This window comes from Amphiura filiformis, chromosome 18, assembly GCF_039555335.1.
Source record: "Amphiura filiformis chromosome 18, Afil_fr2py, whole genome shotgun sequence".
Taxonomy (NCBI): domain Eukaryota; kingdom Metazoa; phylum Echinodermata; class Ophiuroidea; order Amphilepidida; family Amphiuridae; genus Amphiura; species Amphiura filiformis.
In genome coordinates, this window is record NC_092645.1 from 25871193 (window position 1) to 25943281 (window position 72089).

Genomic DNA, 72089 nt, shown 5'->3' on the forward strand with positions numbered 1-72089 from the left:
TTGCATCCGGGTATTTTGCAAAAACTACACAGTGTAATAATTGTGTTGTATCGCTTAAAAACCTGATATAAATAATAATACAAATTATTGCACTGCAGTGTGGATGAATGTCCTGCCAGTTGATATGGTTCTAGAAACTAGAATTTTCAATTTTTTCAAGCTGGAGCTGGTAGGTATATTTAGTGAATACCTATTTTGATGTGCGCATATGTTAACCGATATCTGTATAAGTTAAAGGTAAAATTAAATAGTTCCATAACATTCTAAGACTGTAAAAATGAGTTTTTAGTTTCAAATCTTGTCATCATTCCTTAATCGTATTTATCGAGTGCATGTCAGACCGTTTGTTATTTGAAGGGTGGTTATTTTAAATGTGTTTTCGAGTAGCAGCATGCTCTTGATTGTGCGCCGCGCCGGTCCTTACTATATACCGTAAAACCCCATCTACAAGCATATGGTTTTTTTTTATGAAAGCTTAACTAATACTAATTTGGCGTATATATACCAATACAATAGGTTGGTCTTACAATAATACTTGTTTTTATATGCTTGAATCTGTAATTTATTTGTTCAAACTCCATAATGGCGCCTGGAATAAATTAGCTTTCATCAGAAGCACTCTATATGCTTGTAGACGGGGTTTTACGGTATTGCAACAGGTGTCAGTGTGAACGCTTTAGATTTTATTTCATTTCGTTTTTAACTAACGTTATAATAAAGCTGCTTTCTAACATGTTTTGTACCATTTTGGTAATAGCACCATGGGTTCCATTTTGTAATGTTCTACTGTTTCATATTCATATTATATCGTTTCAGTTAACCCATGTGGATCTAGTCCATGCCGTAATTTTGGAACTTGTCGGGGTAATGATCTGGTGAACTTCTACACGTGTTCATGTCGATCTGGATATTACGGGCGAAACTGTGAAAGTATGAACCTTACGCTTTGTTAGTATAGAGATGATTCTGATGTGTTAATCGCAAAACCAATTTGTTATTTGTATCAAATAAGTTTGATAATTTTTCTGAAAGCATATTGTTTTATTCAGATCAGTTTCTGTGAGTTAGCTTCATCTTAGGATAACGGCAAAGTATTCCGAAAGCAAGATCACATATTAATGTATTCTATTATTAATTATTTAAGGTTTTCGTGACCGCGAGAGCAGAGGAAGAATAGAAGGTTATATCGGTTCTTTGAAATAAGAATGAAATAAACTCCAATGTCCCTCCCAAAAGTGTGGGCTAACACCAGAGGTAAAGTCCATAATACAGGGGTCAAACAGCAATCTTGGATTACTGTAAATTGCATGTCGAACATGGTTATGGCGATAACGGGCAAACGATACCTTCGTGTTAGAATTTGCTATGATAGTAGGGCGAATCCACTTGTTCTTCAGCAACCACGCATGGCAAGTTTGTTCCGCTGAGGCCGAAGGACTGAGGCTAAGTTAAAATATACGATAGACACCTGGATAGATTGGTACGTTTCTTTCCCACTACGCATGCGCCGTAGGCATTCATGGGCTTTCAAGACTCATTGTTTGTTCTGCGCATTCGCCGTATATGTTATGATGTAACAAGATTAACTACCATAGCAATTGGTTCAAACAATTTTTGTTTGAATATGTCGCCCAGCATTGCCAGCAGGTTGCGCTCATCACCTGTATAAGTCTGCAGTCATAGATTGAATACAAAGCCACACTTTTCAAAGATACTAATCTTACAGGTGCGAGTGATTAGCAAAATATAAATATTCTATAGAATTACGATGCAGGTCTTTATCCCTGTTCTGTGACATCTATGATTTAATGCAGAGGTACGGCGTGAACGTACTAATGCAGCGCGATATATCACAACATTGTTTAAACCAAATGCTATGGTAGTTAATCCTGTTGCATCATGACTTCTACGGCTATTAGGCTTATTACACTCTATGCCGCTGCGAAGTTAACTTAATGCAGAGGTACGGCGGGAACGTACTAATGCAGTGCGATATATCACAAAATTGTTTAAACCAGACACAATGGTAGTTAATCCTGTTGCATCATTACTTTTACGGCTAGTAGGCTTATAACACTCAGTGCCGCTGCGAAATTATTGTATGACCGTCCAAAGCTGAGATTGGACCGTCCCAATCGATTTGTAAAAAGGTCCTTTTGGTGGACGAAAGTTACTGTCCAAAAATAGGGTTTCAAGTTGAATTCTCGAATTTGAAAACTATAAACTATGACTCATTATCTTTTCAGGTTATAGGCATCCTGTTTCACGAATCCCTTCTCTAAGGTTACACAAAGAAACGTATAAAAAACGTTTAAAAGACGTATAAAGTTGTTCTCTAAAACCAAATTTTCTTAGCAATTAAATGTCGCAGTGCAAGAAATGTTGGTGCGTTGAATGTAGATTTACAGTTTTTTGTGTGTTTATACAGTTTTTTTAGATTCCGTAGGAAGTGAGTGTGATTTCCTTCCTTGCTTGAATGGTGGCGTCTGTCAAATTGTTAATGGCACTGGTACATGTGTTTGCAATAATGAATACCAAGGACGACTCTGCGAAAGTATGCATATTACTTTTTCCTAGTATATATTTAAATGATTCTGATGGCGTATTTTAATTTGATCGCAAAGCCAATTATGTTGTTGGTATTAGCATGGACTGTAGAAAATATTTATTTTCTACAGTCCATGGTATCAGAGTAGTATCTATTCTTCTTGATTTTTTTTTCAGATAAGGTAGCTCTGGTGACTGATTATCTTTTCAGGTTATAGGCATTCTGTTTCACGAATCTCTTCTTTAAGGTTACACAAAGAAACGTATAAAAAACGTTTAATAGACGTATAAAGTTGTTCTCTAAAACCAAGTTTTCTCAGCAATTAAGGGATCTAAAATGAGCGTTTATTGCGTTTCGACCTATCGAATTGCATTCTGAATACGAAGCATGTCTTTCTGATACCAAATAATTTTCATTTTTGAAAATCACAATATAATACAAATTTTATGACAAATTATAAAAAAATGATATTTTTCAAATTTTTGATATATAACAGTCCTGAAGTAAATTATATAAATCTAATGATATATTCTTAAAGTGTATGTAGCAGGGAGGAAAAGCCGACGGTCAATTGAAAATTTTGACCTTTCATATTGAACATATGGATTTTTTTCCCAAAAAGACCTAATTATTTCTGGTGTTTTTGGAAAAAAAAATCCATATCTTCAATACGAAAGGTCAACATTTTCAATTGATCGTCGGATTTTCATCCCACCTACATACACTTTAAGTATAAATCATCAGATTTATAAAGTTTACTTCAAGTACTGTTAAATATCAAAAATATCAATTTTTAATGATTTGCCATAAAATATGTATTAAATTGCGGATTTCAAAAATCAAAATTATTTGATATCAGAATGACATTCTTCGTATTCAGAATGCAATTCGATATGTCTGATGTGCTCTAATGTCCCAAAATAAATACTGTCCAAACGTTCATACCCCTTCCCTTAAATATCGCAGTGCAAGAAATGTTGGTGCGTTGAATGTAGATTTACATTATTTTTGTGTGTTTGTACATTTTTTTAGAATCCGTAGGAAGAGAGTGTGATTTTCTCCCTTGCTTGAATGGTGGCCTCTGTGAAATTGTTAATGGAACGGGTACATGTGTTTGCAATGATGGATACCAAGGACGACTATGCGAAAGTATGCATATTACTTTTTCTAGTATGTTAATGATTCTGATGGCGTATTTTGATTTTATCGCAAAACCAATATGTTGTTGGTATCAGAGTAGTATCTAATATCCTTGATTTTTTTTCAGATAAGATAGCACTGGTGACTGAATATCTTTTCAGGATATGGGTATCCTGTTTCACAAATATCTTCTTTAAAGTAATACCAATATATTTTTCGGCAACCACCGTGATTCTCACCCCTAACAAACTGGTTATATTATTTTATTTAGTCTTTTAGTTATTCAAAGTATGTGCCATCTAGCGATCTCCTGCTTTATTGGACTACATTATGTTATTCTATTTCGTGTTACACTCAATATAATCGTCCAGCAAACACAAAACGTTTTCGACATCATTCGCAAAAGGTTATAACAGGTTGTCAGAAGACGTTTAAATGTCGGGTTATACAGGGTGTCTCAATAAAAATAGGCCATGTGGTTTGGGGGACGTAACTTAAAATGTCGGCAGTAAAATCAAAACTTTTTTAAAGATTCAAAAACCATGACGTTTCTTCTTTAAATTGGTGCACAAAACATGAAAATCCGTTCACGCGTCACATAGATAATTGGAATTTTACAAATAGACCCATTTTTGGACCGTTCCAATGGGACAATACACATTAAACACTAATGTTCTGCATTGTAGTTTATAATGGACAAAAGGAGATGAAGTTGCTGGGTACGAATTAATCTCTCAAAGAATGTTTTTCGCATGCACCTTTCTTTTTGGGTTAACAATATTGTTCAAACATTTCTCAAGAAACAAGCCAAGCAGTCACCTAAGTTTCATAGTCTACACATACATGGTTCTTTCCTGAGAACGAATCTCACAAAATACGCGACTAGTAATTTTCAAAACATAGCCTAAACAAGATTTACCCTTTTCAGCAAAACATCCCTTTACAGGACTTTGGCGCATTTTAACAACAAATAAGTAGGATTTTTTTCAACTGAAAGGCAGCACCAATACATGCTTTTTTAAAAAGAATACACACTTTATAGGATTTCTTTATAATGTTCCAATAATAATGTTTGAGTGATCATGGTGATGGTCCTTGTGCAAATCAGTTGAAGCACGCTTTGCGAATTATCGGGATCAATAAATGAATTTTAAACCTTGTAAAGCTATGTAAACGAATCAACTATAGCGGATCGCAATTCTCCCGATTCATTATCTGAAAGAAGATTTTTTTCCTAGTCAAGCGTTTATACATTATGAAATTTGACTGACCCCATGGCCCTTTTGTTGCTTGAGAAATGTATGAACTACATTTTTAGAAGATATATTTTCACATATTTTAACCCAAAGAGAAAGGTGTGAAAAACATTCTTTGGGAGATTGATTGATTGATTGATTGATTGATTGATTGGTTGATGTTTTTAACTCGTACCCGGCAAGACTGAGAGTTTACTTCATTTCTTTCTTCCATTCTAAACTACAATGCAGCACATTATGTGTATTGCCCCATTGGAACGGTCCAAAAATGGGTCTCTTTCTACAATCCCAATTATCTCAGTGACGCGTGAACAGATTTTGCTGGTTTGCGCACCATCTTAAAAACGAAACGCCATGGTTCTTGAATCTACAAAAAAGTTTTGATTTTGCTGCAAAAATTTTAAGTTACGTCCCCTAATCCACAGGGCCTATTTTTATTGAGACACCCTGTATAAAGGGTATATTAAGAGTATAAAACGTTTTCGTAACCTTAAAAAACATTTTTTGATAATCTACTGCTCAGCAAACAAAATGTTTTACAGAAAACGTTTAAATGTCGGGTTATATAAAGGGTATAAAAACGTTTTAATAACATTCCAAAAACATTCTTGAAAACAAAACATTCTAAACAGAATGTTATTTTGGGGTTGAAATAATATTTTGCGAAAAATGTTTGCCTAAAATATTTTCAATAACGTTTTAAAAACGTTTTCATGACCTTTATATAACCCGACATTTAAATGTTATTAAAAGGTTTTGAAAAAACCTTTTAAGAACATTTCTGTGTTTGCTGGGTTCAAATATTTTATCATAATGTTATATAAGTATTGACACAATATTTGGCAGAAATATTTGCAAAAATAATTTACAATTACATTTTTTGAAAACATTTAAGGATATTGTTGTAGTGTGTTTGAATACAAAACGTTTTAAAACGTTATCATGACCTTTATATAACCCGACATTTAATGTTATTAAAACGTTTTTACCTAAACCAAAAGCCAAAATATAACTTATTATTAGGTCTGGGGTTCAAGTCCCCGCACAGGCAGGTATGTCCGGAGTTTTTTCTCTGGTATATCTGCCTATGCATGTTATGTTTCCATTTGTAAATTCATGTTTAAATTTGCTAGTGTGCGATGCGTAATTCTTCTTTCCCTGTATATTGATATATTAAGAATAACGATTAAGCATCATTAATTTGATCTCGTGCGCTAGTTGTAATGTTTGAATGTTTCCATGTTCCAGTGTATGATGCGTAGGCCTCTTCCTCTGTTTGTATGATTATATTAGGCTGGCGGGTAAGCATCATTAATTGATCTCGTACACTGGTGTGTAATGTGTTGTTTGTACTGTTCACCCTTGACTGCTCATATCCATAAGTACCAGACTTGAGTCCTGTTTATCAGGGACAGTCTGTGTAGCTCAGTGGTAAGAGCGCTCGCCCGACAAGCGAGAGGTCTGGGGTTCAAGTCCCGCACAGGCAGGTATGTCCGGAGTTTTTCTCTGGTATATCTGCCTATGCATGTTATGTTTCCATTTGTAAATTCATGTTTAAATTTGCTAGTGTGCGATGCGTAATTCTTCTTTCCCTGTATATTGATATATTAAGAATAACGATTAAGCATCATTAATTTGATCTCGTGCGCTAGTTGTAATGTTTGAATGTTTCCATGTTCCAGTGTATGATGCGTAGGCCTCTTCCTCTGTTTGTATGATTATATTAGGCTGGCGGGTAAGCATCATTAATTGATCTCGTACACTGGTGTGTAATGTGTTGTTTGTACTGTTCACCCTTGACTGCTCATATCCATAAGTACCAGACTTGAGTCCTGTTTATCAGGGACAGTCTGTGTAGCTCAGTGGTAAGAGCGCTCGCCCGACAAGCGAGAGGTCTGGGGTTCAAGTCCCCCGCACAGGCAGGTATGTCCGGAGTTTTTTCTCTGGTATATCTGCCTATGCATGTTATGTTTCCATTTGTAAATTCATGTTTAAATTTGCTAGTGTGCGATGCGTAATTCTTCTTTCCCCTGTATATTGATATATTAAGAATAACGATTAAGCATCATTAATTTGATCTCGTGCGCTAGTTGTAATGTTTGAATGTTTCCATGTTCCAGTGTATGATGCGTAGGCCTCTTCCTCTGTTTGTATGATTATATTAGGCTGGCGGGTAAGCATCATTAATTGATCTCGTACACTGGTGTGTAATGTGTTGTTTGTACTGTTCACCCTTGACTGCTCATATCCATAAGTACCAGACTTGAGTCCTGTTTATCAGGGACAGTCTGTGTAGCTCAGTGGTAAGAGCGCTCGCCCGACAAGCGAGAGGTCTGGGGTTCAAGTCCCCGCACAGGCAGGTATGTCCGGAGTTTTACTCTGGTATATCTGCCTATGCATGTTATGTTTCCATTTGTAAATTCATGTTTAAATTTGCTAGTGTGCGATGCGTAATTCTTCTTTCCCTGTATATTGATATATTAAGAATAACGATTAAGCATCATTAATTTGATCTCGTGCGCTAGTTGTAATGTTTGAATGTTTCCATGTTCCAGTGTATGATGCGTAGGCCTCTTCCTCTGTTTGTATGATTATATTAGGCTGGCGGGTAAGCATCATTAATTGATCTCGTACACTGGTGTGTAATGTGTTGTTTGTACTGTTCACCCTTGACTGCTCATATCCATAAGTACCAGACTTGAGTCCTCTTTATCAGGGACAGTCTGTAGCTCAGTGGTAAGAGCGCTCGCCCGACAAGCGAGAGGTCTGGGGTTCAAGTCCCCGCACAGGCAGGTATGTCCGGAGTTTTTTTCTCTGGTATATCTGCCTATGCATGTTATGTTTCCATTTGTAAATTCATGTTTAAATTTGCTAGTGTGCGATGCGTAATTCTTCTTTCCCCTGTATATTGATATATTAAGAATAACGATTAAGCATCATTAATTTGATCTCGTGCGCTAGTTGTAATGTTTGAATGTTTCCATGTTCCAGTGTATGATGCGTAGGCCTCTTCCTCTGTTTGTATGATTATATTAGGCTGGCGGGTAAGCATCATTAATTGATCTCGTACACTGGTGTGTAATGTGTTGTTTGTACTGTTCACCCTTGACTGCTCATATCCATAAGTACCAGACTTGAGTCCTGTTTATCAGGGACAGTCTGTGTAGCTCAGTGGTAAGAGCGCTCGCCCGACAAGCGAGAGGTCTGGGGTTCAAGTCCCGCACAGGCAGGTATGTCCGGAGTTTTTCTCTGGTATATCTGCCTATGCATGTTATGTTTCCATTTGTAAATTCATGTTTAAATTTGCTAGTGTGCGATGCGTAATTCTTCTTTCCCCTGTATATTGATATATTAAGAATAACGATTAAGCATCATTAATTTGATCTCGTGCGCTAGTTGTAATGTTTGAATGTTTCCATGTTCCAGTGTATGATGCGTAGGCCTCTTCCTCTGTTTGTATGATTATATTAGGCTGGCGGGTAAGCATCATTAATTGATCTCGTACACTGGTGTGTAATGTGTTGTTTGTACTGTTCACCCTTGACTGCTCATATCCATAAGTACCAGACTTGAGTCCTGTTTATCAGGGACAGTCTGTGTAGCTCAGTGGTAAGAGCGCTCGCCCGACAAGCGAGAGGTCTGGGGTTCAAGTCCCCGCACAGGCAGGTATGTCCAGAGTTTTTTTCTGGTATATCTGCCTATGCATGTTATGTTTCCATTTGTAAATTCATGGTTAAATTTGCTAGTGTGCGATGCGTAATTCTTCTTTCCCTGTATATTGATATATTAAGAATAACGATTAAGCATCATTAATTTGATCTCGTGCGCTAGTTGTAATGTTTGAATGTTTCCATGTTCCAGTGTATGATGCGTAGGCCTCTTCCTCTGTTTGTATGATTATATTAGGCTGGCGGGTAAGCATCATTAATTGATCTCGTACACTGGTGTGTAATGTGTTGTTTGTACTGTTCACCCTTGACTGCTCATATCCATAAGTACCAGACTTGAGTCCTGTTTATCAGGGACAGTCTGTGTAGCTCAGTGGTAAGAGCGCTCGCCCGACAAGCGAGAGGTCTGGGGTTCAAGTCCCCGCACAGGCAGGTATGTCCGGAGTTTTTTCTCTGGTATATCTGCCTATGCATGTTATGTTTCCATTTGTAAATTCATGTTTAAATTTGCTAGTGTGCGATGCGTAATTCTTCTTTCCCCTGTATATTGATATATTAAGAATAACGATTAAGCATCATTAATTTGATCTCGTGCGCTAGTTGTAATGTTTGAATGTTTCCATGTTCCAGTGTATGATGCGTAGGCCTCTTCCTCTGTTTGTATGATTATATTAGGCTGGCGGGTAAGCATCATTAATTGATCTCGTACACTGGTGTGTAATGTGTTGTTTGTACTGTTCACCCTTGACTGCTCATATCCATAAGTACCAGACTTGAGTCCTGTTTATCAGGGACAGTCTGTGTAGCTCAGTGGTAAGAGCGCTCGCCCGACAAGCGAGAGGTCTGGGGTTCAAGTCCCCGCACAGGCAGGTATGTCCGGAGTTTTTTCTCTGGTATATCTGCCTATGCATGTTATGTTTCCATTTGTAAATTCATGTTTAAATTTGCTAGTGTGCGATGCGTAATTCTTCTTTCCCCTGGTTATTTAAAACGTTTTTAAAACGTTTTTGTGGTTGCTGGGAAGTTGCGTATGACTAACATTTTCTTGTTTAAAGTTGATGCCTAAAATGCTGAAAGGTCAAATTATGGCCGCTGCCCATTGGACACACTTCAGCAATAAAAGAAATGTGAGGTCAAAAATTATACGAGTGTCATAATTCAAAAGATTTCTCAGGTCAAAAGGATTCAGAAAATATAAAGTTTGACCTACCTACGACAAATCAGTCTGGAGTTATTAGCGAAATGGTAAATGGTTGAAATTTGGGCTCAACATGGGTCAAACACAGAAAATGTATCCGATTTTGATCAAGATGGTCTCAAAATGTTTGTCTTGTTATTACAATTCAATAAAGAGTAGTTTTCAGTATGTCCGACATTTTGTTACCCAGGTAACATGGGACAAATATGTCAAAATTAATTGGACTCAACGGGCATTAACTCTTTTTGGTGTCCTACCCTGGTAACGAAACATCGTAGATAGTTTGTACTATCTGAATAAAATAAAAAATAAAATAAATTTTGGATTGATAAAGCGCCTTTCTCCAGATCTTAGAGGACTCAAAGCGCTGTAATTTCGCTGCAATGGTGAATCATCACAATCAGAGCGCTTAAACTAGGCCAGTTGCTGCCGAACGGCGCACACCTATCCGCATTTAGATTGTAACATCCACCAAGTATATGTGCAGCTCCTCAAATTCCATTGGGTGAAGGAAGTTTTTGATAACCAAACAACGAATCACCGATTTTTGCGATACAGGAGGAAACCGGAGATCCCGGAGAAAACCTGCGAGAGCGAGCATGGAATCGGGATAAACCAAGTGCACATGAGTCCTTGAGCCGCGCCGGGGCTTGAACCGGGGACCTCAGTGGTGCAAGGCGAGGGAACTACCGCTGCGCCAACTCGCTCCCCCCAGAATGCTAACATTACAAACATTTTTAGACCATTTTGACCTCTATGGATCCCAAATTCCAACCGTTGACCTCTTCGCCAATACCTCCAAACGTAGGTAGGTCAAACTATATATGTACTGAAACCTTGAACGAATATTTTGGAATAGGTTTTAACAAAATCGAACAATTTTTAGTTTTGACTCCTTTGACCTTGAATTTTCGAAATGCTAAAGAGTGTCCATTTGACACCCGTTATATTCTTATTCATATACCTCAGATGTCAATATTAAAGCAAAACATATTAGTCATACTCAACTTTACACTCATGAACAAGTTCTCTCTATTAAACGACAAGATGTATGTCAGGCGTCAGGAGATACCATTTGATCTACATTATAATTGCAAACCCGCTTACTGTGAAACTTACTTTCGCCTCAAGGGACTGTTTCTTTCTCGTAAAAACAAGGTTACCGGTGTGATCATGGTGACACTATGCTTTTAACAGGATTTCTGTCGGGAATTTCCATAACCTGACCACCTTTTCTGACTACCTTTTCTGACCACCTTTTCTGACCATCTTTTTTGACAATCTTATTTGACATTATTTTGATGTTTGCTTCATTGTTATTATCTTTACACTTTACACAATAATGTTGTACCATTCTGGATGTTAAGTGACATAAAATTGAAATTATCAAGTGAAATTTGTTTTGTTTTTCCATACTTCCATGGTTTTTCACAGGGCAGTTAACTTCTCAGTTTAGAGAGGAGACAGTTATCGTTTCAGGTGCTGGGTCAATAGAGCTATGAGTAAACACAATTACCACTTCACAAGGTCACATTCAGGCCTATGGTCAAACATGCCCTGATATATTAAGGGTGCAGCATGAATGTGAATATGGGTTTAAGGGTATACGAGGTATTGTTGGTCGAAGCAGATTTTCATTTATCTGAATCAATATATTATTGAAAAATAACACTTTGGTGTTTTGCAGAAGTTCATTATACAAATCATATACTTTGGAAAACTTGCTTAATTTATTGTTTATGAGTTATGTACGTTTTACAAAAGTGTTGTTGTTTCAGCCCTAGATCTCTACAACATAACTCAAGAACCACAGGACCTACAAAAGTATATCTGTGATATTTGAATTATTCTACACGCTCGCTATGAATAAGCCCAATCGCCATACCTTTAAGGTTTTTGGGGACACTTTCGCGGGGACACTTTGACCTCTGACATATCTGGAAAATTGCTGTAATCATTAATTTATTATTGTAATAATGTTATCATTATAAATAATAAAATAATTAATTTATACAATAATCAAATTTTGGGTTTGTTTTATTCTAGTAACACGTTTTAAGTTATATTTTGTACGCTCAAAACCCCAATTTTTCTGAATTTTCCCGATAGGTCAAAGGACAAAGTGTCCCAAAACTGCAAAATGTGTCCCACAATGCATTGCAAACTTCCAATGCCAATTGGGCTTATTGAGCAATGCAATTTTTGCTAAAGCTCACTACCATTTGCAAGGTGCTGTGAACTACTTTGTTTTCTGCTGCTTCGACCAACAATACATCGTATACCCTTAATTGTCCATCAGACAGACAAAGTCTGAACAGGGAAGTGCTGAGGGTAACACTAGGGAGCACTCGTTCGAATGAAGTCAGGAAAATTGGATGTGTGTGCAAAATTTTATTTTATTTGTTTTAAATAATTTCGTTTACCATGAAAGTGTTGTAGTTTTTAAGTTTTTATTTGGAAATTGCTTTTATATCAGTGGCACTCGATCCGATGGTGCATACATTAAATATACAAACAAAACTGTATTAAACAAAACAAAATCAAAGGATACTCGACAAGCAAAAGGTACAAATAAATAATCTAAAGTGAGAAAGAAATAACAACCATGTACCCTTAAAAATGTTGTTTATCTATTAACAAGTCCCAGAGAAAAGCTTGCTAATTATCACCCAGCATGACTGTCTATGATTATGGTGTAAAACACTAGGATCCAAAACATTCTCATCTATTAGTGCACAGTTCTTTAACTCCAATACATTTGTACATTCATTGAATGACCTTTGAAAATTGGGGTACAAAAACCTCATACTCTGCAACTTGAGGTCAAATTTTGCACTATGATTGTTTAGTTAATGTTATTGGACTATGGCATTGGGATAAGGCCAATCAAATATCACAGGGCTCACTGTAAAAGCTGGTCAGAAAAGGTAGTCAGAAAAGGTAGTCAGAAAAGGTGGTCAGGTTATGGAAACACCCATTTCTGTCGCATATTTTAATGTGTTTAGTGCAACTGGAATTATTTGTATGTATTACCATATCTTTCTAATGTACGTTTTTCACCATCCCTTAAATCTCTATAATTATAGCAAGGGTGTGTGATACCATTGTGTGTTTGAATGGTGGTTATTGTAATGTGGTTGTTGGAGTAGCCACATGCTCCTGCCCTCCTGATTACTTTGGCAATGTTTGTCAATGTAAGTGTTTTCGATTTTCTTTTATTTCATATAAATAATAATAATAATAATCTCTGTGCAGCTTTCCAAGTTCCATTGTCATAAAGTTGACTTGTACAACGGTTTGTACCATATTGTACTGTTCTACTGTTTCAATATTATATATCTTTTCAGATAATCCATGCAGCATTAGTCCGTGTTCCCCTTTTGGAACTTGCCAGGTTGTGAATCAGGCCGATTACCAGTGTTTGTGTCGACTTGGATATTCTGGACGACACTGCCAATGTATGCAATTTACTTTTTACTAGTATGTAAATGATTCTGATGAGGTATTTGGATTTTATAGCAAACCAATCTTTTGGTTGTAATCAGATTAGTTTCTAATCTTTTTGAAATGCATATTAGTATTTCAGATAAGATAAGGAATACCAACATGTCAACTTTTGTAAAATGCTTTAATTTGATATACGGTAAAAACTTATCTACAAGTCTGGATTGTAACATCCACCATTATTATCTGTGCAGCTTTCCAAGTTCCATTGTCATAAAGTTGACTTGTACAACGGTTTGTACCATATTGTACTGTTCTACTGTTTCAATATTATATATCTTTTCAGATAACCCATGCAGACTTAGTCCGTGTTCCCCTTTTGGAACTTGCCAGGTTGTGAATCAGACCGATTACCAGTGTTTATGTCGATCTGGATACTCTGGACGACACTGCCAAAGTATGCAAATTACCCTTTTGCTAGTATGTAAATAATTATAATGAGGTATTTGGGGCAACAAATTAAGTTGTTTAAATTCAATTGATGACGGGCACGCTTCAAACAAGTAAAATATGCAATATTAATAATTAACATGATTTATAGATATGATTTCAAACGTCAATGACCGTGAGCAAGACCGAGTGCCACGAACTTGCACGTGTTCAATGGGAGCCCGCTATACCATTAATGTAATTAGTGTAACTCGACCTATTTGTATATAATTTATAACCATCTCTTGCTAATGCACTTTTTTTTAAATATTCCTTAATTCCATTATGTAGCAATGGTGTGTGATACAATTTCTTGCTTGAATGGTGGTTATTGTAATATCGCAGTATCCACGTGCTTGTGTGTCGGTGATTACTTTGGCTCCAGGTGTGAATGTGAGTGTTTTAGATTTCTTTTATTTCTTAGTTACCTGTCATTATTATAAATCTGCTTTGTACCACGTTTTGAATCATTTTATACTCTTCTACATCTTAATATCGAGGGCTTAGAGCAAGAACTAGCTATGTCCACAATTACATGATACTCATTTCGGCAACAAATGGATGGTTAATTCTGCCTTCTATAATATAATGTAAGTGATTTTGGGGGTAAGTACATGGTCACTTGCGTCTAACTAACCATGTTTAAGTGACCATGCACATACCCCAAAGTCACTTGCATTTATTGTGGATATTATCTTTACAGATCATCCATGTAGACCTAGTCCGTGTCTTAATTCTGGAACTTGTTATGTTGTTGGTCAGACCGGCTACCAGTGTGTATGTCCACCTGGATATTTTGGACGAAACTGCGAACGTATGCATATTACTTTTTCCTAGAATATAAATTATTTTGAATGGGTATGCAATGTAATCGCAAAGCCAATCTCACTATGAAATTTTTACACTGTAGTTAGGTTAACAAAACGACTGGAGGTCTAAGACTAATTCAATTAGTGTTGACCTGACCATACGCTGGCGGGGTCCAATGGCGGAGGAAAAAATCGACCGAATCCTGGACCAAATGAAGGATTTAGCCGTTTCTGTGCATCGACTGCAAGACAACGCAAGACTCGTTGAAGGCTAGGTTGAAAAACATCGAGCAAACAATTTGCGAAAAGCCCAATATTGAGGACAAATCTGAACGTCATGTTGACGATCATGCCAGGTCAGGTTTACATGTGAATGGTAATTATTATGCCACGTCCACAGGACAGTCGGCCTATGTCGATCCTTACGATAGCAATGCCAATGGACTTTCGTCCGATAATACAGTCGGGGACCTTCAGCACGAGTTTTTCGCTATAAAGGATGCAGTAAGCAAACTAAAACTGCCTCCTGATCACAGGCTGAACGACCAAAAGAAAGGAATCAAGCGCAAGGACCAGCAGACTTTGCAGGTGGTATCACGATCTGCCAAGTACGTAGAAACATCGCTTAAATTATTAAGCACGTTATCGCCAGGTAGTGAATTGTCTCAGGAGGACTACGGTCACTTCTACCAGGTACAGCTTGCTCATATAAGATTCTTACAAGATGAGTATGCCTCTTTGGTAGTCCAGGGTAAATTTAGTGAAGATACGGCCCAGTTTTTTAGAGCATTTCAGCAGAACACATCCGGGCTGTCACCTAGTGCACTCAAAGACTTAAAGTTGGCGTCATCACTTGCAGCGTACTCTGATAAAAGTGATAGTAGCTCTAAACGTAGTCAGGGAAGTGCAAATAACTTTACAGCTTCTTCGGATTCCAACTGGCGTGAGCGTCGGCGTGGAACTTTCAACTTCAACAGGGGTGGCTACAGCAATTTTGGTTATCGTGGTTATCAACACGGTACGGTGTCAGGTGATGTTTACAATCGCTACGCAAACCGCAGTGTGCCGCCACAACGACCATCGTCACAGTCTGACAATTGATTCGTTTAGCAGTAGGACTCATACAGGTGAAAAGGACCCACGCAATGTTTGTGATTTAACACTTTAACAAAATTTGGTATTACAGTTACACTAGTGCACAACATGATACAAGACAAGTTTTGCCAATTTGAGAAAATGTTGTACTATTGATTGGTCAGTTGTGATTTTAAAACCTGTGTTTAACCTGTTTTGTATACATAAGTTATGCATGTATGTTACCTTTCAGCTAGTTAAATTAATGTTGATATTATGTGCTTTGGTAAACAATCCAGCAGCTTTAAAGCAGCTACCTTGCGTAATAAGGTTGATTACTGGCATCATATTGGTGCCCCAAATGAAGTGCTTGATTGGATACAAAACGGCGTATGTATTCCATTTGTGAATGAACCTGTCAGTTTTCATTTACCAAATAGAGCTTTTACTGGCTCCCAGTGTAAATTTATCAAGAGTGAGCTGCAAGCTTTACTTCAGTCAGGTGCAATTCGGGAGGTTTTTACACTCCTTTTGCGTTTCACCAATCAGTTGTGTGCCCAAAAAAGGCGGTAAACATAGGTTAATTGTTGATCTTCGTCAAATCAATTTATGTTGTGAAACACCAAAATTTCGCAACGAGGACATTAACTCTGTTATTGATTGTATTCAACCACATGATTTGTTGATTACTTTGGATATCAAAAACGGTTTCCATCATGTTCCTGTGGCCTTTGAGCATCAAAATTTCTTAGGCATTACTTTTGAGAATCGCTTTTTTGTTTGGCAGGTCCTTCCCTTTGGTTTAAGTGCAAGTCCGTATTATTTTTGCAAAACAATTAGACCTGTTATTCAATATTTACGCATGCGCGGGCTTCGCCTTACTGCGTATGTCGATGATTTCATTTTATTCAGCCAAAAGCGGTGCATCCAAGACCACAAGAACATATTCATTGATACCCTATTGCGCCTTGGTTGGGTGATTAATGAAGAAAAATCTTCTTTGTGTCCAGAGGAATCTAAAAATTATATTGGTTACAAGATCACAACTGGTGAAAAACCAACTTTACGTGTCCCAAATGAGCGCATCTATAAATTGCGTAAAGACTTGAGGTGCGCTTTAGCCCAATGTCAAATCAATGCGCGCATGCTTGCTCGAATAGCAGGGCAATGCATTGCAATGTCAAAAGCAGTATTGCCAGCCAAGCTTCTCCTGAGAAACACATACAGACTATTAGCTTCAAAAACAAGTTGGAGCGATTTCCTGGTGTTGGACACACACACGCGTGCAGACCTGGAATGGTGGCTGCAAGCTTTGGGGTCATGGAACGGTGCCCCGATCCAAATTGGGCCGATAAACCTTCAAATGGAGACGGATGCCTCCACATCAGGGTGGGGGGCCCGCATAAAGGGCACCAATCAGCTTGCAGCCGGTTTTTGGAACGACAGACTCGGCCAAATGCCCTCAAATTATCGCGAAATGATGGCAGTCTTGATGGCATTAAAGTCGTTCAATTTCCCACCGGGAATAAGACTGCAAATACTAACAGACAATATAACCACAATGGCATACATAAACCAACTAGGGGGGCCAAGCCCACCCCTCTCACAGTTAGCCAATGCGTTATGGATGGAAGCGTACGACAAAAAACTTATACTCAGTGCAAAACATCTGCAAGGGAGGCTAAATGTCACAGCCGATACATTGTCTCGGCTTTCAAACCATTACGAGTGGCAGCTCAACAGAGACCTATTCAGGTACATAAATCAAATATGGGGACCTCACACTGTAGACAGGTTCGCAACAATGTCAAATGCACAGCTGCCCATTTACAACAGCAGGTATGCAGACCCATACACGTCTGGCGTGGATGCGCTGGCACAACAAGACTGGAACAGACACAACAATTTTGTGAATCCACCGTTCAGGCTAATTCCACAAGTACTACACATTGTAGAAGCACAAGGGGCACATGCAACATTAATTGCCCCATGGTGGCCAGCACAAGCCTGGTTTCAGAAGCTGCTAAACCTGTCAGTAGCACCCCCACTAAAACTACCAAAACAAGGACTCACACATGGACACATACTGATGCCAGAGGCACTGAAAAACAAAAATGGCGCATATTTGCTTGGAGAGTATGTGGCGTGACCAAACAGACAAAAACAATGGCCAAGCCGTGCTACCCAACAAATAGCCTATTGCTTAGCACCATCTACAGTCACGTCATACAATGCTATGTTGAGAAAGTTACACAAGTTTTGTGAGCTTAACCAAGTGAAGTTTCCTCCTGATCAAAGCAATCACATGGCTCAATTTTTATGTGAGCTTGCAGACAAGTCCCAGGCACCCAGGTCACAAGTTAAGGTTGCCATGGCAGCATACACACATATGTATAACAGTTATGGTTATTTCAATGTTTTGAATGATTATCACTTACAACGGTTGGTTGATGCATTGATAAAATCAGGGACATATACACCAATGCAAAGATCAAAAGTTATGCCTATTGAGCCATTTCGTGAGCTTTTTCGGCAGTGGCCTGCAAATGCACAACTTTGTATCAAGGAACTGAGACTAAAAACTATCACTTTGTTAGCATTATTATTGATGTTACGGCCGTCAGACATTGCCCTGAAGTCGGTACATTTTGATGCGGAATCATCAGAGGTTTCAAGTTATGTTTTCTCCACAGATCAAGTGGAATTTTGTGATGATGGTGCCAATATTACTTTTCATGGTATCAAAAATGACTCTTCAAGAGCTGGTTTCAAAGTTTTTCTACAGCCAACTAAGGATGAAAAGCTTAATCCTGTGTGTACTCTCCGGGAGTACATTGCCAGAACCAATACGCATAGACCAGCAGACAATCCTGTGTTTCTTACGTTGAAACCACCATACAGAGCTATTACGTCTAGTACAGTTGCTGCTGTGCTCAACGATTCCATTAAAATGGCAGGACTTGATGGTCAAGGGTTTAGTGCCAAATCTTTTCGGCCGACAGGTGCGACAGCCGCAATTGATATGAACTGCGACCCAGAAACAGCCATGCAACTTGGTCGTTGGAAGACACGGTCAGTATTCTTTGACCACTATGTGCATTCTAGGCCACCAAATCAGCTCTCAACGAATATCATGGAGCTCCATAAGTGAACTTACACATTGTATATATGTTTGACATTCTTCTTTAGTGGAGCTACTTTGTTGAACTCATACTCCACATTTTGGATGGCTCTCTACATAAGGCATTACTATATAAAAGTTTCTTCACAAAGCTAAACTTTTATTTGTCAGTGTTTTGTGTCACATAACGTAGGTTTAACTCCAGTAAACTGTAGTTAGGTTAACAAAACGACTGGAGGTCTAAGACTAATTCAATTAGTGTTGACCTGACCATAGGTCAGGTCAAAGATCATTCCTTGTTCAGCGAAAAGTTTGTATTATTCATGTTATTATCTCCGTCATTACCCGTCAGTTGTAGATTCTCTAGCTGTATTAAGGATAAGGCATTACTATATAAAAGTTTCTTCACAAAGCTAAACTTTTATTTGTCAGTGTTTTGTGTCACATAACGTAGGTTTAACTCCAGTAAACTGAAAATCGCGCTGATATCTGTAATGAGCACTTAAAATTTAACACAATGAACAGCACCACTGAAAATAACACTGAAATAGTTCTTTTGTTATTCTGTATGAAAATAACCATTATATAACCACACTGAAAAATGGTCTGAAAGTCCTCTGAAAATCATTGGCCAGTCATGAATCCTACTGAAATGGATTTAATCACACTGAAATCAGCTGGCCTGTTCTATTGTTATGGAAATTAGTGAAATGGATCATTGCTCATTATAGCAGACAATAGCCACTTGATATACCACTAACAAATACACTGAAATACCACTGAAAACTATTTCAGTCTAACATTTTCTTTTGTTCTGATGATTTACAGGGTTACTCTGTCATTTTCTGTGTGATTTTCAGTGTACAAATTTCATAGTGTCTGGAGATCAGAATGTATGTCAGTATGTCCTTTGAAATTGCTGATTTGTGAAATTTTGAAAACTCATCTGATCATTTGTTGTTTTCTGATCACTTCTGATAAAGTCTTCAGAAGACGTATATCTTGGTTGCAAGCCTTTCAAACTAAAACTACAATCGCTTATGTACTATTATAAAATTATTACTTGGCGCTGTATAGTGATATTTGAATTAGCATTCTGTATTGCTACCTTTATAGCGGAACTATTGTTTTGGCATCGTTACACCTCAAATGATAAAACTATAATTGGTTCCATTCAAGTGCAAGGAAAAAATTCTTCTTTAGACTTCTTTAGAAATTACGGGAGATATTCATCATTTTCTACCCCGGTATCCAAAGATGTATCGTCTGAATATCAAATCGTGCATAGCACATTCACGTGTATCGATCCCTGGTATTGATTTTAGTGTCTCTGCTGTACCAAGTAATTATTAACCAGGCGATGCCGGTGTACACCGTAGAACAATATGATAATTGACCTTTAATCCCTAGCGATGAAAAAAACCAATTTGAGATGTATCACAACATGATATGACCGTGTTTGAGTTTGGCCCCATTATGACCTATATAGGGGCAAAACGGAATCAATTCTAGTTTTGTTGAGGTACAAGGATGTCAAAAAAAAAATCAGTTCCAAAAATATAGCAAAATAATATCCAAAACACAGGGCGCAATGGACTATTTAAACACAACACAAAAATACACTCCTCACTTACGTAACCCGCCATGAATCTAAACCTGCTCATGTTATAACAATCTTATTGTGTGTATTTTCAAAAGCTACAAATCTAAACGATCACGCAGTTGGGATTCTAGACATGGCCAATTTCGCTTGCCCGTGTCCGCCCTGTCGTCTATCTAAAGTACGCACAGATTGTTACCATGTTACAGTTCTTACTGCTGGGCACGATGCGATTGACACTACGTGGTCGTTTCAAGCTATGACATGGTCACGCTCTGCAATTCCCCTCTACAGCTCTGCGTTATCAGTTTTTAACAAATTAGTTTTTGTGTTGAGTTTATAATTATGCTGAAATAGAGTAAGACAAATAATTAAGGTACCAGTTGTGTTCACCCCTGTATATCCTAAATAAAGACAATACACATCATAATATAGATTCCTCTCATCTGATTGGTTAAAAGTGGAGTGGAGGTGAACATAACTGGTACCTTAATTCCTTGGCTTACTGTATGGTATGGTGTTTGCCAATTTATCGGTCTCTTCGCAAATGACACAGTTGAAACTTTGGCGCAATGTTTTTTAACCTGTTAATACTTTTCTTCATCCTTCATGCAGCGACTTGTGAGCAACAAACTATTTTCCTCGGGAACATGACATCATTCGTGTACCCAACAAACATGACACGTGCCGGGAACTTCGCAAACCTAACATCTCCAGGGTACCCAGATCCATACCCACCCAATCTCGATTGTCAGTGGGTAATTTTCACCGACAATAACGAATCGTTAATCGTCGTTCGAGTGATATCATTCGAATTGGAAAACAGATATGATTTCTTGACTGTTGGTAACGGTCCACTGGCAGGAGTGAATGCAATAGCAAAATTAACTGGTGTACTGAAAGTACGAGCGATTACCTCATCGACGTCCAGTATGTGGTTTGCGTTGAAGACCGATGGCACCGGTAGTAGGCTGGGATATCGACTTGAATTGGAACAGAAACAGATAAAGATACCAGTTTCAGCTGTTGGAGGTAGGTTATGTGTACTTTAATTTTAAATTATGATTGATATGCAAAAAAAAAAATCAAAAAGACATGCGGACATGTGATATAGAATGGCAGAAATAATAACGGTTTCCGAAAACAATAACTGAAACAAAAAGCGGTGGAAGTTTACAGCCGGGAAAGTATGGTTTGACCTATCTAGGTCTCACCACCAGCGAGTACATGACAGTGAACTGCCAACCCACAGCTACATATATCATTTCAAGTGTATGAAGGGCCCATGAAGCAAATATCTAGTATTCAATGCTGGCCTCTAGTACCAGCGATCTAACCAGTGACCCGGGCATTCGAGAATACAGTAAATGTGACCGGACAGCTCGAATGAGCCGTAAATTCCCTAAAATGCAGGACGTATTCATCAGCATCTCTAGCTGGCGCGACATCTAACTCATTTTGATAGTCAAAAATCAATCAATAATCCTATTGTTGAAGAGGATAATAAGCTTCTACCTTAGATGGCAATAGAATTTTTAATAGCTCTGGTCTTTGTTTGCTTTGGCTAAATCCGGTTCAAGTGGTGGGTTACCAGGCATTGTATTTTGTATAGGTATCTATAACTAACAATTAATAATGAGAAAACTTTCTTGAACCTCGTTGACTTAGGGATGATTTGATATGACCGCCAATTATGACTGTTTGATATTTATTGCCAACAATGTGGAAAAAGAGATACACGTAGAAACGATAAAAACTACTATTTTGTTGAAGGAGCAATGTTCAACAAACCATAACCCCGCTACTGGATATCGTTTGAAGTCAAATAATATACCATTTTAAACCTTATGATGTATATTTTCTAGACACGAAATAAAACAATTTTGACCGGGGTAGGAATTTACGGCTCATTCGCCGTGACAGGTCACAAATGAACTTTTCTGTTATTTTCAGGTGTATGTAAAGCGGATGAATACCATTGCGGATCTGGATTTTGTGTGACGTTTGAATCAAAATGTGATGGCTTTGTAGACTGCTATGTGAATCAGGCAGACGAAAGTCATTGTGGTTTGTTGAACAGTTTTTTCAAAATCCATCCCATCCAGAAGCTGAAGCAACGTTGCATTTGGCTCTTTATCGCATTTTTATTTTGTTATTAGCTAAATCACGGACTATGTCATGTACCACAAACCTTTGATGCTAGTCAGTCCGATACACAATTCAATAATTATAATAGTTTTGCATTTTTATATGGCCAATATTATGATAAACCATACATTAAGAATATCATGATCTTATTTCAATATCAAGTTCGAAATCAACGTAAGGAAACCGAGCCACTAACCGCTAACTTGAAATAGTGTTGCATTAACCCTAAAATTACGCAGGAGGGGGCACCATTCCCTAAAGTTTTTCATCCGTCATAAAAAATGTAAATCTTTATGCCCAGACGATCAGCACCTTACCAGGGGCAGGAATCAAAAGATGACCATAGATGGGGGGTTGGTGAGGCCCATGCACCCTATACACACCATAGTTGAAAATACGTACTAAAGTGAATTATGACCAACAGAGGGCGCTATTACTGTACTAAAAGTACGTAGTATTTTGACATCGGGGTACACCGTACCCATACATATGATGTAATACAGAATATCCAACCCAGCACAGCATTTACCGTGTCAATATGGCCGTATTGACACAATGTGTTACGTGTATGTGTATTGGGCTTCTACAGTAGAATCCATGATTTTAATATCGCTCTTGTAAAAGTATTTCAAAAGATACTGACATTTTTTTTGTTACTTAATAATAGTAATTTCCTTTTATATTTGGTATAGGAGAAAATTCGGTGAAAATCGCATGCTCGTAGAATTTTTAACAGAAAATTAATCTTGCTTATACTTGTGTACAAAGCCAGAATTGCCCAATTTTGCAAGGTTGCGCTCACATTATGACATCATACCGACATTATGTGGGGGATGTGTGTACTTATAGAGGAGATCCAAACCTATACATTAGTACCAGATATAATGGTATATTACGTTTATAAGTGCAACCCCTCCACTATTCGTAATAAGTGTTATCAAATATGGCTCAGTAGTATTATAACATACATTATAAATTATATAGATGAGCATATATTTTATAATATATTATAACATATTATAAACTTCTTCTAACATGTCTTAAAGTAACCGAATTAACCGAATGATATCTGAATATAATATTTGCAGCTTATATCACTTGCCCTGGGTCATACCTGTGTGACGAAGTGCCTGACGTGAACATCTCAAAGTGTGTGACGATGGAGGAAGTCTGTGATGGCCAACTGGGTTGTCCTGGAGGAGATGACGAAATAAGATGCGGTATGTATTGAAAACTTGACATGTGACGTCATTGCCCGGCAGTATGCGCACGCATTGTGGCACTTTCCATTGTTCTTTGCCCTGCAGTGTGCGTGCGCATCGTAGTTTGCTCAGGGCATGTGTATTTTAAATCTCCCACTACATTTTAATTAGAAAGCCATTGAACAGTGAAGCGATTCAATCATGAATGCGGGAAGTATAAAACCATAGTCGCCACTCGTGCACTTGTTTGAGTCCACAGGTATTCCGGAAACAGCATTCAACCCCGAATTCAGAGGTCGATTTTGGGTTGTTACATGCAAATTCAAACTAATTATATCATGAAAAAACCCACCAAGAGGACTACGATACTTATTCAGAGCCAATCTACATTCGGTTATTTACAAAAGCCGACGGTCAAAGTAAAATTATAAAAGGAGCAAGACCAGATATCAACGTTAAATCACGGTAAGCCTAAAATCGCATCGAAAACGCAAAAATGCAGTCACAAAATTTATAATATTACTAAATCACCACAACGAATTGTAACGTAGGTATGCAGAAAAGAGTTGTATTAGCAATAACAAAGTATGTGCAAAAGATTTGTCTTTGGCATGTCGCTTTTTTTGAAATATCGCCAAAAATATGAAATTTTGGAAAAACGCCCCAAAATTTAAAACAAACACGAACCTTCCAAAATAAATATATATTAGCACTCGGCGGCCCAGTCACTACCTGTCGCTGTGATTTGGGGTAACTCGTTGCTTCCCTTCTCCAGATACCTGTACTTCAAGGTCGCTCATACCCCAGCCCTTAAATGAAGCCCAATCAATTTTGTTTAATTGGGTTATGGCATGTCGGCATACTTGCGACGGATAGATAATCTTTTAATACAGGGTGTCCTAAAAGAAAAGGCTCCTCATTGCGCCCTCTTTTTTCTCCTATTTCTGAAAAGTTGATCAAATATATTTTGGTATGTAAAGAAACCTTAAATCGTTAGCTTTAATCAACCAAAACAATGATATCAATCGGCTCACAACTTTTGAAGATATACTCTTATAAAGAAATGTACCTGTTTTTCACTCTGTCCACGGAGAAGGTTTGGCTAATTCAAAGATTTAAAAGGAGTACACATACCATGCATGAATATCAAACATTCCTCAATGATAACTTTATAAAATAACTTTATTTATGGAATGGGCTTTACCGCTGGGTTTATGGGCAATGGATTTTGTTAATAGTGTAATTAATTTGTGGGTAAAATGGATGCCGAATGGGACTTCTTTTGCTTTAATTGCAATTACTTTTTTTTCATGGTTATTTACGCCTTTTTGTTTTATTATGTTTCTTACTTTGTTGTTTCTTGCTTTCTTTTTTATTTACAGCATAAGTCATTTCTCTTTTTAGGATAAAAGGTAGCCCTAAAAGGCTGTTTGGTTTGTCTTTGGTTCTTCTAAAGTGAGTTTACTGTGCTGCTCTGCCCTCTACCTGGTTGCCTCCTTGGCGAATACAGGTTTCAGCCCTGGTCCTCATTGCATCAATTGCGTTGCGTACCATCCTTGAGCGCCGGATACTTGCGAATGCATTCAGTAATACAAAGGAAAGAAATAAAGTAATGTGAGGTTGGTGATCGTGCAGGCCATTCCACAGCATGAGCCATCCCAACCACTATGTTTGCTATCCGTGGGCAGAGTGAAAAAAAAAGAGCATATCTTTAAAAGTTGTCAGCTGATTGAAATAGTTGTTTTGATTTATTAAAGCTAACGACAAAAGCTTTCTTTACATACCAAAATATATTTAATCAACTTTTCAGAAATAGGAGAAAAAGAGGGACACCCTGTATTCACGTTCAAAAATGCATATCATTTGCACCTCACCCAGAATTACATTACTCATGAGAATTACATACTCATAGGATTTCTATACGCCCACATCCAAAACATTTTTGACTCTTTGCGCAGATATTGAAGGCTGTCCTGATGAATGTAACTGTGCCTATCAAGAAAATAATTTGCAGATAGATTGTAGCAAAGGCTGGACAATGGAGACTATCAAAAATATGGCTAGAACGACCAATACACTGTGAGTATTAATATGGATGCTTATAGGCGCTTATGGTTCTCAAAATAATACAATATTTCCTTTCGTAAAACTTATAATTGTTTCCCTTGTGAACCTCATCAATGCCAAAGGCGACTGAATGGAACCGTTTACGTTGAATCACGGATATAATTATCGCGCTACTTTATGTCTAACAGTGGCTTACATGCCACAGTTCATAATTGACACGGTTTAAGGTGGTACTACAACCCCTGATAAATTCTGTGTCTAATTTTGCATTTTTCTCAAAAAAATTGCTACGCACTGGTAACAAAAGTTGTGTATATTATAGAGGCAAGGATCGAATCCAATTACTTCGCTGAAATTTCAGTGATTCAAGACGTAGACAAGTGGTTCATTGTATATGTTAAGAAATTAGGCACATTCTAGCGGTACCTCTTTTCTTATCATAAATAACGTACCGCTTGTCTTGAGTCACTGAAATTCCAGTGTAGTTACTGGATTTCTTGCCCCTATGGTATACATAACTTTTGTTACCAGTGTGTTATTTTTTTAAATGCAATGTAGTACCACAATAGTAATCGGTGCATAAGTTTTTGAATTTGAACAGAGCGAAAAAGAACCTAACTTAATGCTTCTGGTAGCCAATACGTGTACTATTTCAAAGTATGGAACATATACGACATAGTTTTTTTTTTAATCTTGCAAAAAAATGTTTTTGTTACAGCCTATATACTGCTTTAGCGTCCACTAATCTACTGAAGGGTGACGAATATGATTGTCTCACATTTATCTGCATTCGAACGTAGTTAACATAAATGTATTCCTAATGAGGTGAAAATTAAAACCATAATACCCAATGAATGATTTGGCGGTTACAGTACATCTAATCGTAGCCGAGTACAGTAACTTATGTTTACCATATTAAACGGAGTTTGTTTGTTTGTTTGTCTGTTTGTTTGTTTGTTTGTTGTTGTTTTTACAGGACACTTAGCGGTGGACTCTTCAGTGTCCTAGAAGCTGGATTATTCAAAGGACTGTTTGCATTAAATTCACTGTGAGCATAATGGCATAACAATATCGGGATAACTTTATGTGGATACTTGCGTTAACTGTGTTATTATTATTACTATTATTATTATTATTACCGATACTTTTAAAGGTGATTATGTTCAATTGAGGGCCTATACACTGCAAAATAAGCAGTACTTGTATTGTGGATTTCGAGATCCAATGCCATCTAATATTTTTCCAACATTTCAATATATTATTGTAAATCGTGTAATATAACTATTGAACGATTTTTCGTTGTTGACAGGTCATTAGAAAGGAACAGTATTGATCATCTCGAACTAGGCGCATTTGACGGTCTTACCAATCTGACATGGTTGTAAGTAACCCGATACTATGTGACCCGATCGAGCAAAATATGAATGTCATAAAAAAAAAATCAGATTTCCTTCATGCATGATTAGAAAAATTTGAACAGCTTTAGATGTGTTTTGAACTCCAAGTTGAAAGTATTGCTTATTTAAACATGGAAGGACATACGAATTTGAATAGAAATCATTTCATAACTTTGCTGGAAAACAGCTTTAAACCATTTTAATAATGATGAAAGTAAACGCTAGCACACGAATTAATATTGTTTGAGTACGTTAACTCCTTTTTTATATGATCATAATTATCAATATATCATTTTAGTGCAGTGAAAGCACGCCCAGATTTGATAAACTGATTTTACTTGAAAATCGCGGTTTCGAGAAAAAGGGCTTTAAAGTTTGAATGCTTGACGTTTTTCTTTTATCATCAAATAAATTAATAAGCAATCACATTTAATATCTCAGAAAATATAAGAATCTTACTATTCGAAAAAAATGGCTAATTTGGTAAAGTAATTTCAAAATACAACCATTTTTAGGATGTTAGATTGATTTACTTTGTAACACAAATAAACACAACAACAAGACTGTTTTGCCGTATTATCATTAATGCGTTAGGGTGTGTCTGATGCCCTCTAGAGGGTCTTGGCGAATGAGTTAGCATGATATAACTACATATTTTCACCACAGTAAATACAAGGAAAGCGACAGAAAGTGTCAAGATAAGTTTCGTTATATTGAAAAAGAAGTACGATGGTAATTTGAGGATGTCACCAACGGATAGAGCACCCTCGCATTATCCAGGAAGTGGCCAAATATCAAGAAAGATCGTTTTACCAAATCAGGACCGAGTGTTAGCTGTTGTTAGTTAGTTTATGCCATACATAAAACGTTTTGAAGCTATTAAAGCTTTATTAACACCATAGAATATAAAACACGTAATTTTCGTTAAGGTTGTCGATAACTTAAGGTTACGTAAGGTTTGTGTGTGTGTGTGTGTGTGGGGGGGGGGTGTTTGTAACCCAATTATTTCTAAGGTTACGTAAATATAAAAAACACCATCAGTGATAGTTACGGTTACGCATTCAGGCATTTTAAAGTTATGGTTACACATAGGCAAAGTTAAGGTTAAGATTGTGCTCAGTCAAGGTTACGCATAGTTACGCATAGTTTAGGTTAAGGTAACGAATCGTTAAAGCCAATCATTTTCAAACCATGATGTGCTAGAGCCCAGTATAAAAAAAAATCAAGCAGGTCTGAGACCGAACACTTCCATAGTAATGACGTGCATCTAATGGAGTGCCAATATATAATGCTCCTCAGGTTAAAGTTATGATCTTGCGTTCGTTTATTGTTTACTTTTACTCTTTTTATTTGTTTTTTTGCAGAGATCTTTCAAGCAACAACATTTCAAGGTTAACAAACCACGCCTTTCGAGGTTTACCTCAGTTGAAAGTATTGTAAGTTATGGCCAGGTATCAAAGTTCATATAAATCACAACTATAAAGCTTAACTACATATTTCAGTAACATATGGGAAGAAATATAGTGATCAAATGTCCTCTTTCTTTATTATCGAATGCATGTTTAGAACAGGGGTAGCTACAAGCTACGACTCGGGCCGCAATTTCATTCAGTAGAAATTGTATTTATTTATCTCATTTTGTTTTTCAAATCAGATGAAATACTTGTTTCATGGTAGTTCCATATTGATCGCAAAAATTTAAGAGCTAATATCGTTATTATCTCTTCAAGTAAGTCATGAAATTAAAGTTACCCAGTACATCAATTGAGCATGTTGGTTGTAACACTTTTACAGAAGAAACTGCCTGAAATGTATTGATAAAGGCTAAATGATAGACAATACAATGGTACATGTATCGATAGGACATTTCTCCAGCTATTTGCGGTCGTTATTTGATTTTCCTATTAAAACTATGGGTCATTGTGTCATGTAATAAATGACTTCATATAAAAAAAACCGTAATTGGTCTGCCCACAACATTCAACATCCGTCCAAGAGCTTACGGAGGACCAGCTGTGTTCCTATTTCAATTAATAATAGAACATGTTCCTTATTTATTCGGGCAATGATCAAAGACCAATTCTATTTAATCTTTCCTCATACCTCCTCCAAAATTAGTCTCATACACAGCCAGTTTGTGTCGGTATGACACTCGTCGATGTTCGTGATAGCCACATACAGTCTGGCCAAGACTACTCCAAGATGAAATTTTTGACGACATAATTGATCCCCTAAGACCATTATTATTATGTTAGGCAAGTTGTCGTCAAGTCTGCAATGCACTTCGCCCGACATAAATTTGGAACTGAACAAAAAAAATGTTATTGTATATTTTTGAAGTTTACTTTTTTCTATTTCTTTATTTATATAAATAAAGAAATAGTTAAAAAAAGGAAAATGTAAAATTCAAAAACTACAGGATGATTCAAAATGAAGTTACCTCATGTTTGTATGTAGCGCTTTTGCACAAAATCTGGAAAGAGTCCGCTGTAAATAAAAAATCTCATTGGAAAGAGCAGATTCTGAATATGTAAAAGAATGGCTGCATTTGCCTGCACCAAACCCGAGTTACACTTATTTGAATAAAACAATCCATATTTGCACACGGTTTCACTTACCATGTGTGTAGTGCATTGATTGGTAGGGCGATATATTCAAATGCATAATCCATGACGGTGTTATACTAGTAGTTTGTATGGATACCTCCTCGTATAAGTATGATAACTCATAACTTGTGTGATTCATAGTCTCCCACACGTGTTAGGCTTTCACTTTTAACGATACACTATGGTTTTCAGTGTTTCTAATATCATAATTCATACAGCAAATAATAGTAGGTATAAATAAACGTTGATTCAAATATTAATTTCAGATACTTGCTGAATGTCCCAATCTCTACGATCCAAACCGACGCGTTTCTTGAGACTACTAAACTTGAAATTTTGTAAGTATAAACGTTTCCATGGAATCGTTCCATATGTTTAATATTATGGAAGCAGTTATATTAATAATAAAAAGTAAAACCATTTCCTGACATATTTCGATTTTGATATATATATATATATAGAAATCAAGACTAGACAACAAACATTTTAATATCTTCATTAAAATTCAACAATCAAACCTGATAAAAATCATCAAATATATATACGAACACTTTTGTAGCACCATGGCTGGTTATAATAGTGCTTTATTTCATCTTTTGAAACGGTATCCGTGTTTCCCATTGATGCTTACAGCCTCCCAATCACACCCCACACACCACGCTACATATACACGTCTTTCAATACAACTACATCCACAATGCCCTATGCCGCACATTACACCCTACCAAGGCAAAAAAAAAAAAAAATTAATAATTGATTACAACCGTGTCAGCCTGCTAGACTTGCACATGGTAACTCAAAATAGTAATCCATCCATTTTGATCAAAATCCGACCCATGTGAAACCCAACATAACTGAATGTATTATATATTATCGACGTTTTTTAGAGTTTTGATACGAAAGACCGAAACGAACACAAGTGCAGTACATGTTGAGAACGGAGGATTTGACAGTCTGCACCGTTTGAAAGAGTTGTAAGTTTTTATTTTAAAACTTATTTTGCCAATACTACTTTTTAAAAAACTGGTGGAAAAAACTTTTTACAATAAAATCACGCGGTCAAAAATGCTAGGCGTGACCCAGTTTGCTTGTCCGGGATTTTCTTGGAAACTGTATTTCGTGAGATACGATAGTATAGCTTTATATGGGGTGTGGGTGAAATCTCATTGAAACCAATCAATCATTTAAATGAATAGGTAAAAACACAGTTAAAGTATTCAGCCTTGTAAAATAATTCGAGTTGGTCAATTTGATATTTAAAGGTACGCTGATGACCGTTTCCTGTGCTGTTTCTTTGGGGATACATTGGACAAATGCGTCATTTTAGAACAGCAACCTCCACTTTTCATGTGCGGAAGTCTCATGCAGAACGTTTTCCTTCGAGTCTTCATGTGGATTCTTGGAATCAGTGCAATTATTGGTAACTTATTCGTCGTAGCAGTCAGAGTTAGAGAAAGGCCAACCACTAAAAACGCTAGATCAATTATAGTCCAAGCTAAACAGTCTTTCTTAATTGGCAATTTGGCAGTTTCAGATTGCTTAATGGGTATATACATGCTAATTTTGGCATTCGTAGATTTGTATTATGGTGAAGAGTATTTCGTCTATTCAGATCATTGGCGCTCTTCCCAATTATGTAAACTCGCAAGTTTTTTATCCCTTCTCTCGAGTGAAGCTTCTGTTTTCTTCATAACATTGATATCAATTGATAGGTTTATTTGTATTGTCTTTCCGCTGAGTAAATTCCAGTTGGGTGTCATGTCAACTAAAGTAGCCGCAGCAATAACATGGGCAATAGCTTTTGTATTAGGTTTAGTTCCTACTTTGCAAGCGGGACCCGAGTCTGACTTATAGGCGTAGATCCGGGGGGGATGGGGGGGATATATCCCCCCCAATATTTTACAAGGGGGGGATGCGCCGTGTACTCATCCCCCCCAATGTTACGCGTACGTGAATGCCACAAAGTGCAGTTTTGCTCACATGAAACTTGGAGAGAAGGAGAGGTAAGGAAAATTTGATCATAAATATTTAAGAATATTATCATATTAATGTTAAAAGAAAGTCAAATTACTAATCCGAAATTATTCAGAATGATAACATTGCCCAAGACTTAAAGTACTTTAATTAGCCCATCACTAGGTTCATCTTCGCAATCGAGAGGATCTTGCATCTCGAAGAATTTCGTGTACGTATATCACTTCATTGTCGCACGTGGTGTAACTGATCCCGGGAACTGATCTTCACGTTTCCATGATATAGGCCGGGGATATACGGTGCTACTGCCATCTGATAAGGTATTTGATGTTTCTTTACATTATTTGCATTATGCTGTAAACATAGTAAAATCTTGCAAAGACATTGTGCTGAGGAAAACGTAAACTTTCCCGTTATGTTGGAAAATTGGTATTGTTTATAGAATGGCTAGTACGTGTGTTGTATAATTATCTTTTATATGAACATTTGAGAAGAGTTATTTATATTGGCTCCTCCGAGCAGATAATGAAATGAATTCATGATAGATAGGCCTATATTTCTGATTATTTCATCAACTGTTATTATTTGTTTATTTCTACTATTTTTATATTTCATCTGTAACGCTTCGATTCATAGCCACGACTTCGTAGGTTCCCACGATGCAATGTTAGAAGACCCTACATTAAGCTGCATGCATCCGGATGTATGTATGGTTTGCGGTGAGCAGTACGCATTAATAATGTTCAGTACCACAGACTGTGGTCCACAGTAAGGGATTAAAAATACCCACACCCTTAAAATGTCAAAACATGTTGTTGATTTGAAAAGAAAACAAATACAAAAACTAAGAATAGAGGAAACGCTTTTTACCCCTCCCAATGTTTTCTCTTTTTCATAATCACTTTCTTTGGTCAAAATTAAACGCATTTTTCCAAAAATGTAGCTATCAGAAACAGTGCAACGTTGGGTGTCCGTTATTATTTATTTTATTTATTTATTTTATTCATTTGGCAACAAACATCAAAAATAGAAAATAACATAAAGGAGGCCTCCTGAGCTGCCAGGGAGCACTGAAAAGCACAGGAAAGCACTGTCGCCAAAAGGCGCAGTGCCCCCAACTCAGCAAACATCAAAATAAGTTTACACAAAAGTTATATACAATTTAACACAAGAGACAAGAAAAAAATGGCTGCAGTGATGGAAAAAATTGAAGTTGCAGCTATGAGATGTTGTTTAGAAAAGCCCTGAGTTGTTTTTTAAATGTGGTAAATGTGCACGTGACAAGTGAATTCCTGATATCATTATCTATATGTGACCATTAAACAGACAATCTGAGTTGTATGCCCCACTTTATCATACAAAAAGTTGTACTAGTACTATCCATACTGACGAGTCAATTTATTGTATTTATTGTATTTATTATTATTTTATTGTATTACGGCTAGTCGAACCGCGAAAGGGACCAAAACTAGCCCATATAACAAAGTATAGCCATGTATTACATTATAACCAATGTAAAAGAAGCCAGTGATTTATTTCGTATTGTATGTTTTTCTTTTAGATGTCTGGTAAGAGACCGAGTGAACCGAGCTCACCAAAACGTGGGAGTATTTTATACTACATGAACAAGAAACAGCGAACATCCCCAAATGATCCGCAGGAAGAAACTCCAACTCCAGAACGTGCCTCATGTGATGAAACTTCTGAAGCCATGCCCTCTTCGAGTCAACGATGTCCACCCGAGAGTGAAAGTTCTTCAACAGAGCAAGTGGCGAGCACAAACGAGCCAAATACAAGTGAGATTGAGACCTCAACAGAAGAGAACTCACTCGTATCCGGCCCAAATGAAACTGAGTCGCCGACTTTGTCATGTAGCTCAGCATGTGAGCCTGCGTTAACATCCAACCATTTGCCCGATAAGCCATATCAACCAGTTGATACGTCAGGGATACCACCAAAAAAGACGAAGACACAACTTGTATATTTCCAGACAAAGTGGTTCAAAACCTGGCCTTGGTTGCATTATTCAAAATCACGCAAAGGTGTTCTTTGCTTCAAATGTACATCAGCATACCAGCAAGGCCTACTGAGCTTAGCTAACAAGAAGGAGGATGCCTTTATATCTGCTGGATTTCAAAATTGGAAAAAGGTAACTGGCCTAGGTAAAAACAATCTGGGGCGCTTTCATCAGCACGAAAGTTCAGAGACGCATAAATTCGCTGCTGAACAGCTTAGAGCACAGAAAAGACCAACAGTGGTTGCTCAAGTTGACGAGCAAGCATCACAACGGCAAGAAATCAATAGGAGAATGTTGGTCAAGGTATACACCTCTGTGAAATATCTTGCTCGTCAAGGTCTAGCACTAAGAGGCCACACAGCAGACGAGGGCAATTTCCATCAACTACTTCGTCTTCGAGCTGAGGACGATCCAGACCTGACAAGCTATACAGCACGTGCTACAAATTATACCTCTCCGCAAGGGCAGAATGAAATGCTGCAAGATTTCAGCAATGCTGCGATGCGTCATGTAGCTGACGTCATTCGCAAGAACAAGTTTTATGCTGTTATGGTGGATGGCACTCAAGACATCACCGGAGCCGAACAAGAATCTATTTGCATTCGGCATGTAGATGACGAGCTCAATGTTCACGAAGACTTTATTGGACTTTATGAGGCTCCTTCATCTTCCGGTGAAGCGATATCTACTATTATTGAAGATGTGATCATCCGTCTTGGATTGTCTATCGACAATCTGCGTGCTCAAACTTATGACGGTGCATCCAATATGAGTGGCAAATATGCTGGGTGCCAAGCCAAGATTAAGAGCAAACAACCACTAGCGATGTTCTTTCACTGCAGCTCGCATGTCTCCAATCTTGTTATGCAACATGCTGTGACATCCTCCCCATTGGTGCGAGATGCATTGCAATGGGTGCAAGACTTGGGTACTCTTTATCGAAGATCTGGAAACTATAAGGTAAAAAATTTGATTCATAATGCCGGCCTTTTGAGAAGCTTTGAGATATCAGATATTGTGCCTCACTATTTCTATTTTCCTGCATGATTTAATTATCCACGTAATTACAGAGACAAGTATAACCAACGGATACAGGTACAATAGGCCTACCTACTTGTACCCGGACATTGGGGATCAGCAGCCGTCATCATGATCATAAATTAATGCCAAAGATGGCAAAGAAGGCAGCATTAAAATATGGTGTGAGTATGGCTAAAAGAGAATGAAACGTTAAGTTTCACAAGGCTATCTTGTATTTCTTTTTCATTTCAGACCATCTTCAAGGACATCGCAAGTGAGCTACAACCTGGCACCAGCACGGCTTCTATTAGACCATTGTGTCCAACACGTTGGCTATGTCGGCAGTCGGCAGTAGAATCGGTAGTAAATAATTACAAGGTCGTACTCGATAGTTTGGAGACAATGGCGCAATCCAGCACAAGCGATACGGCAACAAAGGCCAACGGTCTCCTGGACAGGTTCCAGAAGGGAGAGGTTTTGCTGGCTTTAAGGATGGTAAACAAACCATTGGCTCTCTTGGAAACACTTAATGCTGGACTTCAAGCGCGGACAGCAACAATGTCAGGTATCAAATAAAAACAACGTATTTACTCATAATGTGCTGTATTTATACATTTGTTTGTTTTTCAGTTATTAATACAACTATGATTACAAATGGGCGATTGAGGGCAAGAAAGTCGGCATAATTTTGCACACTTATAAACTTAGATTAAGCTAAATGAGTTGTGTAAGTTTTATAAACATTTTAAGTTTTAATTGAGTTAAATTATATTATTTTAATTAACTAATTAAACAAGATGAAATTATTGCTGATGAATGAAATACAAAAGCAAAATGACAATGCAGACACAACTTTCTTGAACAAACACTAATTGTCGTTCTTTATTTGTTGCATTCACTTTCAGGGATGAAAAGTGCTGTAAACACAGTTATGACAGAGCTGAAAGAACTGCGTGAAGCTACTGTATTTGAATCAATTTTCACTGAAACTTCTGATTTAATAACCAAGCTCGATCTCAATCCACTGGCAGTCCCAAGACGACGAAGACCACCAGCACGATTTACAGGACCTGCAGCTGCGCACCATGCTGAATCGGCGGTAGAACACTTCAGAATGGCCTACTTTCAACTTGTAGATGGTATGATGAACAACCTCTCTGACAGATTTGGTGAAGGTTCAAAGGCAGATCTGCAAGACTATCAGAAGCTAGAAGAAATTATAACCACAGGTATGTAAAATTCTTTTCTTATGTTTATAGATATTTCAAACGACTTATAAACGTAATATGTGTATGTTTCCCAACAGTGTACTTTGCTTTAATGATCGTTCCAATTAACCAAATATTCCGGGTTTTTATATCTTTATTCGATACAGGAATTGTTGACCAGGACATTTTGCATAAATATCCTGAGTTCAATACCAATCTCACTGCATTCAAGACCCAGCTTGACATGTTTCTTCACACATCCAAAGCAACGACAATAGAAGGTGCAACCAGAGCATACCAAAACATGTCTGCAGATGTTAGAGCTCTTTTCCCAGATGTGAAGTCTCTTCTGAAGTTGATGCTGGTGTGCCCAGTAACATCATGTGAATGTGAGCGTAGCTTCTCTGCACTCAGACGTCTGAAAACGTGGCTGCGGAGCACAATGACACAAACAAGGCTGAACTCTTGTGCAGTCTGCAACATTCACAAATTAGTGCTAGATGACATTGATGTAGTACCCCTTGCAGCTCAGTTTGCGTCAAGATCAGAGACAAGAAAAATATGTTTGGTAACTTCACTTGAAGTAGTATATCATTTTGAAGATATTCTGGTTATGATCTTAGGTTTTTTACCCTCAAATAGCAAATCTAATCAAGCCTTTCCTGGTAACTACGGGGGTTTAATTGGTCCAGATTATGACTACATGGCAGAACGACGTCTTTTTTTACAATACATCGGACTTCGAATTGTTTATGCTCAGCTGGTTAATGGTTATCGCTTGCACGCCTGCACCGCATAATAGTAATCCCAATCAACCAAATTGTGGGATTGTATTTTAATTCCAAGTGGAAAAGGTAACTCTGGACAAGTTAGAATTCTATACTGAAACTAGTGTATATTGACATGGTTTGGTATAAATTGTACATCAGTCATGCCTGTTAATGACTAAGAATATCAGTCAGATTTTACCGCAGAATGAGTCGTTCCTATTGTTGTGCATTATGATTGTAACTATTGTGACCATTTATTTGTTTTGTCATTTGTTGGTCATTTTTCTTATAGGCCTATGCATGTAGTTCTCTCTTAACTATTATAATATTTATTATAGGTAGTAGGTAAACATATTTTGTTACTTTTCCTACGGTTTCTTGAACAATGATGAGCAGGTAAACATGTATAAATGTTAAGACCACAGTTCGGGTGGTGGTTTTTTTTTCGTTTTCTTGTTTTCTTTTGTTTTCTGTTTTGTTTTTTGTTGAAATCAAAATGGTTAAATTAATGGCTTTGGATTAAAAAAAAAACCCAAATAAGCCATAACTCAAATAGAGTATACTATAACATTTATGTAATTCATAAAATTCATTATAGAATTTTAAGACTAATGTTATGAAGTATTTTATAAGCACACTGGCCTTAATGTAACAAAAATTTGCATCCTAACATGTTACCACGTGGAAATTTGCAAATTCTCCACAGACACATGCATCTTTATAATTATGCATCATGAATCTCACCCTTAACTGCATTCGTTGTAATGATCTTCTCACCGATGCATGGATTTGGAAGTCATCTACTACAGAAATTATTATTCTCTTGTGCTTACCATGGCTGTGCCAGTTGAACTTGTATAGACGGCGCTTAACCGTGTCTATACTTAAAAGGAAATTGGACATTCTCCACGTCGACAATTGCTTATCAACTTGAACTTGTGTAGACGGCGTTTAATTGTGTCTACACCTTAGCCAGTTTGATCGCTGTAGGATGGAGCAAGAGTGACTCTATAATGCATTTGAGATTCTTTATATTGTTTTATAATACAAATATGTATCATGATTCATGACCAATGAATACATATTATAGGAGCTTCTGCCTGATGCATGGATTGGGAAGTCATCTACTACAGAAATATTATTCTCCACATCAACAGTTGGTTATCATCTTGAACGTGTGTAGATGGCACTTTAGCCAAATCTACACTTTAGCCAATTTGCATACTGCATTTGAGATCCTTTTTTTGATATTGTTTTGTAACGCAAAGTGTATCATGACAAAGGAATACATATTATATAACATAAAATGTTATCAAAGTTATGATGTCAAATCATCTATATTTGTAGCTGTATCTCACATAATATGTATCATGTTATATCATAAGCAACATCAATCATGTCAATAGGCCTATTTTAGCACTCACGGGTAGCTACAGTATTAGCTACAGCATTGTACTCATCATGGAGATACGTAGGCCTATGGATGAGCATTGTCATCATGCAAGATATATAAACATATATTGATGGACAAGTCACATTTTGTAACTTTATGAATGTTAAAGAATGTTAGAAATATAGGACCTATAAGTATTTCATAAAAAACCTGAAAACTTGTAAGAAAAATATTCTGTGCCTTATGCCCAGGGTGGCGGGAAAAAAAGGAGGCCGCCCCTCCCACTAATCGTAAAATACAAAAAAAGGTTCACTTTTTACTGAGACAGCCTTCGAGTCGATAAAAAATGAAGATGGCATGTAGAATACATGTTTAGATTGAGCAAAAATAGCTTCTTTGGCCACTCTAGTAATAGGGGCCTATCTAAGAGCTTTGGGCGCCGTCCCCACCCCGCCACATTGGACCACACCAGTGGGCCTAATGCGGCCCCTGGACCCCACATGTTACGGGCGCTCTACGCGACAACCATTACTTCATTTTCAGGTTTCATGGATTGAACAACATTCTTGTTTCATCCTTATGATATCATACTCATTCAGTAATAAAAACTTTCAATGGTGTAATTTGTCATATTCCGAATGCGGATTTTTATTGAAAATTTGGCTTAAAAGTATGCACCAAATCGCGCCATTTAGACTTCGTTTTTTCAATTTTTTTCAAATTCTGAGGGGGGCACATCCCCCCTCAGACACCCCCCTGCGTCGCACAAGTGCTCCGGCCGGCGCTTCGCGCCGATCATCCCCCCCAATGTCAACAAGAAATCTACGCACCTGGTCTGCTTCTTAGCAATATTTGTGTGCTATGTTGCTATGTTTATCAAAGTGAAAGCTCAAAGCAAAAAAGTTAAGCGAAATCAGTCACAAAGAGATGATATCAAAATTGCTATCAGAATGGCGGTGATAGTTGGTACGGATTTCATATGTTGGATGCCGGTCATTATTATGGGTATTCTCTCACAGACGGGGGCCGCCGTGATTCCTTTACAGATGTACACGTGGTCTGTGGTATTTATTCTCCCTATAAATTCATCTCTTAATCCATATCTGTATACAATCGCTTATTTGGTTACCGATATGCGAAAGAACAAACAATCACAATCATCGACGCAGAAAACAAATAGTTCCAACACATCAGAGTCCAAGTTATAAGTTAGCTAGCCGAATATATTAGAGAGGCTGCCATGTTCCATATTTGAAGAGTTTATTTCCAAACCGTGTTCAGTCCACAAAATTCACTTTGAAAAAATTAGGAAATATGGCAATGAAAAATAGTTCGATTTTTATAAAAACTAGCGGGTACCCGCGCTTCGCGCGGGCCCCCGCTAGATGAGTAAATGGGAGCGGTTAGTAAACGGGAGCGGTTAGTATAAACGATGGAAATGGTAATCATGTCAATTGGTATCGCTTTTAACAGCTCAATTATTACGCGGTTAGTGATGTGGTAGGCCTACCATTTGTTGCCTCTACTTTGCAAACGACGTTCTTTCTTTCTCACTTTCCCGTTCTTTCTTTCTTGCTTTCCCGTTCTTTCTTTCTTGCTTTCCCCCGTTCTTTCTTTCTTGCTTTCCCGTTCTTTCTTTCTTGCTTTCCCGTTCTTTCTTGCTTGCTTTCCCTCCCTTTCTCTCTTGCTTTCCCTCCCTTTCTCTCTTGCTTTCCCTCCCTTTCTTTCTTGCTTTCCCTCCCTTTCTTTCTTGCTTTCCCTCCCTTTCTTTCTTGCTTTCCCTCACTTTCTTTCTTGCTTTCCCTTTCTTTCTTTCTTTCTTTCTTTCTTTCTTTCTTTCCCTTTCTTTCTTTCTTTCTTTCTTTCTTTCTTTCCCTCTTTCTTTCTTTCTTTCTTTCTTTCTTTCTTTCTTTCTTTCTTTCTTTCTTTCTTTCTTTCTTTCTTTCTTTCCCTCTTTCCTTCCCCATTTTACTTATTTTTTCTTTGTCTTTCCCTTTTTTCTTTCAGTTTCTCTCTTTCCTGCGTTCCATTTCTCTTTCTGTTTCTTGCTTGTTCACTTTCTTTCTCTCTCTCTCTCTCTCTCTCTCTCTTCTTTCTTTCTTTCTTTCTTTCTGTCTGTCTATTTCTTCTATGTTTTCGTTTCTCTCTCCTTTCTCTTTCTTGCTTTCCCGTTGTTTCTTTTTCCTTCTTTCTTTCTTTCGTTCTTTCCCTCTTTCTTTCCCTCTTTCCTTCCCTCTTTCCTTCCTTTTTTCCTTCCTTCCTTCTTCTTTCTTTACATAGGCATAAATCCCGGGATGAGTAATAAATTCCTCAATATTTCGATAAGGGCATGATCTACTGAATCACCTCCATGTTGACGCATGTATGTGGGTTCCTTTATTTCTTTCGTTCGTTCTTTTTTATATGTGTTTCTGTTTCATCAAGTAGGCCTATAGCAACATTGGGTTTCAAGAAGGTTGAGTTACATAGCGTAAATTCCGGTGTTGGGGTGGGTATACCCCCCCCCCCCAATGTTTTGATAAGGTCAATGGTCCGTACAATCACCCCAAGTTCACACATGTATAATAGATGTGGGTTTCTGACAAAATTAACCTCATTTTTGGCCAAACTAAAAAGTGCCAATTTTTGCGGCCTTCGTGCGAATTTGTTCCACTTTTGCACAATATAATTCACCAGTAGGCCTAATTAGCTTGCCATAAATTATTCTGTCGCCAAGATGCTGGCTTCACTGTAGGCCTATTGCAAGAAATTGATTTAAACGGACCCATCCCCCATGCCATGTCAAGAGAAATCTACGCCATTGTTAATGTTGCCAAAAGATGCCGGATTCACTATTAATATCTTCAAGAAATGTTTTCATCCCTCCCCTAATGTCAAAAAGAAATCTACGCCACGGATATTTCCCGGGGGGGCCACTCACATAATTGGTCTGTACGCATGCGTGACCAAAAAAACAAGGAAAATGGGGTGTTTTTTTAGGCAAGGCGAGTTACGCGAGTGACGCATTTAGGGTCTAAAAAACACTGATTTTCAAGAATAAGGGTAGTTTTCTGAAACTGAACAACTTGTTTAGGGTACCTTTTCAAATTTTTGGTAAATTACGAGTCCGAAAAGGGTACATTTTTTCATTTTTTCTGGCCAAAAAACTCATTAGGGGGTAAATTCTATATTAAATTACCTTATTAAGGGGCTTAATTTGCTGTTAGGGTAAAACTCGTTTAGGGGGTGTTTGAAAAAAATTTGGTCACGCATGCGTACAATGTCATATTTGAGTGATCCCCCCGGGGGATATTTAGCGGTTGCGGTTTTATACCATGCTATAATCTGCTAATAATGTCCCACACTCCCCATCGAAATTCATCACAACATGACAAACGAATAAACTCAGATTACTTTCCAATACCGTATATATGCCTAGGCCTACCTTGAATGTAAAATCTTCGGAAAGTCATCACAAAAGAAGTTTCCGAAAGTCATAATTTGCATAAACGAATGCAGTTGATTTATTATTATAGCCGTTGCGGTTACCATGCCGCATAATGCCCACTCTCCGTCGAAAATCACCACGAACGGATAAACTAATATCACTTTCAAAATTATTAGATCACTTGGACCATTTATTTTCAAAATACGTAACTTAAAACCACCTTTGTCTCAGCCATTAATTTGTTAGTTCCGTCTAAGAGATGTGATATTTTCCGTCTTAGATGAAACTGGAAGTTTTGTTACCATTAGCGCGTCGGGAAGTTGCCACGACCTGTGCGTAATCCGCGTATAGCAACGCAGCAACGGACCGTAAATAAGCGGGCCACCATTGGTTGATCTACCGAATAAATCCAAATAATTATTTGTATTTATTAATTTATCTATCTATCTATGCATTTACCATTCATCTGGAAATGCTAGAACTTATTTATTTATCTATTTATTAATTTATAATTTATCTATAATCTCCGAGATGATACCGATGAATCGATCAGTTCCTCTTCAAAGTATCGATTATCGGCAAGTTCCTCTTTAATAGTATAGATTACTGCAAAGTGAAGATTACATATATAGGACCATAAAAACATGTTAGGTTTAAATATGGAGATTTTTTTTCAATGAATGAATTTGTTTTAAAAAGGTGGTTGTACTTAACACGGTTTGGAAATAAGTTCTTCATTTCTTGCGCCTAAAGCCCATTCATACGCCCGTTCATACCACACGACGATACTTGCATCTCAGTTAGAGACATTGTACAACAAATGGTCAAACGAGGGCGACAAACAAGATAAGGCTTATACCCGGGTCTCATGTCTACTTTAATTCAGCATGCTTTTCATTTTTACTCTAAATTGTCGCTTAAAATTAAGCAGTGCTTCCCGATATTATGGTTGCAAAAAACAAAAACAAAAAACAACAACACCCAAATATTTTTGTATAATATGGAACACTTCATGCATTATGATAACTTTATTAACAAATTGATACTTTTTCGAGGAGGAAATTAAATGCGTTGCATTAAAAAACGCGTGATGCAGAACAAGACTGTCCATTTTCAACGTCTTTCGGGCGTTAAAGGTGGACGTTTGTATCAAAGATGCAAATCGCAACCACTTGACCACTGTATATAAACACCAAAGAAGTTTTTTATCAAGTGGTCACTTATAGGTATTGATATTTGTTCAGGAAAACTGGATATGTCGCATTATGGGAAACTATTAATTGAATCATTGTATCGAGAGAGAAAATTTGACATGTATTTTGACCCGATCGGTGTATTTTTAAAGAGTAGATCCCATGTGAAAATAATTTATAAATATAGGACCGGTTGTATTGTTTCGTATAAAACGCTTTTCAATATATGGAATGTAGCGTCCGTTGGGCTTATGCACCCAGCAAACACAAAACATTTTACAGAAAACATTTAAATATCTGGTTATATTAAGGGGTCGGGTATGAACGTTTAGACAGTATTGGGACATTAGAGCACATCAGATATATCGAATTGCATTCTGAATACGAAGAATATCCTTCTGATATCAAATAATTTTGAATTTTTGAAATTCACAATGTAATACACATTTTATGGCAATTTATTTTTGATATTTAACAGTACTGAAGTAAACTTTATAAATCTGATGATTTATACTTAAAGTGTATGTAGGTGGGATGAAAAGCCGACGATCAATTGAAAATTTTGACCTTTCGTATTGAAGATAATTATTGATTTTTCCCCAAAACACACAAAAAAAATTAAGTATTTTTGGGGAAAAAATCCATATCCTCAATATAAAAGGTCAAAATTTTCACTTGATCGTCGGCTTTTCCTCCCAGCTACATACACTTTAAGAATATATAATTAGATTTATCAAATTTACTTCGAGGACTGTTATATATCAAAAATGTGAAAAATATCAAATTTTAATAATTTGTCATAAAATTTATATTATATCGTGAATTTCAACAAATGAAGATTATTCGATATCAGAAAGAAATTCTTCGTATTCAGAATGCAATTCGATATGTCTGATGTGCTCTCATGTCCCACAAAAATACTGTCGAAACGCTCAAAACGCTCATTCCAGATCCCTTAAGGGTATTATAACGTGCGGACTCTAAACAAAATGTTATTTAAGTGTTGACAAAATTTTTTTCAAAAACGTTTGCCCAATATTTTAACAATGGCGTTTTAAAACGTTTTCATAAAACCTTTATATAACCTTTATATAACCCGACATTTAAATATTATTAAAACCTTTTGAATAAACTGTTTAAGAACATATTTGTGGTTGCTGGGCATCAAGACGTATGGAATTGCAGCCATTATGAATTCTTATCGTTATCGTGTTTGCTTTTCTGACCGTCTATATTTTAAGTTGGGGCACCAAGACCACGATAAAAACGTAAGCCACAATATAGATTACAAACTCCGAAACTAAAAGTTATTATGTGTATACCAATGTTTTGTGGTCAAAATATCAGGTTTTATGATGCTATTTACTTCATGCTGACCTAAACATGTGCGGTTTAGGTGAAAAACAATAACAAACATATTATACGAAATAGATTTAAAATAATGAGGTTTTATTTCATCACTTTGTAAAAAATTGTTAACTATATTGCGTGCATATTATACTCAGAATGATACTATAATCAAGTAATACCATGCGTGCATGGTATATAGGCTAATTGATAAACAATCATATAAAAACTACACCAGGCACAAAAAGAAACTCGTCAGTTATATTCATCCTTGCTGTTCAATAACTTGATAATTTTGGATTATTCTGAAATATACATTTTGTTATTTGGAAAGAAAAGTCCAATTAACAAAATGTATATTTCAGAATAATCCAAAATTATCAAGTTATTGAACAGCAAGGATGAATATAACTGACGAGTTTCTTTTTTGTGCCTGGTGTACAACAACTACTAAAAATGTGCATTGCATGTGTAGTTTATCAGTTTATGTGCGGAAAAGGATATACCGTCTAATGCCAATCACGCTGGTCGATTGGTGGTTTTACATGTTCCCTTGTTTGGTTTTTTTCTTTTTTTTTTTGCTGTTTTTTTGTTTTTGTTTTTATTACATTTGTTTTAAATTTGTCCGTACCTTTGTGTGTTTCAAATCACATACAACATGTATAAGCTGGATCATAATGATTGGTAACCGTTTGTTTTTATTGATAATAGGTGCATCTCACACCAAATTCAACATAAATTCCAAATAATTTGTAGATTAGTTGATAACAAGTCAGAAACCACACATTCTGGACATCTCAAAAGTGTCCATTGTTGCATTTGGAAGAGGCAGGCTTTTCAATGAACATAATATGGGTACCAATCATTTTTATGATTTTATATTTAAAAATCCAATGCCACATACCTGATTATAAAAGAGTATTAGCATTACCCATCAATGCTACTCAGTAATGAGATGTTTACATATCCAATAAGATAGCAAATTAGCATGAAAGTTCATCTGTGTTCGTATAATTCATAATGAATTATTGAAACCTATATATGATTTCTAGAAAGAAAGAACAGTTAACCTAAAGTGGTAGAATAAACACAAATTCCGACCAGCACGCAATCCCAAAGCCAGGGAATGTGCATTCGCGGGATTCGAACCCACGACCTTCCGATCTCGGGTTGAAACTTGGTACAGACGTAAGCTTTCATGGCATATAAAACACACAAACAAATTAATAAGCAAGTACACAAGTACAGGAAATCATTACTGTACTTGTGTACTTGATTAATAATTTGAAAAATACTAGCATATCAGCTAGGAGAGTGAAAACATAGTCTTCAGGACTTGGATTGAGACTGTAGCAGACCAGAGGGTTTCCTTGGTTAGGATATCGGACATTACCGAATCTTGGATCGAGAATTGATATCATCAAAGGAATCTCCTAAGATAGTCAGCCAATCAAGGTCTGCAGGCTTAGCTAAGTAGCCATAGCAAAATAAATATTTGTAGTAAATTGAGTTTAATTCTTGTGTAATATTGTAGAGTGATTTTGATTAATAGCCATACTGCACTAATTAATAAAAAAAAAGTCATAAGTTGCTTTATATAACAATATGTGTGTTTGCGTGTTTGGTGTTGGGTGAACTCGTTAGCAAGTGATTTATGCCTGGGTCATTTTAGTGATCATAACACATGCATTAGCTGTCGATGTACACTTCTTTGTCATCGACCTGACTTTCGGTGCTTCATTTGAATAAATTGAATGCCCTTGCTGATCGATTACACATCAGAATGAATTAAAGTCCCATTTGGCGATCCCTGCGCAAGTGTAAACAATTGTTTATTGCTTTAAAGCGAAGGATATGTCATTCAAATTGTCGTTTAGTATTTTTGAAATTTAGCAACTTTGTTTTATTTCCTGTTTAGAAAATATACATCATCAGCTTTAAAATGGTAAATCATTTGACTTCAAACGATATCCAGAAGTGGGGTTATAGTTTGTTAAACTTTGCTCCTTCAACAAAATTATAGCTTTTTTTTTTTTCGTTTCTAGTATGTGTCACTTTTTCCACATTCGTGCTGTACGGTCACATATAAAAAAGCAAAACGAAAGTATCTATTTAGTATAACACTGCACAACATTATGAACACCCTACTTCTAAAGCTTAAATGTCAAATTGTAACACGGAGTGGCCAAGGGATCCAGCGTTTCATCTTTATGGCTGACACACTCATACACTTATAAATGACCAAAAATGTGATTCCGGTAAATTTATATTTTAAGCAACAGTAGCTTTATAGCTGCATTTGAATGGATGCCATATGTTACACTGTAACGTAGGCCTATATGGTAATGTATTTGTGGTGTGCACACTATATACAAGAAATTAAAACTCGTTATTACGATAACTATACTAATGTGACTCCCATGTGACCCCGACTTAGCCATTATTATTAGTGTGAAAATGAGCCCCGCTAGAGCAGTTATTCAGGAGTGATCCAAACATGCCTGGTTATCAAATTAATCAGTGACAAGGTTATCTTTGAACTTGACAGATCCTAATTCATTTTTTAATGTCATTACATCAATTAGCACCTATCAAATTCAGAGATAGACTTGTCACTGATTAATTTGATATCAGGCTGGCCTTCCTTTTTAAAATGTATTAAAACATAAAACCATATAAATGTATGCGCTTATGTGTAAACAAAATAATAATAAATATAGCTGGCTTCAAGTAGTTCACAGTAATAGGCAGTTGTTTGTTTTTTGTTTATTTATTTATGTTTTTTATTGCCTTTTGTTTTTAATTTCTTCTTGACATATCAGTGTATGTATAATCTGCACACACTAAACATATTTAAAGTACTGCAACATTTTCTCTGCTGTTAAAAATGAGTAAATAATTATTTCGTATTATGTCAAGATTCTTCCCCTGAAACAGCTAATACTAGCCTGGTCACAGAGCGAAGTGTTGTTCAATATGATGGTAACATACTTATTAGGTACGAAAGCTTAAAATGGCGGAAGTTCAAGAACTTGTCTAATGCAGAGAGGTTTTTGTGTTTGATTCATAGAATATCCGGGGTTTATTTGGCTTGGATAAGGAAATGGTAACGTTTAAAAGTTGCACATAGTAGTTGGTCAGACGAAACCAAAGATTGCGAGCCCGACAAAAATTGAAAATCTTAAACTGCAATATTAAGGTCACGTGACAGTCAGAAAGCAACTTTAACGACTGTTACCACGCACAGTGACATCGCCCCGATATCTTCATAGTAGAAATCGCCATGGTAGGTTGAATCCACAGCCACCTATGACGATATTATTCGGACCTTATGAGATGCATATTATTAGCGAAGTGACTTGACTACGGCTACTGTATAAACAGGGTAATTGATTTCTCGCTCTGTGAGCAAGCTTGTATACGACATTGCGGTCAATGGTTATACTCTCTCCACTTGAGTGAGTGCCGCTATAGCCTGCTGCGCGCTGTAGTCCATATAGGACCAACGCAATATAAAATTGAGAGTTTTGGTCAAATTTTGACTTCAAAGCGCACGGCCAATTTTCAAAGCGCACGCTAACGACTATAATATCTGTTCAACACGTATTTTCAAGTGTATGAGACCACATCTGGTTTCTTGAGAAAAATTCATTTACGGGAGATATTCGTCATTTTGTAACCCAGTATCTGAAGATTTTTGTCTGATATCAAAATCGTGCATAGCAATTCACGTGTATGGATCCCGTGTATTCATTTTAATGTCTCTGCTGCACCAAATAATTATAAGCCAGGCGATGTCGGTGTACCACGGTAAAATCAGTACTACCATCCTCATGTTGTGAGTAAGAATCATTTGTGCGCTACTCGCGTAAACAATCATTGCAGCCGAAGATTTTTATTCTTTTTCAGTCTCGCAATTTTTGGAATACTACCCTTCTTTCCCTGTAGGTTTCATCTGATCACCACTTCTGTGCAACGTTCTTCTGTCATTATTTCCCGGACACATTACCTAGCCCAAATAAATCCACTGGCTCCAAATACTGTTCAACCTTCTGGGTCACCTAAAATCTCTGCTGAGACGATTTCTTACACTTTCGCCACTTTACGGTTTGTAAAATGCATACCAAATTAAACATCTTTTTGCCCTGTGACTAGGCTAGTATTATCTGTTTCATGGTAGGAATCTTGGCATATATTACGTAATGTACAATAATAGGATCTGATTGAGTGGTTTCTTTTTTGGGGTGCAAAACGACTTGTTTGTACGCATATAAAAATAACAGAATACAAAAACGCTGTAATGAAATCCTTAAAAAATCTTCTTTTTTCTGTCTAAGGACTCGACACGCACTGATATATTATAATTGGTTAGCAAAATAAATCATGCAGCCGAAGAAATAAAACAACTTTCAGAATATTATCGTTATCAAAGCTTTTGATTCTACAATCTCGCAAAAAATACCCTCAACGGTTCTGTAACGAGCCGAAAAGTTCATAAGGGCTTCAAATGATTCTACAAAGGGTTGAATAATATTTAACCTAAAGGGCTTCTTTCAGTTGAAAGTTGTTTTCTCGTGGGTTCCAAATGAAGGACAAAAAGGGCTCTTTAAGAGTCTATGTCGGAGTAAGCCAGACTGTTAGGAACCTCAAGGTTGATCGAATTTTCCATTTTGGGCTTTGGTAGAGGTGTTTGAATATTTGACATTCTTACCGAAACTTTCGACAAAATGCCGTACTCGGACGCTGGCGTTATTAACCAATAAGATAAATATGAATAATACATATTTATGAGGTATAGTAATTTTGAATACTTCCCGAAAATTGAACATGTTGTATTTTGTTTTACACTGATAGCCAGAATGGAATCAAGTGACTCTCAAAGTGGAGTAAACTAGCACTGAATCTCAAAAGGAGTCGCCTGACTGTCACAAGAGAGTCGGTTGACTCTACCCGTGGAGTTAATTAATTGATTCTACCTGAGGAGTCGTGCACGGTGTGTGATCCGACTCTCACTATAGAGTCAATTGACTCTACCCGTGGAATCAATAATTGACTCTACATTCAGAGGAATCTACGCGGTACAGAGTGTATTGCTGTATTTGTACTTAGGCTGCTGCTGTTTGCTGCTGTTCAGCTAGACTATGCCATAGTCGAATTTTATTAAAAATATGTTATTATTAGTCATGATGAACCCTTTTCGTTGAACTCAAAATTATACTGATGAGGTTTATTAAAATTAAAGTATTCAATAGTAAAATGGTCATAAAGAGTTAAAAATATCAGATAATTAGTGACAATATAAAAGTAACTGAATGCAACATTATCTTGCATAATTATAATGGCTCACTTTAATACTGAACAATTCTGATTTTGGAATCTACCAGTTTATTGATAACGAACCCCGAAAATCCGACTATGGACTTTGAATTTTAAGCAGAACTTTACCCCCGGGACTTTGCTCTCTAAAAACACACAGTCAAGCACACTTGTTTATACAGTCCATTAACCACAAGTACTAAGCATGGTATACAAGACGCGCTAGATGTTTGATGAGAGATTAACTTTCGCGTCAACACAAAAGCGCCGCAAATACCACAGATAGCTGTGTACGGTGTAGTTAATGGTAATGGCGCGGGCCCGGAAGATTTAAACAATAGCGAAATATGGGCGACCAATCACAAGGCAGATCCATTTAAAGATGCATTACATCATGGTTAATTTTAGTTAGGCCAGAAATTGGCCTAACTCTCCATAGAGTCCCGTGTTAAAAATCTTAACCGCAAGGCAAAGTCAGTAGTCCATTTGGGAAGCTGACAAACAGAGGGAGTGCGGTGACTGAAAAGATCAGATACAGATGTGAAAATCTATCAGTTGCACACAAATCAATATAAATCAGAATTTTATGCTTAAGTGTAATGGCCAGAGTATGCAAAATGGGCAACTGGACTACGGAGCAGTCTACTGTTCAGCATGCTAGTCATTTGTACAGTATATCAAGTATGAGTGTTTGAATAGTGTCACGTGATATTTTCATGCTGTAGGCCAACTTGATCTTAAGCTGGAATCCACAGCAAAGTTTTAACCTGACGGTGAGGTAAAGCTAATAATAGTAAGATTACATTTTTGTATAAACTGCGACGACTTGTTCACACCATGATATGTTCGCCTCACTGGTCTGGGTTACTCTAGAAGCAGCTACTACGCGACTTACTGGGAGTCAACTGACTCCTGTGTATAAAAGTTTTATGCTTTGTGCTCTCTTAGCAGGTAGCATTTGGTAGTGTATGTTTTGTTATTAAGTATCGATAGCACTGGGTCTTTTATGATTTGGGATCTTTATTGTATACAGCATTTCAACCGGTAAAAGGAGGGGTGATTTTACTTACAATCAAGGAAAAATGTAGTTGACTTTGGTATTTGGTTGATACCGTATTTTATACCTTATGCTATCAAATGATCACCGTATCACAACACCGCAGCCGAGTTAGACCAGTCCGCCATGATTAAGGCACCAGAAACAAATTAATTTGTTCAATCTTTGAATCGACCGTCAATGCTGCTCCGATGCTTGTTATTAATGAATTAACAACTAATTAATGAGAATTAATGCTAAATTTATATTGGTCAATATCAATACACACTAAGATTCATATAATGTTATCACAATTAACATGAGTCAATAATATTAATTGATTTCATAAATAAGGATCGACCAAGCATCGATGGTCGTTCGAAAGATCGAACTAAATTTTTTCTATTGCCTAACCTAATCGAAGGGCCATATTGCTAAATAATTTATTGTACACTCCCATTGCGCCATCCTTACAAACTAAGTACACGTATGAAATCGCTTGGTTATTGCGTATGACGCAATATTAGACCAAGCCAAAAAAGAAACTTATAATTTTTCACAAGGTCGTATCTTAAAATCTTGACCATCAAAATAAACCAAAAGTACACACATGATTACTCCAATACTCTACTCTAAACACATGTCAGTAACCAAGCAGTTGTCCAACTGACACAACAGCAAAAATTCCAAACATGGAATAGCTTCTTGGACCACATTCACAGTCCAATAATTGGCACCGAGCACAAGAAATCTGTGTGAATGTGAACAGGTCCTTGCACAGATGATACTTCCCTCAGTGGAATAGTGTGGAACAAGACCTGTTTCTTAAAGAAAGTGCGTGAAAAGTAAAAAGCAGCACCGTTTTGTAAATTATCATCTGTTCAACGATTCTCGCAGATTCGTGTGCTGGGTGCCAATTATTGGGCTGTGAATGTGGTTCAGAAAGCTGTTTCATATCATTGCATTTTGCTGTTGTGTCAGTTGGACAACTACTTGATTACTGACATATGTTTAGAGTAGAGTATTGAGGCAATCCTGTGTGTAATTTTGGTTCATATTGATGGACTTTTATCACTGTAATAAAAACATAATAAATTTACCTGTTTTATGCTGGGTTTTTAATGATATTATGTAACTATATACATAATTATAAGTCACTTTGGTGATATTTTAAGTATCAGCCACAATTAATACAGAACTTACTAAAAGCATCCTGACAATATTTTCTTCATTACATATTCTGTCATTTGACAGCAACATAATGTATATCAAAAACAGATACTGCATCAGATTTCCCCATCAAGTTCTCATCGTTTTAAGAAAATTGCTTCTACTTTTCTTTGATGATGGATTTTTTTTTTAATTGCTTTTTTTCACAAATTCAATAACAATTTTTAAAAATCTTTCTTTGACGATGTTGCACTTAACATCGACGATCTTTTGTTGGCAGGCATTATTACTGTGCAGCTCGATCTCTTTTCCTTAACAGGTTTTACAAATATAACTGAGTGTTCCTTCTGATGAGCAGTGTCTAATGTACCAGTATCCTTATCCGTCAACAAACTGCCACGAGTTGTCCTCACATTAACACTGCTCCCACTTTCGCAACTGGAGCTTGGGCCAGCAGTTGACACTACCGTTTCTTCAGCTCTTTGTTGTATAATACGAGATGCACTACTTCTTGTAGTAGACGCGTTTTTGGTTTGCGAAGCCGCATTTGCGCTTTTACTTTGAGACAAAAGTTTTGCAGTACGGGGTCTTCGGTTTCCATTCAGCAGGCTCTTAGATGCACTGAGCATTCTCTTGGAATGGTTCTTTTTATGGTCTTTTTTTTTACGACACTTTCTCCTCCTTTTACCTTTGATGAAATATGTGGAGATGCACTCGTTAAAGCTGTCGGAAAGCTAGCCGAATTAGCTTCTACTACGGACTGTCCATGGCTGCTTTTCCGGCTAGTTGGTGCTTTCGAGTTAGGGCTTGAACATCGTGTTAATGTGTCGCGACTTCTGCAATGCCCACTGGAATGACGATGTGTAAGCTTACGGCCAGTGCCACTCTCAGCTTGCTTAACTCTCACACGGATCTTCTTGTGCTTGGATTTCTTTTTATGATCTTTGCTGCGAACAGCTTGTTCATCAGCTGGTTGTTCAACAGAATACCTGTCGAGGGCATCTTCTTCACGTTGTTCGTCATCGATACAATCGTCATCACTGCTCCCATGTTGAGATGTTTTAGACACAAAACTGCTTCTCTTTTCCGATACCTTGATCAAAATTCCATCCGCACTTGTTTCAGAAATTTGTCTACAACTAATTGACACAGAGCTTATCTTACTTCTATTTGTGTTTTGGTTAGCTGTTTCTTTTAGCCGGTTGCTCATGTGTGTCTCATTGTCTGCGCTTATTTTCCCCTCTTCAACTACTGTCTCGTGTAAGTCAGACGTGTTTTCTCGATTAATCGGCAATTGGTTATGTTCTTGGAACCTTTGTGAAGATATGATGACAGATGTTGCATTGTCTTCTCTAGATGTACTCGTAGCGTTGTGGGCTTCATCATTTGAAGTAGCTGCAGACTTGGCTGTCTGAACTTCAGTATTACATGTCACAACAAATTCATCAGTAGTAGCTGAGGTAGGTAGATTCGCGTCCGACACTGGCTGAGACCCATAAACATCAATGAAATCTTCGTCTGTAATTTTCTTGGTTGATGTATCTCTAGGTTGAATATTGCTGTCTGTGGTACTTGTTTCAGCAGAAGTTGTAGTAGAATCGTTACTACCTGATTTGTCTTGATCTATGTCGTTAGGAACAAAATCGGAATGGGCAGAAGTAATGCCGTCATTTTTGGCTGTAACTAAATCCGGTGTCGTTTCTCCTGTTTCATGTGCTTCTAATATATCAACCCTTTTTGTGTCATCTGTTGAATCTGCTGTGTTATTGAGTTTAGTTGTGTCACCGTCAAGTAATCCTTCATCTTCTTGAATCTGATCATCTAATTGTGGCACTTTACTTCCATTTCCATTGTTCTCATTTGAATATTCTGATTGATATTCGTTTTTCTCGCCCTCCGCCTTAAGCGCATTATCTAATTCGTTTCTCTTGTGTTCTTCGTCTGGTGGGTTCTTCGATCTGTCCGAACTTTCAGATTGAGAACTTTGCTGAATCTCGCTGTCTGTATTCCCAACTTGGACGTCACCGCTTTCTTCTTCTGCAGGCTCATCCTGCTCCACCACAATGTCATCAACCACGTGGTGAACTTTGAACGCTCTACTTTTTGGCCATTGACACACGCCTTCAGCATCATCAGTATGAACAATCTCTTCATTTGAATGCCTTGCTGTGACGTCATGATGTTCTTGATCCAATAAATGCATCATGTGGGCGTGGCTTGATCCACCGGAGGAGGCAGACGAGTGTGACAACTGACGAATTAACGTCGATTTTAAACATTTTGCTGAACCTTCGCAATATGTTAAGTCCGGTCGGAAGATATTACGGAACGAGTTACGACCACCGCTCTCATGTGCCCGGGGGAGTGGTTTTTCGAATCTGGTTTCATAGAAATAGCCGACAAATTGCTGTCAATGAGATCTTCTCCGACATCAACAGATTGATTATGATAAAGAGGTATTATCTGATGATAGTGCTCTTCAGGTTCAAATGGAGTCTTCAATAAATCATCATTATCACCATCACTTGAATATTTCCCGCTGACTCTTTCCCGTACCAGTCTTTTACTCGAAGCGCTTCTGGTTAGATGCTCGATAGACAACACTGCTTCCGTGATGGATCCTCTGTGCCCGAAAAAGTCGCCACTTGAAGCGCGTCTTATTGCGCCCTCTACGATTGTTATATTCTGGTCACATACACTAACAATCTCTGTAAATGTGTCTTCCCGGGATTCCATGCATTCTGCAGTAATTGATTTTCCAGTTTCCTCAGCAATTCGTGGATTTTCTAAAAACCCAATGACTTCTCCGTCCTCCTCATCCTCCTCCTCCACTTCGTCGTCGAGATCTTCTTCAGAAGAAGAACGGAATTGGCCCATATTTATTGGAGACTCCCCGAACACGTCAATAACTGATTGTAAAAGTGTACTACTATGCCCTAGCGAATAGCCGACGTTTTCCGAATTCGACGAAGAATCACTATCTTCTTCGTAGATGTATTCTGCAGTCACAGCTGCTTCGTTGATATTGCTGACTTCCTCTTCGTGTGTGGTCAAGGCATCGGTATTTGATATGGGTACTGTAAGTGGCTCTGTTGGTGAGTTTTCCTAATAAGGAAAAAAAACCGTATAGTAAAGTAATAATTATGTTTTTTAAATAATTGATAAGGAGTTAGGTGAGTTTAGATACAAACACAATTACATCAGATGGAATGCGTCTATAGGCCTACCTATTATCTCAGAGTAAAGATTTCTTAACTCTGACCAGGGACCCTGCATGGTCTGACCCAAGTCTTACCCAAAACTAACACGAAAACTAACAAAGAAGTTGACGTAAAATTATTATGTCACTAATATGAATTGAATTACCTCAAGTTTTGATGTCATAATTTCTTCCTCTTCATAATATGTACTTCCGTGTCCATTGATCATTGAAACCGGACTCCCCAATCCCACCTTCATGGACGACGATGCATTGAGGCTATCGTATGTATGCGTTCCATCACTGCTATTCAAGGACGACAGAGCACTATGGATGGCACCCCGGACAATGACGGCAGATTTTGTGGTAGACGATATACCGTCAAAGTCTGAAATAAGACAACACGACTTTTATTAAAAGTAAAATCAAGATGGATCTGCTTCAAATCTTTAAGAACATGGCAGAGGATAAAGTTGAAACATTGTTTTGTACGTCTTTTTTACTTTTTATGTAAATCCCATAATTCCTTGCAGTTAGACCCGAGATATCGTTATTTGACGTCATGCCGATGCACACATCGTTTAGCGAACATCGTTCAGCGTGACGTCAAATGACGGCATCTCGAGTCTAACCACGAGGTGTTATGGGATTTACCGTAAAGATTAATTGCACGCGTATAACAGTATAAGGCCAAGAGAGAGACAGAGAAAATTTTTTTACCAAACTAGCTTAAAAATTCCTTTTTGTCAGAGTAACTCTTTAATAGGCACATAAGTTTATTATCGAATTTTTACAGTAATTTGGTAACTTCCATTTGAAATACTCACGCCAGTTGTGGAACATACAGGTAAATATAGGGAGTATGGGTTTTTAAAAAAAATACTATCCCTAGCCAATGAGGCTGGCGACGCTTCGGCGTACATCATAGTTATGGGGTAAATAATGATGATAGGGATTTAAACAATGCATACCTTCCTCTGCAGTAAGTGTCTGCTCATCAGCGAGTGGAATACCGAAGGAAGTGATGCTATCGCTATCATCATCAATTATTACTCCACTCAAGATGCTCTCTACTCCATCAGTTGTCCTATCATCCTGATCACCGGTTGGTTCTAACGGCGTGATCCGTGCATCATCAGCTCTTTGGATATACCCTCTGATTTCAGCCTCATCCACAATGACTTGGTTCGGACTAGCTATGGTATCTAATCGGCTTTGGCAAGACTCTGACCTCAGAGATAGTGTATCACTAGAACCAATGCATTGAAAGATTGACGATAGTGCCTTTAGAATTGCCGTGCTTACTACAGATTTCGCGATTTTAACAGGTTTTTCTTCTTCATTGCGTGGTTCCGCAGGGTCCGTGTGTTGGTCTAGTACACTCACAGGCCGTACAGTATCTTCCTGGTCCTTAGCGTCAATTGATTTTGTTGGTTGTAAATTAGTGTCCAGACTGTCGTTTGAACCCATTTCCATGAATTGTCTAAAATCATCGTCGGTAAATACTGTAAATAAAACGGAGAAACTTTTTTGGTAAATCTATAAACTCCAAAGCGGGTCGGAGGGGAGTGTGACCTAGTGGTGTTTCAAGTCCAATATTGAGACAAATAAAGCTGGCACAAACGAGGAATAGTGTGACTTTAATTAATTTAGAGATACCAAAGGCTTGATATAAGGGGTGTCATTTCCGACTTAGGTGTATCAGTCGAGAGCGAAAGAACACGGAAGGAGGAAAATGCGCAAAACTTCATTTTGATCATTATTGGCCTTAACTCAAGAACCGCAAGACCGATATTATTATAAATGCATTTATTGTCTTCATTAACTGAATTTCCAATCATATGTAAGTTCAAATACTTGAATCTGAAGTTCGCAAGTTTGTTCTAAGTATTAAGCTCCTAACATACGTTTGTAGGTTAATACTGTTAAGTAAGTTTAAGTTGTACATGTATATCTAAGCAAATTCGTAAGTTCTTTTGTAAGTACATAAAGTAAGTTCGTATGTTTTTTAGTAAGTATGTAAGTTCGTAAGTAAATAAGTAAGCTAATAATAAGTTCGTTGGTAAATAATTAGATTCGTAAGTAAGTTCGGAAGTACATAAGTAAGTAACATCACGTACCCAACGATGTGCATTGCTCTTCTTCTTCCAGCTGTAATTCTATGTCAGGTGCACATATACCATAGGCATGTGTCTCCTGCTCAGTAGCAGCACGACTTCTGGCTGATGATGTATAACTGCTGTCTGATATCTTTTGAAAAGGTTAAAATACTACATATCAGCCCAAGTTCTTGTCAATAATAAGGAAAATATGACACACCATCCAATGGGGAATAACACAAAACGTATATTATAAAACAAAGTTAAAAACACGACGTTTCGAAAAAGACTTTTCTTTTTCAAGGAATAAACTTTTCTTTTTCAAGGAATAAAATTTTAGAAAACAAATGCCACGTACCATTCTTATAATATAAGGATCGATATTGTTTAAGTTGGATTTTTTTTTATATACAAACAGAGTTTCATTCATTGTTTCTATACTATTCCGCGATCACAAAGAGTCAAAAGTCGTGTTCACACAGTCGGATTTAAGTCACTTAATACCGGTAATAAGTCACTAATACCGGTTATAAGTCGCTTATTAAAGAGATTGCGAAGAGGCGTTCACTGCAAACGCCATACGGGTTACGTATTACGACATTGTGCGGTAGAACGTCATAGTGCCGTTCACATCCAAACTAGTCTCCTACACAGCCAGTATGTGTCGGTCCTAACGTTCGTCGTTCCTAGTATGTTCGTAAAGACTGACCGGAGACGCAATTGCAATAAGGTCATGGTGGCGCTATGCTGAGACAAATATATCTAATGATATAGGAAGCACCCATTGATTCACCTTGGGTGCATCGAACCAGAGAAGATGAGAACAGATTCTCTTCTTCTCTCTTCGAACCCACTTTCCTCGGTATTTATGTAAATACGACTGGCTGTATCTATTGCTCTAAGCATTCAGTCCAGATTAGCGATATTTAAGTTTTGCGGGCTCGTTGGAAAATGAGTAGGCCTAATTGTTCACACGTGTATGCTATTTGTTTAAATAAACTTAACAGAGTTTGGTGTTGGATGCCTCGGAAGTCGCCATGGTGTTTATTATTCGAACATGAAGAAACAAACCCCCTTATCATATAAATAGTACCCTGTTTAAGCAAAATGAAAATAGATAATTTAACATGCCTAGCTCGATTACTACCCACCAAACACAAATATATTACAGAAAACGGGAAATGTCGGGTTAAAGGGTATTATGAGGGTCAAGGGTAGGCCTATATAAAAGGTTTTAATAACATTCAGAAAACGTTTTGTTCAAAACTTGCTGCACAACATTCTAACATAATAGACTTAAGTACACATAGTGTTTGGCAAATGATATTTTACTCTAGCATTTCGCATTTTGGTTTAAAATGTTGTATTATTTTTTTTCAGTATAACACTCTTTTAAAAAAAGAGTTTTCATGATTTTTATATGAACCGATATTGATATGTTATCAAAATGTTTTAACTAAAACCAAAAACATATGCGTTATCATGTTTTAAAAATATTTAGTTATTTGCTGAATAGTATCTATAAGCAAACACTTTGACAGCTGTTTAATGCAACGAAATAGCAATGGAGAAAAATGACGTTGCACAAACTGCTGTCACCCGTCCAAAACAGACAATTCTACCGCATTATGTCGTAAGACGTCACGATCTTGCCTAAAACGCCTCTTCGCAAGCTGATGAATAGGCAATCTGCCCGTTCGAATTCGCGTTGAAAAGACTCGAAATTTATTCACTACTTCTTGTCTATACTAGGTCAAATTGTAACCCCCAAAATGGATTATATTACATGTCGGACTCTACTTGTTCTATTTGGATACTTTGACTTGCTTCATAACACGACAAACATAACATTTTTCTGCATTTTATAATGCGGTTTTTTTTTTGTCATTTTGGAACGTCATTTTTTGCTACCAACCGCAACGTAATCGCCTTACGGTAATTCCACGATTGACCAATTCACAATAGATTTCACCCTCTAGAGGGCATACTAACTGATTTTCGACTAATGTAGCTTGCCGTTGGCGTTCCCGTATCACGTTTCACGTTAAATTTCGCAATCTCTCTATTACCAGTAATAACTGACTTATATCCGACTGTGTGAACACTACTAAAGATTACTCATGTTAATATACGCTGGCGAAGTTACGTAATTAATCGGATTAACTACCATAGCAATAGGTCAAAATAATTTTGAACATATCGCGCTGCACTACAAGCAGGTTGAACTAATCCCCTGTGTATGTCTGCAATCAAAGATTGAATACAATACTGGTCTTTTCAAAGATAGGAAACTTACAGGTGCAAGTGATCAGCATGATATGGTTCAATGCAGAGGTACCGCGTGAACGTATCAGTGCAGCGCGGTATATTCAAAAATTGTTTTGACCTATTGCTATGGTAGTTAATCTGATTATTACGTAACTTCGCCAGCGTATTGCGTCAAACACCTACTTGCGATTCTGTGTATTCCTCACTAGTAGATGGTTCAGGAGAACTCGGAGAATACATTTCCTCATCCTCTTCATTAAAGAGCATAGAGCCAATTGGCGGCAGCTTTTCTTTCGAAGACAAGTCACTCATAGAATCATGCCAGCTAACTTTACGGCATACTCCTGGAGGACTGACTGCTGGGAGTTCTTGCGATGAAACCGTTTGGATAGGAGCCTTGCTGGAAGACTGTGAGACCAAGAATAAAGTCATATGCACTGAGAGGTACATCAAGAAACGGATGATTGCGCTGTTGCGCTTGATTTGTCTGACTGGTGTGGACCATATTTGCTGTATTTTTCAGGCTATAATGCTCTAGTAAAATTAGTGGCACACGGTGGGGTTTTTACACAGCCGTGACGTTAGTCACGGCTGTGTCTTTTTTCTTACAGGTTCTTCTTTCTTTCTTTCTTTCTTTCTTCTTTCTTCTGTCGACCATTAAATTTGTTCTAGCACTCACATGCTTACATCGATTTTGACCTAACTTGGTCACAATGATCATTGACCGTGCCCCTACATGTCACATGAAACTCGTGGGGTCAAAGGTCACGCAGAGGTCACAGGGGTCAAAAACGTGATTTCAGCTCAAAATGCATCTTCTCCTACAAATTACGTAGGACAGTGACGCCACTTGCACACATGCATTATAATTACCCAGTGTCTATGTGGTGTACACAGATTTGGGGTCAAAGGTCATTAAGGGGTCACTTCCGGCATAAAACGGAATACCTTCAAATTTTTTATTAGCTAAGGAAAACATAGGACAGTAACGGTATGTTCACATATGAGTTGCAGTTACCCAATGTATATGTGGTATTTTTTTATTTGGGGTCAAACGGTCATTAAGGGGTCACTTCCGGTATAAAACGAAATACCTTTAAAATGCATCTTCTCCCACAAATTACGTAGGACAGTGACACCACTTGCACACATGCATTGTTATTACCCAGTGTCAATGTGGTGTACACAGATTTTGGGTCAAAGGTCATTAAGGGGTCACTTCCGGTATAAATTGAAATATCTTCAAAAATTTTATTAGCTAAGAAAACCATAGGAGAGTGATGGTATGTTCACACATGAATTGTGTTTACCCAATGTATATATGGTATTTTTTTTATTTGGGGTCAAAGGTCATTAAGGGGTCATTTCCGGTATAAAATGAAATACCTTTAAAATGCATCTTCTCCCACAAATTACGTAGGACAGTGATGCCACTTACACACATGCATTGTTATTACCCAGTGTCAATGTGGTGTACACAGATTTTGGGTCAAAGGTCATTAAGGGGTCACTTCCGGTATAAATTGAAATATCTTCAAAAATTTTATTAGCTAAGAAAACCATAGGAGAGTGATGGTATGTTCACACATGAATTGTGTTTACCCAATGTATATATGGTATTTTTTTTATTTGGGGTCAAAGGTCATTAAGGGGTCATTTCCGGTATAAAATGAAATACCTTTAAAATGCATCTTCTCCCACAAATTACTTAGGACAGTGATGCCACTTACACACATGCATTGTTGTTACCCAATGTCTATGGGTTGTACACAGATTTGGGGTCAAAGGTCATTAAGGTGTCACTTCCGGTATAAATCGAAATATCTTCAAAAAATTTCATTAGCTAAGAAAAACATAGGAGAGTGATGGTATGTTCACACATGCATTGTGTTTACCCAATGTATATATGGTATTTTTTTATTTGGGGTCAAAGGTCATTAAGGGGTCATTTCCGGTATAAAACGAAATACTTTTAAAATGCACCTTCTCCCACAAATTACGTAGGGCAGTGATGCCACTTACACACATGCATTGTTATTACCCAGTGTCTATGGGGTGTACACACATTTGGGGTCAAAGGTCATTAAGGTGTCACTTCCGGTCTGATACGAAAAACCTTCAAAATGCCCCTTCTGCCACAAATAATATGGCAAAGTAATGCCACGTGCACGCATACATTGACATTAGCCAATGTCTATGGGGTTTTCATATATTTTTGGGTCAAAGGTCATTAAGGGGTCAAAACACGGCTGTGTTCGTGGTCTTAGACCACAGCTAATTTTTTTTATAGTTGAATGGATGTTTATCAAAGTTTTAGGCTGCGTTTTCCAACTACAACATCGGATAGAAATAAAACAAATAATAATGTAGGCTTTATAGGTGACCCCGGCCATCCGGGTACTTATTTTACATGACGCTGCACTTACGCTTTTCAACCCACAATAGATCGTGGAGCAGAGCGACTAGTTGAAGACTTGTAGCAGAGCTGACTCGGTTTGTTTACATTCTGTTTTGACCTTGAATCGAGCAAATTTCTGGGCCAATTTCGGTAAAGTAAAGGTTAAATACTTGGCGAAAATTGCATTTTATGTGAAGCTGAACACATGAACATGTAGAGGAGAGTCTTTACACAGCCGTGACGTTAGTCACGGCTGTGTCTTTTTTCTTACAGGTTCTTTACACAGCCGTGACGTTAGTCACGGCTGTGTCTTTTTTCTTACAGGTTCTTCTTTCTTTCTTTCTTCTTTCTTCTGTCGACCATTAAATTTGCTCTAGCACTCACATGCTTACATCGATTTTGACCTAACTTGGTCACAATGATCATTGACCGTGCCCCTACATGTCACATGAAACTCGTGGGGTCAAAGGTCACGCAGGGGTCACAGGGGTCAAAAACGTGATTTCAGCTCAAAATGCATCTTCTCCTACAAATTACGTAGGACAGTGACGCCACTTGCACACATGCATTATAATTACCCAGTGTCTATGTGGTGTACACAGATTTGGGGTCAAAGGTCATTAAGGGGTCACTTCCGGCATAAAACGGAATACCTTCAAATTTTTTTATTAGCTAAGGAAAACATAGGACAGTAACGGTATGTTCACATATGAGTTGCAGTTACCCAATGTATATGTGGTATTTTTTTATTTGGGGTCAAAAGGTCATTAAGGGGTCACTTCCGGTATAAAATGAAAAACCTTTAAAATGCATCTTCTCCCACAAATTACGTAGGACAGTGATGCCACTTACACACATGCATTGTTGTTACCCAGTGTCTATGGGGTGTACACAGATTTGGGGTCAAAGGTCATTAAGGTGTCACTTCCGGTATAAATCGAAATATCTTCAAAAAATTTTATTAGCTAAGAAAAACATAGGAGAGTGATGGTATGTTCACACATGAATTGTGTTTACCCAATGTATATATGGTATTTTTTTATTTGGGGTCAAAGGTCATTAAGGGGTCATTTCGGTATAAAACGAAATACTTTTAAAATGCACCTTCTCCCACAAATTACGTAGGGCAGTGATGCCACTTACACACATGCATTGTTATTACCCAGTGTCTATGGGGTGTACACAGATTTGGGGTCAAAGGTCATTAAGGGGTCACTTCCGGTCTGATACGAAAAACCTTCAAAATGCCCTTCTGCCATAAATAACATGGCAAAGTAATGCCACGTGCACGCATACATTGACATTAGCCAATGTCTATGGGGTTTTCATATATTTTTGGGTCAACGGTCATTAAGGGGTCAAAACACGGCTGTGTTCGTGGTCTTAGACCACAGCTAAGTCTAGTTACACAGCCGTGACGTTAGTCACGGCTGTGTCTTTTTTCTTACAGGTTCTTCTTTCTTTCTTTCTTCTTTCTTTCTTCTTTCTTCTTTCTGTCAACCATTACATTTGCTCTAGCACTCACATGCTTACATCGATTTTGACCTAACTTGGTCACAATGATCATTGACCGTGCCCCTACATGTCACATGAAACTTGTGGGGTCAAAGGTCACGCAGGGGTCATAGGGGTCAAAAACGTGATTTCGACTCAAAATGCATCTTCTCCTACAAATTACGTAGAACAGTGACGTCACTTACACACATGCATTGTAATTGCCCAGTGTCTATAAGGTGTACACAGATTTGAGGTCAAAGGTCATTAAGGGGTCACTTCCGGTATAAAACGGAATACCTTCAAAAATTTTATTATGTAAGGAAAACATAGGACAATAACGGTATGTTCACATATGAGTTGCAGTTATCCAATGTATATGTGGTATTTTTTTATTTGGGGTCAAAGGTCATTAAGGGGTCACTTCCGGTATAAAACGAAATACCTTTAAAATGCATCTTCTCCCACAAATTACGTAGGACAGTGACACCACTTGCACACATGCATTGTTATTAACCAGTGTCAATGTGGTGTACACAGATTTGGGGTCAAAGGCCATTAAGGGGTCACTTCCGGTACAAATCGAATTATTTACAAAAAAATTATTAGCTAAGAAAACATAGGAGAGTGATGGTATGTTCACACATGAATTGTGTTTTCCCAATGTATATATGGCATTTTTTATTTGGGGTCATAGGTCATTAAGGGGTCATTTCCGGTTTGAGACAAAAAACTTTCAAAATGCCCCTTCTGCCACAAATAACATCGCAAAGTGATGCCACGTACACACATACATTGACATTAGCCAATGTCTATGGGGTTTTCATATATTTCGTGGTCAAAGGTCATTAAGGGGTAACAACACGGCTGTGTTCGTGGTCTTAGACCACAGCTAAGTCTAGTTCTTTCTTCTTCTTCTTTCTTCTGTCAACCATTACATTTGCTCTAGCTCTCACATGCTTACATCGATTTTGACCTAACTTGGTCACAATGATCATTGACCGTGCCCCTACATGTCACATGAAACTTATAGGGTCAAAGGTCACGCAGAGGTCATAGGGGTCAAAAACGTGATTTCAACTAAAAATGCATCTTCTCCCACAACTTACGTAGGACAGTAACGCCACTAGCACACATGCATTGCTATTACCCAGTGTCTATGGGGTGTACACAGATTTGGGGTCAAAGGTCATTAAGGGGTCACTTCCGGTATAAAACGAAATACCTTCAAAAAATTTTATTAGCTAAACCAAATATAGGGCAGTAACGGTATGTTCACATATGAGTTGCAGTTACCTAGTGTATATGTGATATTTTTGTATGGGGTCAAAGGTCATTAAGGGGTCACTTCCGGTATAAAACGAAATAACTTTTAAAATGCATCTTCTCCCACAAATTACGTAGGACAGTGAGGCCACTTGCACACATGTATTGTAATTACCTAGTGTCTATGGGGTGTACACAGATTTGGGGTCAAAGGTCATTAAGGGGTCACTTCCGGTATAAAACGAAATATCTTCAAAAAAATTTATTAGCTAAGAAAAACGTAGGACAGTAACGGTATATGCACACATAAATTGTGGGTGCCCAGTGTATATGTGGTATTTTTTTATTTGGGGTCAAATGTCATTAAGGGGTCACATCCGGTATAAAACGAAATACTTATAAAATGCATCTTCTTCCACAAATTACGTAGGACAGTGACGCCACTTGCACACATGCATTGGTGTTACCCAGTGTGTATGGGGTGTACACAGATTTGGGGTCAAAGGTCATTAAGGGGTCACTTCCGGTATAAAACGAAATACATTCAAATATTTTTATTAGCTAAGAAAAACAAAGGACAGTAACGGTATGTTCATATATGAATTGTGGTTACCCAGTGTATATGTGGTATTTTTTTATTTTGGGTCAAAGGTCATCAAGGGGTCACTTCCGGTCTGAGACGAAAAACCTTCAAAATGCCCTTCTGCCACAAATAACATGGCATAGTGATGCCACATGCAAATGTGCATTGACATTAGCCAATGTCTATGGGGCTTTCATATATTTTGGGGTCAAAGGTCATTAAGGGGTCACAACACGGCTGTGTTCGTGGTCTTAGACCACAGCTAAGTCTAGTTATTTTTGTTGTTGGCTGGAGGCCCCATGTCGAGAAGTTATAGAAATGGTACCGGCTAGTATTTTGGCCGATTTTAAAAGGGACAAACCACAGAAAACTACAAATTTGACTTCTGAATCGGATTTGTTGTTAACGGAGGTCAACGGCTTGTGACGTCATTCCGGGGTCACCTATATGTTTATGACATAGACTAAAAACATTAATTTAATTGCTAGATATCTTAATACTAATTATGGCGTGTCCGTCCGTCCGTCCCTCTGTCCTCGCGCTATCGCGTTCGCGCGGTGCGTGATCGCGTACTCGCGGTGCGAAATCACGTGCTCGCGGTGTGCTATCGCGGAGTATCAACGGGGGTGTGCGCATAGTGCGCATCGGAAAGCATAACACTTGACAGGTGCATCTCAAGACATGATTAACATAAAAATCATCAGTTATGGTAAGGCCTATATAACCCGATTGAATTGACGGCCTACATCCAGATACTACTAGAATCTCGGGGTATTTTTGTGGTAGCAGGACAGGGCTTGAAAGAGGCGAACGATCTGGGTTTTCAGATTATGGGTACCGAAGTAAAGCGCCACAGCTACAAAACAGTTGATTAAGTTGTGAGAGGCGTATATCGTAGTAGTTTGAAAGGTCAGGACAAGTATTATGGGTAACGGTGTTATAGGTAATTAGAGATAGGCCTATCACGAGAACCGCCCAACCCGAGAACCGCGAAATCTAGTCTATATAAATAAAAGGAAGTCGCTAAATCTTGTCCAGAAGCAGGCTCCGAGATGATTTGACTTTCAGCTCTGATTTATTCGTAGGGCCTACATTGATCGGGTACATATTGCCATTAAACCATCTGACGTTCATTTTTGCAAAACTATTCAATCACTATGGAAATAATAACCAAAAAAATGGTCAGTTGCTAGGCCGTTGAGGTCAATAACCTTATTTGTCAGGTCATGAGAGCAAACGCGTCAAGTGGCGAGTCACGCACCTGCGAGTACACGGCACCATGGTTTCACGCGCTTTACCGCGCATGGTATGGACGCACTTAATGTTGGCTTACCGCGAATAGGCCTGTGTACGTGACTGACTTCTTCTGTAAGACAATGGCGGATCCAGGAATTTGGGAAAGGGGGGCACACTCGAAGTTTTTGCCGCCGCCTTCTTGAATGGCCACGAAGCACCATTGTGTGCCGCGCCGTGCAGGGGGCTGTGTCCCCTCAGTATTGGAAACTTGGTCCAAGTAAAGACCTTGAGGCCATTTGGGGGGGGGGGGCTCATTGGGTGTAAGCTGATGAAAAAGGGGGTCATTGGGTGACAGATTTGCAAAAAAGTCCACTTTTCAGAGGGAATGTTAAAATGTAGCCAACAGGGACCGAATTAGTCGTTAAATGTGCAAAGGTTAAATGTTAGGGGGTGGGTGAAAGTCCACATTTTGGGAATTCTGCGGCCCCAAATCCTGGCTAAGATATAGGTTTATAGCTATAGAGGCCGTCAGCCTTTCGCCATCTTGTGGGTACAAATGATCTGTGTGTTCATGCGTCGGACACTACGCGCAGGGCGCAGCTTGCCACGCAACTGTTATCACGCCTCAACGCGGTGATTTTGCTGTTCACGCATGGAGATCGAACGACCATCACAGCGTGTACCCACAAGATGGCGGCATATGACGTCACGCTGACGGCCTCTATTAACAATACGGAATCGCTTAAAATGTTTTGCAGCAACTTTTAAACATGTTTCTTACATCTTATTACGGCGTGTCCGTCCTCTGTCCGCGCGCTATCGCGTTCGCGTCCGCGCGTTTCGCGTTCACGCGGTGCACTATCGCGTGCTCGCGGTGCGCTATCGCGGAGTATCAACGGGAGTGTGCGCGGAGTACAGTGCGAGCATCGGAAAAGCATTACAGTGTGACTAACAGGTGCATCTCATCGGACCAATACTATTTTCAAGACAGGATTAACATAAAATCATCAGTTATGGTATAACCCGTTTGCGTTGAATTTCGGGGTATTTTGGGGTCCTCCAATGTGGTAGCAGGGCAGGGTTTGAAAGAGGTGAACGATGGGTTTTCAGATTATGGGTACCGAAGTAAGCGTCACAGCTACAAAACAGAGTTGATTAATCATTGAGCGACGTATATCGTAGTAGTTTGAAAGGTTAGGACAAGTATTATGGGTAACGGGTGTTGGGTAATTATAGATAGGCCTATCACGAGAACCGCCCAACCCGAGAACCGCGAAATCTAGTGTTTTATACTATTATAACCCGGAATTGAAACATTTTCTAGCAACCTCTACTAACCTGATGTTTTATGTTTGTTGGGATAAAGTTAAATCAATCATTCTGTCACGAGCTGTTTCAAAAGTAATCTGAGGGATTGAGTGAGCAGGCCTACCAACATTATCACAGGTCTGGATAATTATGTTTATCAAGCTAACATGATCATTACTATACTGGATGAATAATCTACACCAAGATACCATGATTATCATCACCGTAGAAAGGCAGTTTTTAACTGGGTGAAATCCGGCAAATTCAAAAGAGTATAATATCTTGACATGCCCAACCGTGCTGTCCCCCCCTTCCCCCCCTATTCTCCTGCCCCCCCCCCCCCCCAACCCCGCATCTACATAAGGCTATACATCCTCCAATTTCGGATGTGTTCTTGTTTGATATGTGTATTGATAAGTAAGCCTATACATTGCACAATGAAACAGAAAAACCTGGTTTTCGTCGATATACCTGGTTTTTCGATCGAAAAACCGGGTTTCTCGGTCGAGAAACCTGGTTTATCAAATCGAAAAATCGATTTTGATAAACCCGGGTTATCAGCCGAAAAAACTAGTTTATCAAAAAACTCGTGACAATCGAATTGACAAACCTGGTTTTTCAATTTGAAAAACTTAGTTTATCGACGAAAGAGGTTTTTTCTGTTCTATTGTGCAATATACTTGACATATACCTGACTTACGGTAGTAGTCTCTTCCCTGTCTCTTATATCGCTACAGATATCCGCCAACAGGCACGCAGTCATTTCCCACGTTGACGTCCTAATGGTGTGATGATACCCAGAATGGCGGCGTGAAGCAAGCGTACCCGATTTGTTGTATTTGGCTAAAAATTGACAGTTTCAAAAATAAAGAATTGTTGTCGAGTAAATATGATATAACAACCCAGCAAACATAAAAACAAGTTTTGGTTTTATTCAACATTTGATAACAATTAAATGTCGGGTTATAAAGGTCCTGAAAACGTTTTTGAAACGTTTTATAACTATGAAAAAAACCTACAAACACATTTTTAAAATGTTGTCAAAATGCTATTGTAAAATTGCAAAAAATTTTGGCAAAATATTTTGTCAACTCTTTTAAAAATTGTCAGAGCTTACGAGTTTTAAGAGCATTATATGATAGGGAGTGAAAATTTGAGTTTCAAACAATCAAATGGAGTTGCTAATGTGTTAATTAATCTGAAATTCATACTCCCTCTGATCTTCCACAGGAGGAGTGTGGATTTAAAATGGAACAGCCTAATTTATACGGGGCCTATTACTAAAACGATCTAATTACCTGCAATTCGTTTGCGTTTCTGTTCGAACTTCGCCTGTATTTTCTTGTGCTTGGCGTCAAGATCTCGAACTATTTTCTGTTCCTTCTCTGTGGCTTTTTTTGCTCGGGCTTCACGAATTCTATCAAATGCCGCTAGAGAAATATTAGAATAAATAAATAAAATTATGAAATCAGAATACGATATCTTCTTCAACTCTACTAACAGACCAAAATAAAAAGACTAATTTGCGTACGACGCCCTGTCAGCCAGATCGAAAATGCCGCACTGCGCAGGTCAGCAACTAATCATGCCGAGCCTTTGACCTGACTTCAGAACAAACTAGTCTTTTATTTCGGTATTGCTCCTAATATAATTATTGATCGTAATCATGTAATGTTCTCATTCATCATTTTGTATTGCTGTATATGTTGGCATCATCTTCATCTTCATCATCATCAACAACATTTGGCCTACTATTATCATTAGCTTCATCACGGGCTTCATCACCATCATCATCATCATCATCATCATTATTATTATTATTATCATCATAATATTATTATCATTGTCATTAGCAAGGTTATCATCATTATCATCAATATCACCATCATTATCATCATCACCTTGTTGTACCAATCGTTGCGATTCTACGTCCATTTCCCGTGCATCTATACTCGCTTCCATTTCTTCCTCAGCACGATGTTTCTTGAGTTTTCCCTCCACTTCACGTAGTTCTTGAAAAAGCACTTTCCGTTCCCAGTTTTGCTCCAACTAAATTAGATATACATAATGACAATAATCTCGTTAGATATACTAACCATTACCAGTGTTTCCTTTTCAATTCACTTTTAAAGGCACGTGGTTAGATTGATAAACTTGGTTTTTCGATTTGATAAACCTGGCTTTTAAATCGAAAAAACAGGTTTTTCGAATTTGATTGTCATAGCTTTGATAAACCAAGTTTATCGACCGAGAAACCTACTTTTCGCCGATAAACTTGGTTTTTCAATTCGATTGTGATACTTTTTTGTCGATAAACCTTGTTTTTCGATCGAAAAAAAAACCGGTTTTTCAAATCGAAAAACCAGGTTATCAATTCGATTGTCAGAGTTTTTCGATAAACTTGGTTTTTCGATTTGATAAATTTGTTTTTTCAATCGAAAAAAATGATAGTCATAGTTTTGATAAACCAAGTTTATCGACCGAGAAACCTGTTTTTTCGACGATAAACTTGATAAACTTGGTTTTTCAGTCGAAAAACCAGGTTTTTCGAATTCGATTGTCATAGTTTTGATAAACCAGGATTTGAGAAACCTATGACAATCTAATTCGAAAAACCAGATTTATCGACGAAAAACCATGTTTTTCTGTTCTGTTGTGCAATATATCAAGTGGGATGCATGCATGCACACTGGTTTTCCTTGCAAGATTTTGCAAGGTTTGTAGGCGTTAGGGTTAACATTCATTAAAACAACTGCTGAATGTAAAGGTTAGGCATACTTGTTTTGAAAGCCAAACACTTTTAAGCCCAATATCGTTGTCCCAAGATGGTACTATTTTTTCCTGCGCCCCAACTCTCACCTTATTTTCTCTCGCTTCCTTAGCCATTTGTCGTCTCAGCTCCAGCTTTTCTGCGCGATATTTCTCTTCTTTTGCTCTTTTACGCAAATAGCGCGCTTTCTTTCGTTTTTCCTGCAAGGAAGATACCGAAGACATGTTACATCGAATAGTCTACGTCGAATACTCGAGGGCTCACACATTTGACAAACAAAAGGAAACTTTAGTTGTTGTTGTTGTTTTGTTTTGTTTTGTTTTTGGTCCTTTTGCAGCTTTTGCCTATTATAGTAAGCTTCATTTAGCGTTTGAATATGGTCAAAGTACAAACCGTCAACATGCGTACTAAAACTATATACCGTTTGTTTGTTTGTTTGTTTTATTTGTTTTTGTCGTTTTGTAATATTTTGATGTATAGGCCAGTTTCATGTACGCCACGGGTCACTAGCCCTGGAGGCACAACAACGATATTGGAGCACGTGAAAATGAAATATCACCTACAGAGTGCTAGTATTCCTTACAAAGCATGGGTTTGAATAACGCGCCAAAGATTCACAGAGGATGATAATAGTTTGTTTGTCCTCCAGCGTCATTTGACTGACTCTCGAGGGTACATAACACAAAATAGCCTTCCATAGACTTTACGTGCAAAATAGGGGTCACGATTTAGGCCATAAGTCAAGTTACCTCTAGTTTTGAAATATATATTTGATATCATCTTAATCAGAACAAAATTCTGCATAACATATATGAAAATGACACGACATTTTCCGTCTACTTTTTGAGAAAATTAGCGCTATATAAAAGACCCGATTTTCCCGTGTTTACGTCCGACTGCTAACCGCGTTTTGACCTCGTGTGTTCATGCGCTCATCATCGTAAACATCACTCAAATGTTTGCGTTTTCTTTTCAAATTAGTAGAGATCACATTCACAAGTTGTAGTAAAACACGATTTTTAACACTAAAATTGTTAATATTTCACCGATTTTGCACAATTTGTATGCAAAGTTGGTACTATAGGCGTGATAAACTTTTGCCGGAAACCGCTTCACAGGCGGATTTAGTGGTATGAACCCTCAATACAGGTCATTTTCATCAACCTTTTAACCTTTCATGCAAGCGTCCTATACATACTTCCTTCAATAGGTGCATCTTGTGGATTCGAACCCGCTCCTGTTCCTTCATCTTCAATGTTTCCTCCGCCTTCTGTACTCGTCGTTTCTCGTCAATAAGTTGAAGACGTGTACACTCTCTTTCTTGTTGTCGCTGTGTTAACCTGATTCAAATTCAAAATAATGAACGTATGAAAATAATTAAACATAGTTATATTTGATAAATTGATAGGTCAAAGATCTAAAAGTGTTAATCCTCTCAGAAGAACCCTTGAACAGTGGCGGCACCAGGACATTTTTGTTGGGGGCACCAAAGTGAATTTCAGGAGGGGGGAATCGACATATTATATTGCGCAAAATTGCCTCAAAAGGTGGAAACTTACGTAATTTTGGGTTTTTGTCTCAAAAGTGGGGGGGCTGAGAGGGGAAAGAAAAATATTCGGGGATGCCCCTATTGACCCACCCCCCGTAGCGCCGCCACTGCCCTTAAACATGTTGAAGGTTCTCAAAAGGAACCATAAAATGATCTTCGGTTGAAATTTCCTCTCAATGATTGACATTGAACAATAAATCGTACATTTTGGTTGTTAGGAACCTTAGTTATAGGGGTGTGGACCACACTCTAGCGGGATCAAAGTTGACGCATATGTGTGT

The 72089-nt window shown here is 37.8% G+C and overlaps 3 protein-coding genes across 3 annotated transcripts; all 3 read left to right on the forward strand.

Annotated features, from left to right (window-relative positions):
• Nucleotides 1-21614: 21614 nt before the first annotated feature.
• LOC140139054 (follicle-stimulating hormone receptor-like) lies at nucleotides 21615-31621 on the forward strand. The gene is made up of 9 exons (XM_072160836.1): nucleotides 21615-22414; nucleotides 23584-23715; nucleotides 25656-25776; nucleotides 26741-26812; nucleotides 27074-27145; nucleotides 28526-28597; nucleotides 30034-30105; nucleotides 30655-30741; nucleotides 31030-31621. The coding sequence occupies exons 2-9, from the start codon at nucleotides 23655-23657 to the stop codon at nucleotides 31619-31621; spliced, it is 1149 nt and encodes a 382-aa protein (XP_072016937.1). The 5' UTR covers nucleotides 21615-22414; nucleotides 23584-23654.
• A 126-nt stretch (nucleotides 31622-31747) lies between these two features.
• Nucleotides 31748-35354, forward strand: LOC140139055 (zinc finger MYM-type protein 1-like). The gene is made up of 4 exons (XM_072160837.1): nucleotides 31748-31770; nucleotides 32378-32444; nucleotides 33303-34718; nucleotides 35031-35354. Exons 1-4 carry the CDS (start codon nucleotides 31748-31750, stop codon nucleotides 35352-35354), a joined length of 1830 nt encoding a protein of 609 aa, XP_072016938.1.
• A 347-nt stretch (nucleotides 35355-35701) lies between these two features.
• Nucleotides 35702-36846, forward strand: LOC140139416 (uncharacterized). The gene is made up of 2 exons (XM_072161177.1): nucleotides 35702-36007; nucleotides 36154-36846. Exons 1-2 carry the CDS (start codon nucleotides 35710-35712, stop codon nucleotides 36783-36785), a joined length of 930 nt encoding a protein of 309 aa, XP_072017278.1. The 5' UTR covers nucleotides 35702-35709; the 3' UTR covers nucleotides 36786-36846.
• Nucleotides 36847-72089: the final 35243 nt, after the last annotated feature.

Bases quoted from the DNA above. Each gene is read 5' to 3' on its own strand.
- LOC140139055 (XM_072160837.1), top strand. From the start codon at position 31,748: ATGAAACTTGGAGAGAAGGAGAG. The intron at 32,445-33,302 runs GTATGTATGGTT...TTTTTCTTTTAG, and splicing joins TAAGCTGCATGCATCCGGAT to ATGTCTGGTAAGAGACCGAG. The intron at 34,719-35,030 runs GTAAAAAATTTG...TTTTCATTTCAG, and splicing joins GAAGATCTGGAAACTATAAG to ACCATCTTCAAGGACATCGC.
- LOC140139416 (XM_072161177.1), top strand. From the start codon at position 35,710: ATGACAGAGCTGAAAGAACTGCGTGAAGCTACTGTATTTGAATCAATT. The intron at 36,008-36,153 runs GTATGTAAAATT...TATTCGATACAG, and splicing joins AGAAGAAATTATAACCACAG to GAATTGTTGACCAGGACATT.
- LOC140139054 (XM_072160836.1), top strand. From the start codon at position 23,655: ATGGAGGAAGTCTGTGATGGCCAACTGGGTTGTCCTGGAGGAGATGAC. The intron at 27,146-28,525 runs GTAAGTAACCCG...GTTTTTTTGCAG, and splicing joins CTTACCAATCTGACATGGTT to AGATCTTTCAAGCAACAACA. The intron at 28,598-30,033 runs GTAAGTTATGGC...TATTAATTTCAG, and splicing joins TTACCTCAGTTGAAAGTATT to ATACTTGCTGAATGTCCCAA.